Raw genomic sequence first — 72089 nt, 5'->3', positions numbered from 1 at the left:
GGGAGCGCTATTGTACATACAAACTGTTATAAATTCTGCGAGAGCTGAAGCCCAAGTATGCATAAAACCTTATAAAACCATATAAAATGATTAAAAAAAGACAACAAACCATGGACCAAGCGTTACGCAAATAGACGTATAAAAATAACATCGTTACTATGTAAAGGGGTAAACGAAGCAAGGCAATCAGTTAAAATTTTATTATAATTTTATGGTGGCGCCATGGGCCACGGGAACAGCGGCGATACGTGGAAGTGTTGAGTAGCCAGGAGAGAGGCCGGCCGCTGGATGCGCGTTAGCAGGAAACACGACTAAGTGAGCTGCAGTGGTGGACGCCGCTAAGTCGAAGGCAAGTGAGGGGCCCCGGCGTGTGTTTACAAGTTGGCTTGCTGTGTGGAAACAGGCCTGTAGCATATCTAGATGCTAACAAGGAAAACTCCCCGTCGCACCCTCCCCATATTTAGTCGTAAGATGGTCCGGTGGATGGTCCGTCAAAAACTGAACACAGATGAAGCACGAAAACAGAAAGAAGATGTATTGAATTGCGAAAAAAGAAAGTATCGTTGTTACGTGGTCACGGTCTCGGAGTGCGACGGGGGAGCTCCGTGTTCCGATCTCCGTTATGCCTCTTTTTTTTTTTTTATAACATTGTGAACTGTCCGTCCGGTCATTGATGTTTGCAGCAGCGAGGTATAAGATGGTTCAAATGGCTCTTAGCACTATGGGACTTAACATCTGAGGTCATCAACCCGAGGCAGGATTCGAACCTGCAACCGTAGCGGTCGCGAGGGTCCAGACTGAAGCGCCTAGAACCGCTCGGCCACAACGGCCGGCTGTTTGCGTACGCCGTGGTGGCGTCCGATAGCGATAGGATTTACATCAGGCGAATTTGGTCGGCGAGACAACAACGTGAGCTCACTATAATGCTAGCACGGTTCTGGCTCCGAGTCATGGTTAATGGTACTGCTGAAAGATGACGTCGCCGTCGGGGAAGACATAAAGCATGAAAGGATGCAGGTGGTTCGCAGCTGTCAACGTGTCTTCGATTACTACCACAGGTCCCATGCGAGCGCAGGAAACTGTCTCCCATAGCGTAATACTGCCCCCACCAGCCTGCGTCCGTGGCGCGCTGTACGTTTCGAGCCGCCGTTCACCTCGATGACGGCGTTTGTGGGGATAACCATCGACCTAGTGTAGCAAAAATGTGATTCACCCGAGGAGCCGATACGTTTCCATTGATCGACGGACGAATCCCGATGGTCCGGTGCCCATTACAATTGTAACTGACCATGTCGTTAGTTCAATATATGAACACATAGGGGTGGTCTGTTGCAGAGCTCCATGTTCAACAATGTACGATGAACGGTATGTTCCGAACCACTTGTGCGTGCAACAGCATTGTGTATTTTCTGCAGAGTTTCAACAGATCACCATGTATCCTACTTTACAGAGCAGACAAGCATCCGAACCCCACGTTCTGTGAAGAGTCGTGGACGCCTAGTAGCAGTGTCGCTGTCCATCTACCTCTTTCCGTTGATGGTCACGCAGTAGCACCTGGACATTCGGCCGTTATCGAGATACTCGTTCACAGGATCTGGGTAATAATAATCTGCCCTCTTTCAAAGTCGCTTATCTCAATGGATTTCCCCATTTGCAGCCCATATCTTCATTAGGGTGATCCCCTGTCAGTGTCCGCTCCGCTTGCATACTTTTGTTACCGAGTCCCGTGCCCCCAAGCCCACCTGGCGGTATCCAGCATCGCGTTGGAGAGCTCACAATGTGTTGGCTTATTAGTGTAGATAGAAATAAGCACTTTAAATTAGCATTATTCAGTTTTTGTTAATTAGTTTAAATATCAAAAATTGTTGTTATTAGTCACTGCAAAATCAAAGTTCACTTTTGCACAGTAATTAAATATTAGTGTTCAAAGAAAAGTACTGCGAAAATTGAGTCGGTCTTTAGATTATGTCTCATTCTACAGAATAAATGACATTGTTTTACACAGTGTTTCTTAAGTTTACGTTTTTATGTAAGAGAAACTGATGAGGTCTGCAGTGTTTGGTGCACTTCGATCTGTGATGATGCCTGTTATCCAGTTTCTTTGCAAACACCTTATTCACTTCGTATCTACTTTATTAAATTATAATTTCTTTGTGGTTTATATACGTTCATCAATTTTATGTTATCTATAACTCAAACAGAAGTTTTAGTACCTTGAATTTGTTTTTCAAGTTCAGAAATGGTTCAAAAATGGTTCAAATGGCTCTGAGCACAATGGGACTTAACATCTGAGGTCATCAGTCTCCTAGACTTACAACTACTTAAACCTAACTAACCTAAGGACGTCACACACATCCATGCCGAGGCAGGATTCGAACCTGCGACCGTAGCAGCAGCGCGGTTCGGGACTGAAGCGTCTAGAACCGCTCGGCCACAGCGGCCGGGCGCTCGCATCTCGTGGTCGTGCGGTAGCGTTCTCGCTTCCCACGCCCGGGTTCCCGGGTTCGATTCCCGGCGGGGTCAGGGATTTTCTCTGCCTCGTGATGGCTGGGTGTTGTGTGCTGTCCTTAGGTTAGTTAGGTTTAAGTAGTTCTAAGTTCTAGGGGACTTATGACCACAGCAGTTGAGTCCCATAATGCTCAGAGCCATTTGAACCATTTGAACAGCGGCCGGCTTTTCAAGTTCGTAATACACACATCAAAAAAAGTTTTGCATCACTCCGGTTCCCAGGACTTCTGAAGATAGTCGTTGACTGTGGGTATTGTATCACAGACACAGTCCCTTTGACTGTTCAGACATGCCACTAGACCAGCCCAATGATGGAAACAACCATGAATGAGGAGCGCCTATTAGACAGAGGGGGTCCGACAGTCGATCAGTTTCAATCATTCCACCATGGAGGAGGTACACGGCTCGTGTTGTTTGTAGTTCAAACATGCCTAGACGGTCAATACCGCGGTTCGATCGCGTCCGCATTGTTACTTTGTGCCAGGAAGGGCTCTCAACGAGGGAAGTGTCTAGGCGTCTCGGAGTGAACCAAAGCGATGTTGTTCGGATATGGAGGAGATACAGAGAGACAGGAACTGTCGATGACATGCCTCGCTCAGGCCGCCCAAGGGCTAGTACTGCAGTCGATGACCGCTACCTACGGATTATGACTCGGAGGAACCCTGACAGCAGCGATATCATGTTGAATAATGCTTTTCGTGCAGCCACAGGACGTCGTCTTACGATTTAAACTGCGCAATAGGCTGCATGATGCACAACTTCAGCCCCGACGTCCATGGAGAGGTCCATCTTTGCAACCACATCATGCAGCGCGGTATAGATGGGCCCAACAACATGCCGAATGGCCCGCTCAGGATTGGCATCACGTTCTCTTCAACGATGAGTGTCGCAGACTAGAGTGGCCAGCATGTTCTCCAGACATGAACCCTGTCGAACATGCCTGGGATAGATTGAAAAGGGCTCTTTACGGACGACGTGACTCACGAACCACTCTGAGCGATCTACGCCGAATCTCCGTAGAGAAGTGGGACAATCTGGAGCAATAGTGCCTTGATGAACTTGGGTATAGTACGCCAAGACGAATACAGGAATGCATCAACGCAAGAGGACGTGCTACTGGGTATTAGAGGTACCGGTGTGTACAGCAATCTGGACCACCACCTCTGAAGGTCTCGCTGTGTGGTGGTACAACATGCAATGTGAGGTTTTCATGAGCAATAAAAAGGGTGGAAATGTTGTTTATGTTGATCTATATTCCAATTTTCTGTACAGGTTCTGTTATTTTCGGAACCGAGGTGATGCAAAACTTTTTTTGATGTGTGTAAATTCCCTCAATAAGAATCATTCTTATCGTTAAACACTGCACAGCTAAATTTCTTTGTTACAACATACATCGGAACCTAGAAAACAACTTGGCTTCGTATGTATTAGGACCTGCATTATACTAAGATGCTTGAGTGCTTTTATCAAAGTGCTCTCTCTCATGGACCAATTTAGTGAAAATTATCTCAAAGTGAAATTATTACTACATTCTCATACAACTATGTCAAATTTTTTTGTCATTTATACATACTCTTTTTCAGTACAGACTTTAATCATCTCTGCTCGGATAATACTTCATGTCAATAATGTTACGCATACCTAATTTTTTACCTGACTGTGGGTGTATCAGACAAAAGGTATGAGGGCGAGGAACGATCTAAATCGTGAAAAGTCCATTATAAATCAATTCGACTTCGAAATTTCGTTTACATATTTACCGCACGCCCTGTATCTTTATCTTGAGATTTTTTTATCTTCTTTTCGTTTATATCTTCCACACTTTTCAACTGTTGCAGAATGTTCCTTCTTTACACGCTGTTGTCTGTGTCTGTATCTGGAGGTTTTTGCAGTGCTTCTTTGCCTACGACTTCTATTTCATATAAGATACGTTCACCTCTGATGTATTTAACGCAGCTGTAGTTTCACCTTGTCCACTCACGTCCGAACACATAACGTCCACACTGACTTCGTATGCATTATAATCTTCTTCTTCTCTTACTAATTTCATAATACTATCGAAAGTTACGTATTCTTATCCCATATTACCGTTGAAACGTCCCCTTTGAACAATTATACAAGACTGTGCTTAAACTGACACACAATATTTTTTAGCGCAACACAATCTGACTTTCAAAAATCTCTACAAAAGAATGGCCCTGACTAACGTTAACCTATACCTTTCACAAATCACTTACCTCACCAAAATCTTCGTTACTCGAACTACTGCAATACAGCGAGCGCCACTACTGCCAGCTAAATAAAAGATTCAAACTACTGAAGGCACTAACTACTGATAGGCATAGTTAGCAAATGAAAGATTTTGATAGAGAACAAACAATGTATTTACCTTAACAGTCATAATATATATAGCAGTTCATGACATCCAGTCTTAAAAATTTCAAAACTCCGCCATCTCTCTCCCCACATCCACCACTGCTGGCGGCTCACCTCCAACTGCGCAACGCTACGCGCCGTTAACATCCAGCTGCCGCTGCCCAACACTACAATGGCAGACAACAATGCAAACTAGCCACAGACTGCACACAGCACAGCCAGTGATTTTCATACAGAGCGCTACATGGCGTTACCAATAAGAAAACATAAACAGCCTACTTACATAGCCCCCATGCTCCCCACAAAAAATTTTACAAATTGTTTTGGGCAGTGGCCAAAAATGATTTGAAGAAATTTTTTATAATTACAATAACAGAGATATCAAATGCACACGCTTATTGATACAATGTTGGTCAAAAGCTAAAATTTTCTCACAGTACATAAAGACAGTCCTGATCGTTCATCACAGTAAAATAGCAGTGTTTTTCTCAATGTCTGAGCAGTAAAAGACAATGCACACGGAAGTAGTGGATTTCCATGTAGTCTTGAAGAAGTAGTGTTGTCCTTCCAACGAAAAGACAGTGCTGACTCTTGACATGCAGACAGGTAATGGGCCACAACAGAGCAAACCCACCGCAGAGTCAGTCGAAGTTTTGAAGAATATTGGTAGGTAGGTCATCACAGAGCAGACCCACTGTAGTCCTGGTAGAGATTACGGTATTGGTGGGCCATCAAAGATGCAGACCCACTATAGTCCTTGTAGAAATAATGGTATTGGTGGGCCATCAAAGATGCAAACCCACTGTAGTCCTTGTAGAAATATTAGTACTGGTGGGCCATCAAAGATTCAGACCCAGTGTAGTGCTTATAGAGATGGCCAGCAGCCATCTGCTGTGACTGTGCAGGTTCACAATCACCATTGAAGAGTCTTGCAGACAATATAGCAAGTCCATAACCACCACGTGTGCACTCACAAAGTTTTTGGAATTGTCCTTAGAACCAGCAATGCTGTTATCCAGTCCCTTGCTGAATTTTTAACACACGTGCAAACACTAACAGTCCCTACTTCTCACATATTGTCCATATACTATGACCAACAGAAACGTGTGCAGTGAAATGGAACTTACAAGTTAATAATATATTGAACTGGTGTCAATTACAATGTTATAACATAAGAATACAATGACAAAGGTACAAAATACATCATTAAAGAACATAACAATACAGATAACATTTGCAGCAATACAGGCTTTACAAAAGAATAGAAATAGACATATACATCAGTGTTACAGGAATTATGACATAAGTAAATAAAATAATGAGAATAGTTCTTGAAACATTAATTTCACACATGATCATTAAAACAAAACAGAATAAATAATGTCTAAACATCTTTACGAAGAAAATAACGTAGTATTTGAAAAATTCTACAACATAAATCTTATTAGTTAAACACATAAAGACAGGAAAAACACAAATATACAAGAGTACACAAACACATAGCAGAATAGCACAGGGGGAAAGGACAGGGTTTGCTTTGAGTGTAACATTTGGTACTGCAGTATTTTGCAAACAAAACCTTCTTTTTCTTGGAGATCTCACTTCGTTCATCATTATTCCCAAAAGTCCTATCTAAGCCTGCTTTCTGTATTCTGTTCACATCCTCTTTCAAAAATAGTTTTTCTCCACTGTACACTACTTTTTTTTGGCCAAACCATTTTCTTATAGCTTCTCAATGCATTTCTTCCAATTCATCATAGTTAGTTTCTTATATAGTCTACCCCCTCTTAAGCTAACTTAAATCTACTGAGCACAGATGCTAAACTAAGGGATGAGGCAATGCAGCAGCACAAAACAATTAACACAAACAGCAATGACAAAAAATGCAAATTGCAAAGCAAGCAGCAGTAAATCTAAATTTGAAGAGCAAATGCAACATTCTCAGTAATATGAGCCAATGTGCAGCAAAAAGAAAAATAAATCAGTAGTAAGACTGGCTTCACAGAGTAATACAAAGTGAAATTTAGTAGCACTATGCCTGGCAAGCAGTAGCAGCAAATGCAATAACTAATACCTAAACATTTCAAAGCTCAAGCAGAAAAAATAGTACAGTAAAGATGGCCATGTCTAATACCTATGTCACATCTTAACACTAGAGTGATGCATCACTAAAATGTTACCAGTCATTGAGAAAATTTATGTATGCAATTCCTGCGAAGGGAAATGTCTTTTTGTGTTCCCTCGTTTTTTTTGGAAGTAGATAATAAAATTACTGTTTACTGGATCTGTAGGCATAAAATATCTATATTAGTACATCTATTAAATTTTATTTTAACCAATGCTGCAGTGCAGCTAGAAACTAGATATTAAACAAAATGAGCAATCTCTCAACTAGAAAGACAATAGATGTAAAATGTTTCTCATCATTTCATTAGGCATTTTAGTAAATATCATAAATTAAGAGCTCCACAGTATAATCATATGTTTTCAAGTTTGAGCGTGTCGTATTTGCGATGCTTTCTACAAAGAAATGTCAATAGCGAGGATAATGGCCTCCTTTTTTCTGCACCTGTGCCTCTGAAAGGCACACACTAATGGCTTTTTTCCAGGCGACTGTCGCGCAGCTGCCCACGTAATGCGTCGTGCCCACGATGTATTACGTGAAGGTCACTTAACTTTCTTACTGAAATATTTACAACACCAGTTTGCACTACAGTGGCAGTCTCATATACAAAATTTCATGGGTCGAGAATTTGTGTTGCAAATGTGTAGAAACAAAATCTTATGAATATAACAGTGTCCAAAAAATTTTCGCCGGCATTGTGATATATTCACGCATTTACACACATTTCATAACTCTTAAAGTACGATTCTTGGTTTCCAACATCCTTTTTCACAAGTCAGAGTCCCTAACCACTACTCATTATTCCTTACCTTATTACACATATACATATTTGTCGACACTTCTTCAATATTTCATCATAATAAATACATAGCATAATCAAATTCCTCATATAGCATCAGCTTATTGATCATAAACATACCTCAACAGCGTTACACACATTGTCGTCGTAAAAATAACATCATAACGCCTCCGTCAAATCTCTAAAATGCCGTAGCTTTCTGCAATAATGTCAAAACCTAAAAAAAATTCTCTGCTCATTTAAATAGTGTCATTTACCTCAAACGTACTTTAAAAATCATGATCTCATACCAAATACATCATTCAAAGCTCACAATGGTTCCGAAAAAATATGAACAGTTCACAAAGTACAGACAAAATACAATTTCATAAGTGTGAAGTTACCCAACTGTGTAATTGCGTAAACATGTGTCACTGATGTAGTAAAAAATTTTTGTTTCTCTGTTAAATAATCAGATACCTGTGTGATTAGGTGTTAGAGAAATATGGTACCGATGTGTAAAGTTGTATAAGCAAATACCATATTAGCTAGGGCTCCTTGTGCTTGCCAAACACATGGTACACAAAGTAAGCGTGTACCCCCTGAGGATTAATGTAATTATACCCTCAGGTGTTACAGATTAGAGCAATGGAATGAAATGTATCACGGAAAACTTTCTTTGTAATTCAAAAATCTTTAAAAATAAATGTTTTAAGTATAAAATTAATCACTCAAATACGTGTACTGTAGCGCTAAACTGTGCGTCTTGTTGCAACATAATCTCTGTGGAAGTGTCGTAGTTATCGTCCTCCGAAAGCTAAGTTCTGCAGAAGTCAATGTACTTACCTCATGATAAACAAAAGTGAAATGCTTTGTGTATAGATATCGTAGTTATTACGCTTATTGCCGTGATGAAGAAAGTACTGTGCTGTAACGTATTGTTGTGCTACGGAAAAGGCTGTCTCCTTGTAGCTATACCACAAAAGTTACTACTAAAACATGTTTTACTTTCCAGAATAATTCAGAAAAACTGTGCAGATATAAAACAGATACACCGCAAAAGCAATGTTGTAAATTGTCACTCATTAGTAGCGTCGTGATAAAACCGTGTAGTTGTCACATAAACTAACCACTGTGTCGTCTGGTATCTCACAGAAAGTACTTTAAATCCAGAATGTATTTTCAAGTAAACCAAAATGTTGCATTAAAATCTCATTAGCAGTACCAGTATATGTTCTAAGTATGTAAGCCTTATAGACGTTACGTAATCGTGCAACTAACAAGCAAGAATGTACACACACAATAACACTGTGTCGTCTGTTCACTATAACGATGCATTCGTAATTTCTGTTTAAATAAGTTCACTTGGTTCTTGACTGGATATTTAACTTCAAACATTGTTGCATGTTAACAGATTCTAAGTCTGACAAAGCATACTGGTAATGTAAAGTGAAAGATTTTATAGCAAAGACAGTTAAAAAGCAGATTATCTCTAAATAAACTGTTTTACATGTGAAATGTGGTGCAATCTTTTACTCTTCCTAGAACGCAGAGTTTCAGTTTCAACGCAATTATCATGTGGTTACGTCGGTAAGGAACACTGGAATTTTTCTCAAGGTTAGTTTATGTTATTTTTCTCAAGCCCAGCCGGCGCACGTGGCTGCCTGCCGGTGCGAGTCATTGTCTGTTTCTTTGTTGGCGCGCGTCGTTATTAGGATTAGGAGACCTAACTTCTACAAATTCACCTTGTCGAGAGTGCCCTGCTCTGTTTGAATCTCGCCAGTTCTGATGCAATTCAAGTCTGTCGTTACGATTATATCGTCTGTCGTCATGTCGGTAGTTCCTGTAGTTTCTTTCTTATCGGTTACGTGGTGGAGAATTTCTCCCTGAATCGTAACTGCGCGCTGGACCGTTGCGTCTAAAGTTATTCTGTCTCCCTTGATAATAATTATTTTGGTTCCCAAATTGTCTGTTTCTCTGATTGTCTCTGTGATAGTCACTACCGCAGAGAGATGACCTTTCCCTGTAATTATTACTATTCTGCCAACGGTTGTCATACGGGTGGTGTCTGTTTTGGTCACGATTTGTGTTGTGAGAATAGTCTTGTCGTGTCCAGTTATTATTTCTTTCATCGCGGAATTGCGACGGATGTGACCTGTAATTGTTGTGTTCCTGTTTTCGTGTTCCGCGATTGTCAGTGTCAATTTCTAATTCTTGTAAGAGTCCCTGAAAAGCTTAATGTCGTCTTTGCAATGTCCTGCCAAAATAATATGTCGTAAATGTTCAGGTAATTTGATTAAGCAAATGCGGATGAGTTCTGAGGGGCTGTATGGGTTTGCAGGTACTGATTCATGTGCAACATGTCTTCAAAATATTTCACAAGACTGGAGAATTCAGATTGTTCGAAATGTTTCATCATTATGATGCTATGTTTTACTCGGTCTTGTGTAGCTTGAGACCAATATGCTGAGAGGAAGGCATGATAAAATTCTCCTTCACTGTGACAATCGTGAATGACCGATCGCATTCTTACAGCTGGTTCATTCTCTAAGTAGCCACACATAAATTCTAATCTGTGCTGCAATGACCAGTTGGGAGGAAAACAATGAGAGAATTGATGGAGCCATGCTTGTGGATGAATGTCGTTGCCAGAATTCTTAAATGTTTTGAATTTACGTGTAGTAATGAACAGCTTATAGTCAAAATCATCATGTCGGCGAGTCGCATGTCGGTCATTGTTACGTCGTTTCGACGGTTCCATCTCAAAATTCGGTGTGCCTTGCCAATTTCTTTCATAATTTCCGAAGTGTCGGTCATTGTTACGTCGTTTCGACGGTTCCATCTCAAAATTCGGTATGCCTTGCCAATTTCTTTCATAATTTCCGAAGTGTCCTGTGTTATTATTTTGTGGTTGTTCCGTATTTCTAAGTCCCTCTTCCCGTGTTGGAGCGCGAGTGTCCTCTGAAATATGTAATTTTTGTATTACTTGTGCCAACTGAACTTGTACTTCCCGGATTTCTCTTTTGTGTTGCGTATTAATTTGATTCTGATTTTGTTTGAATTTCTTAATTTGTTCATACCCTTCTGTGTCAGTGATGGCTACAGGTCTTGTGTCATTCAGATCATCATCTACCTTTGTAGATAAGTTAGTGAACTGATCCGAAAGTTCGGCTGCTTTCTCCGATAGTGTACTTATTTCCTCAGTGTGTTTTTCTGAACCAAGTTTCAGAGTATCTACTGTGTCCTTTAAGTTTTCCTGAGTTTTTGCAAGTTGCGTAACCGAATCGGTAGATGCAACTGAGTCAATTTTAGCTTGCAAGGTGTCGTGATTTTCATGAACAATGGTTTGCAGTTCTTTTATGGCTGCTTCGTGATTCTGTAATGCATTTTCATGCCGCGAAAAAATAGGTTGAAAATGCTCACAAATTTGTGTTTTTACTTCATTACAGACTTTTTGACATTTCGATTCAATGTTATGTAACCCAGTAGTTAAATCTTCACTTGTTTGTTCAAGTGTGGTGTCTAACTTTTGAAGCTTTTGCTGTGTTTGTCTCTGATTTTGTTCCATTGTGTCTAACTTTTGAAGCTTTTGCTGTGTTTGTCTCTGATTTTGTTCCACTGTGTTTAACTTTCGAAGATTTTGTTCCATTGTGTCTAACTTTTGAAGCTTTTGCTGTGTTTGTCCCATTTGTTGTATTAATTGTAATAAAAATGCACTGGTGTCTGAAACATGTTCCTCAGTGCTTTTCGGCAGTGAATTTGCACCGGCAACATTCACATTTTGACAAGCAGAAAATGTGTCTTGACTTATTTGAGAAAACGGTGAGGACCCAAAACCTGAATCTACAGTATTTGCGAGATTGTGTCCTGTCATTTCGGATTCCTGAGGCGAGCTATTGCCAACCGATCGATCGATAATGCTTCCCTGTTCACTAATTGTTTCACTGTCTACGCCATTATTTGTCGCCCGCTTCATTTCCCTATGACAATTACCAAATCACTAGTTTGAACATTAGTTAATTCATTACACGGTGGCGCTAACACACTGCTTTCGTCTTCACTGTCATTTCTCAGTTTACTTTGGAGCCTAGTATTACGTTTTTCACACGCCATTATTGACACAATATTTCATACGACAACACAGAAAAGCACAATTTGAAGAGCAAAATAAGAAAACACATTAACATAGCACTGAAAATAATATCTAGTTAATTGCAAGCGCAGCTGCGAAATACTTGGTGCAAATCTACATGCATGCCACAACAACAATGAAAGACTGCAACTACAAAGGAGATTCTCTCTGCAGTTATGCGCTAGCAATAAACAATAGCTACACTAATTACACAAACTACAAGGAAAAAATCAGAAGATTCCAGTGAGGTACCCTCGGCTAAGGGTCGACAAATGAAACGTCCCCTTTGAACAATTATACAAGACTGTGCTTAAACTGACACACCATATTTTTTAGCGCAACGCAATCTGACTTTCAAAAATCTCTACAAAAGAATGGCCCTGACTAACATTAACCTATACCTTTCACAAATCACTTACCTCACCAAAATCTTCGTTACTCGAACTACTGCAATACAGCGAGCGCCACTACTGCCAGCTAAATAAAAGATTCAAACTACTGAAGGCACTAACTACTGATAGGCATAGTTAGCAAATGAAAGATTTTGATAGAGAACAAACAATGTATTTACCTTAATAGTCATAATATATATAGCAGTTCATGACATCCAGTCTTAAAAATTTCAAAACTCCGCCATCTCTCTCCCCACATCCACCACTGCTGGCGGCTCACCTCCAACTGCGCAACGCTACGCGCTGTTAACATCCAGCTGCCGCTGTCCAACACTACAATGGCAGACAACAATGCAAACTAGCTACAGACTGCACACAACACAGCCAGTGATTTTCATACAGAGCGCTACGTGGCGTTACCAATATAAGAACCTAAACAGCCTACTTCACCGTTTCCACCTGTCCGCGCAATTTCATCGACTTCATTAATTCGAGAGTGGCATTAATTAATATTCTGTTGATGTGCATCTCAGTCGCATCATGCTCTTCTCTGCACTCTTCATTATGATCTACAGCGCACGGCGTCTCTCTCAGACTGCTCGCCCTTTTCATTACACGCAGTTTATAATTATTATTAGTATCATATATGGACCGCTCTTCTCACTAAACCTTACTTTCGACTCTCACTTCCGTTGTTCTTACGTGTCATACATTTGATTGACTGTGTCGGTTTGCTTTGTCGCTACCGGATTCTGTACTGCTATTGGAGAGTCTGCGCTACTAGTGCAAGCCTGACTCGTTCTTTCCATAACGCGTACATTTTCTTTCGATATCACATCCACTTTCGGTTGTATATGAAGTTCGTTATCTCTGCATTGATTTTCATGCGCTCTACTTTCTACGTGAAACAGCCCGCGATTAATATTTTCATCAACTTCACTACAGCACTATTGAAAACAAATTTCATATTCATTTTAATGAATGTAATATAGTTAGCCAAAAGCCTAAATTTTAATTAATTATGTAACTGATATTGACTGAAGTATTTATTATAGAATGACAATATATGGTCCCTAGCTCATGGCTGAGCAAAACTTATGAAATTATATCTGTTTATTTGAAAATATTATTCACTACAGTTACGTAACATTTACTGACATGTGTTTAAGTGGTAACAGTTAATGCACACTCGGAAGTTCAAGTTAAATTACCACGATAATGATTTGACTGGAAGTTAACTATTACTGTATTCAAACACTTTAGAATCAATGAAAACCAATACTGATTAGCAACGAGCAACACGTAACACGGTATGTACTAAGCTATATCATTCACAATAATGTTGACTGCCATTGGGTTTTGTGGAGCAATACCTGTAGTTAACCAATATCCCATACCAGATTTTAAAGCAGTTATGCTTAACGTGATTTTACAAATAGCAACAATCACGCTGTAAATAACGCCGAAATTACTGAAGCTAAGATTACGTAATACGAGTACATTTACAGAACACAGAAAATATAATCAGTTTTGTGTAAGTATAATAATTCTCTAAATTTTACTTGTATTCTGAGGTTATTCTTAATAAGCACTAAGCTATAAGAATATACTAATCATAGAATGCAGTTAACGTGCGTACTACAATAAAATATGGACTTCTACATCTACACATACATTACTACTCTGCAATTCAAACTTTAAGTGTGTGGCAGAGGGTTCTTCGAACCACCTTCAGACTATTTCTCTACCGTGCCAGTCTCTAACAGCGCGTGGAAAAAATTAACACTTAAATCTTTTCGTATGAGTTCTGATTTCTCATAATTTACTGCGATGATCATTTCTCCCTATGTAGGCTGGCGGCAGTAAAATATTTTCGCTTTCAGTGGGGAAGTTGCTGATTGAAATTTCCTGAAAAGGTGTCGCCATACCAAAAATATCGTTGTTTTAATTAGAGCCACCCCGACTCACTGATGATATACGTGACACTTTCCCCTCTGTTTCGCCATAATACAAAATGAACTGCCCCTCTAGACGTTTTCGATGTCCTCCGTCAGTCCTATATCAATCTTATCTGGTAAGGATCCCATACTCCAGCAGACGACGGGCAAGCATAGTGTAGGCAGTCGCTTTAGTAGAGCTGACGCATCCTGTAAGTGTTCTGCCAATAAGACGCAGTATTTGATTTTCTTCTTCACAACATTGTCTATTATGTGATCGTTTCAATTTATGTTGTTTGTAATTGTAATTCCTAGATATTTAGTTGAACTGACAGCCTTTAAATTTATGTGTTTTATCGTATCACCGAAAGTTAACGGATTTCTTTTTATGCTCATGTGGATGACCTCACACTTCTCCTTGTTCAGAGAAAATCGTGTCTAAGTCATTTTGCAATTGGTTCTGGTCTTCTTATGACTTAACGTGATGGTAAATGACAGCATCATCTGCAAATAATCTAAGAGGGCTGCTTAGATTGTCTCCTAAAACGTTTATATAGATTAGGAACAGCAGGAAGGCCTATAATACTTCCATGGGGAACGACGGAAATCACTTATGTTTTAGTCGATGTTCTTCCGTCGATTACTACGTACCTTTCTGACTGGGAATCATTAATCCAGTCCCACGTCTGTAACGATACTCCATAGGCACGCTATTTGAGTACAAGTCTCTCGTGAGGAACGGTGTGAAAGCCTTCTGGAAACTTGAAAATTGTGACCCAATCTGATAACCCCTGCAATAGACCGTTACCTTTCAGCTAATTCATAATGTTCGAACACAGTTTATGTTCCAAAATCCTGCTGCAAATCGACGTCAGTGATATGGGTCTATAAGTTTTCGGTTTAGTCATACTTCCTTTCTTGAGTGTTGGTGTGACCCGTGCAACTTTCAAGCCTTTAGGTACGGATCTTCAGTCGGGCGAAGTGATTTGAGATCTACATCTACATTTACATATGCATTTATACTCCGCAAGCCACCCAACGGTGTGAGGCGGAGGGCACTTTACGTGCCACTGCTCTGGTGAACCAAGAATATCTGCTTCTAAGTTCCTCGTGCCGGCAGCCGTTCTTGATTCGAATTCTGAAATATTTGCTCCGTCTTATTTGGTGAAGGGCTTTCGAGAACTGTGTTTAGTAACTCCGCTTTATTGGCGCTGTCATCGGTAACATTACCATTGGTAACAGGCACTTCATTATCATTGCTTCTACACTCCTGGAAATGGAAAAAAGAACACATTGACACCGGTGTGTCAGACCCACCATACTTGCTCCGGACACTGCGAGAGGGCTGTACAAGCAATGATCACACGCACGGCACAGCGGACACACCAGGAACCGCGGTGTTGGCCGTCGAATGGCGCTAGCTGCGCAGCATTTGTGCACCGCCGCCGTCAGTGTCAGCCAGTTTGCCGTGGCATACGGAGCTCCATCGCAGTCTTTAACACTGGTAGCATGCCGCGACAGCGTGGACGTGAACCGTATGTGCAGTTGACGGACTTTGAGCGAGGGCGTATAGTGGGCATGCGGGAGGCCGGGTGGACGTACCGCCGAATTGCTCAACACGTGGGGCGTGAGGTCTCCACAGTACATCGATGTTGTCGCCAGTGGTCGGCGGAAGGTGCACGTGCCCGTCGACCTGGGACCGGACCGCAGCGACGCACGGATGCACGCCAAGACCGTAGGATCCTACGCAGTGCCGTAGGGGACCGCACCGCCACTTCCCAGCAAATTAGGGACACTGTTGCTCCTGGGGTATCGGCGAGGACCATTCGCAACCGTCTCCATGAAGCTGGGCTACGGTCCTGCACACCGTTAGGCCGTCTTCCGCTCACGCCCCAACATCGTGCAGCCCGCCTCCAGTGGTGTCGCGACAGGCGTGAATGGAGGGACGAATGGAGACGTGTCGTCTTCAGCGATGAGAGTCGCTTCTGCCTTGGTGCCAATGATGGTCGTATGCGTGTTTGGCGCCGTGCATGTGAGCGCCACAATCAGGACTGCATACGACCGAGGCACACAGGGCCAACACCCGGCATCATGGTGTGGGGAGCGATCTCCTACACTGGCCGTACACCACTGGTGATCGTCGAGGGGACACTGAATAGTGCACGGTACATCCAAACCGTCATCGAACCCATCGTTCTACCATTCCTAGACCGGCAAGGGAACTTGCTGTTCCAACAGGACAATGCACGTCCGCATGTATCCCGTGCCACCCAACGTGCTCTAGAAGGTGTAAGTTAACTACCCTGGCCAGCAAGATCTCCGGATCTGTCCCCCATTGAGCATGTTTGGGACTGGATGAAGCGTCGTCTCACGCGGTCTGCACGTCCAGCACGAACGCTGGTCCAACTGAGGCGCCAGGTGGAAATGGCATGGCAAGCCGTTCCACAGGACTACATCCAGCATCTCTACGATCGTCTCCATGGGCGAATAGCAGCCTGCATTGCTGCGAAAGGTGGATATACACTGTAATAGTGCCGACATTGTGCATGCTCTGTTGCTTGTGTCTATGTGCCTGTGGTTCTGTCAGTGTGATCAGGTGATGTATCTGACCCCAGGAATGTGTCAATAAAGTTTCCCCTTCCTGGGACAATGAATTCACGGTGTTCTTATTTCAATTTCCAGGAGTGTATTTTCATGAGTTGTCTAAATTTAAGTTTCAATGACAAGTGCCTTTAAATTCCTTCTAGTCAAATAATGCCTTTTCATACCGTTTCACTAGGTAATAATGATGATAGGAGGGAATCCTACTGATGGTTGAACGCTTGGGGAAGTCATTATCACTGAATGCTACTTAGAGTTTGCCAGAATGCACTGTAATGTTCGCAAATATTGAATCTACGACACTGGGAAGTGTTTTACAACACTGCACTGCTAAATGGCACAGTATTACGTTACAACGAGGTGCAGATGGTGTGGCGTAATGCATTCAACGGCAACAATACCTGGCAACAGGCACATCGTTCAGTAACGCACAGCTAGTAATAATGTTGGCCATGCAGTACACGTCTTCCGGTAATTCACTTCGTCAGCTCCTGTTGATTAAACCCTGTCCTGTGACCCAGATGTTTGCTCGTTCGTTAAAAAAATACAATACTATGCCGCACTTTGAGGACCTTAATTGCGGACGCTAGCACAGCCGCTTTGCGTCAATTCTCGGCCACTGTGAACTTGAAAAACTATCTGTTTCGCCCCAATGATGTTAGTGCCATACTCTCAACAGTGTCTTTGAATTCTACGAAATACAAGGTCCCTGACTTTTCCGACGTTTCGACTACAGTATTCTACAGTACTGACAAGGGAAGGCCGCCAATTGTGAAATTCAGATTCGATTCATACTGCGCATAATAAAAGCTCACGGCCAGAGGTGTAATGTGGCAAAGCACCAAGATGCACTTCTCAGCCGTTGTCGAGAAAATCGACAGTTAAAAGAAACCGCTGCCGTGAAATACTCTCTACGATTAATAGTTTTCTACAGCGTCGAGCGCTGCTGTAAGCGCTCGGGTTCGTAATCCGAAGGTCGCCGGATCGAATCTCGCGCCATGCAACCTTTTTTTTTTAGTATTTGTTTTTTGTAATTCAAATGTGTGTACACACACAAACACACACACACACACACACACACACACACACACGCACACACACACACACATATATATATATATATATATATATATATATATATATATATATATATATATATATATACATATATATATATTTGAATTACAAAAAACTAATAAAAAAAACTGCATGGCGCGAGTTTCGATCCGGCGACCTTCGGATTACGAACCTGAGCGCTTACCGCTGCGCCACGACGCTGTAGAAAATAATTAATCGTAGAGAGTATTTCACGGCAGCGGTTTCTTTTAACTTTCGATTTTCTCGACAACGGCTGAGAAGTGCATCTTGGTGCTTTGCCACATTACACCTCTGGCCATGAGCTTTTATTATGCACAGTATGAATCGAATCTGAATTTCACAATTGGCGGCCTCCCCTTGTAAGTTCGATTAGTATGTCACAAATGTGCATTACAGTGCATCAATAAATGATCATTGCCAATAAAATAATTACATACATTTGTTTATATTCATAAGGTAATATCAAGACTGCTAAAGTATATGAAGTGATTATTATGAAGTACAGTTACAACATTACTTGGCCTGTTCTTCTCGTCCAGTCTTCTCTTCTGGCCACTGTGTCATAGCTTAAAGGTGTGTCGACTCTGCTTTTCAGCATCGATTGAAGGCGTATTTTGCAGCGTTGGCGTAGTGAATAAGTACCCTTCTACTCTGAATGTGTCTTCTTACGTCATACTGCGTGGTCACCATTATGACGACGCCTCTCTCCCTATGACTTAGTTTTGCTGCATTAGCTCCAGGCAGTTTATTGCTCCGCACTAGGTCGTGGCGTAACAGTGCTACCAGAGTCTGCCAGGAAGTTTCAGTGCTACCAGAAGTACTCTCGTCACACAGTATAAGGTGGCTTCCGGAATACTGAGTTTTATATAGAGTCCCAAAGTCAATCTATAAATGCGAAATCGTCATATCTACTTAGAAGTAGATATCCTCGATGTAGCGAAGCAGCTTAAATCATTTAATAAAGGCAAGTCTTCCGGTCCAGAAAGTATACCCATTATGTTCGTTTCAAAGTATGCTAATAAAATAGCCCCATACTTACCAGCCTTATACAGCCACTCACTCGGGGAAAGACCCGTACCTAAAGACTTGGAAGTTGCGCTGGTCACTTCAACACTCAGATAGGAAATAAGAGTAACCCGATGAGATGTGGACCCATATCGCTGACTTCGATTTGCAGTAGGATTTTGGAACACACACTGTGTTCCAACGTTATGAACTATCTCGGAGAAACCGACGTGTTGACGTATTCAGAAAATGTCCTTTGTGTGGAACACAACTAGCTCTTTATTCGCACGGTTTTATGAGTGCTATCGACAGGGGACCTCAAATCGATTCCATATTTCCAGAAGGCGTTTGACACTGTTCCTCACAAACTCACTCTCGTCCGAAAAGGCCTCGGAAGCCCCAAAGGCGCCGACTGACTGCCGTATCATCCTCCGCCGATAGGCGTTACTGGACGCGTATATTGAAGGTGTTGTGATAAGTACTCCGTTCTTCTGGCCGTTGCCGGTTTTAGCTACTTCTCAGTCATATAACTCCTCAATTGACCTCACAAGGGCTGTATGTATACCGCTTGCCAATAGCACTCGGCAGCCCGAACAGTCCCCCATCCAGGTGTTAACCAAGCCCGATAGCGCGTAACTTCGGTGATCTGACGGGAACCGGCAAAGACGTCTAATAAAACTGTGTGCTTATGGAGTATCGCTTCAGTTGTGCGACTGGATTCGTGATTTCCTGTCAGAAAGGTCACATTAACTTTAAATGCGAACATTTTTAGGTTAGGCTTTACCGTGACTGTTACTGACATTAAATGAAACAATAAGTTCACTGTTACCAGTCACCGTGGTGACTGGTAACAGTGAACTTATTGTTTCATTTAAGGTCACATTACGTAGTATTCGACGGAAAACCATCGAGTAAAACAGAAGTGATATCTGGCGTTCCCTAAAGATGTGTTGCAGGCCCTCTGCTGTTCCTAATCTATATAAACCATTTAGGAGACAATCCGAGCAGCCATATTAGATTGTTCGTAAATGATGTTATTTAATGTCTAGTAAAGTCATCAAAAGATAAAAACCGAATGCAAAATGAGTTAGATACGATATCTGTATGGTGCGGAAGGTGGCAGTTTTCTCTGAACAAGGAAAAGTGTGAGGTTATCCAAATGAGTCCGAAAAGAAATCCTACAAATTTCAGGTACACGACAAATCACAGAAACGTAAAGGCTGTCAATTGAACTAAATACCTAGGAATTACATTTACGAACAATTTAAACTGGAACAGTCACATAGATAATGTTGTGGTGAAGGCAAACAGTAGACTGGCGGAACACTTAGAAGAGGCAACAGGTATACTAAAGAGCTGCCTGCATTGCGCTTGTCCTTTCTTCGCGATTCTAGGCGCGCAGTCCGGAACCGTGCGACTGCTACGGTCGCAGGTTCGAATCCTGCCTCGGGCATGGATGTGTGTGATGTCCTTAGGTTAGTTAGGTTTAAGTAGTTCTAAGTTCTAGGGGACTTATGACCACAGCAGTTGAGTCCCATAGTGCTCAGAGCCATTTGAACCATTTTTTGTCCTTTCTCTGCTAGAGTATACTTGTACGGCATTCGATCCTTGCTAGATAGGATTGACAGTGGATATCGAAAACGTCTACAGAAATGCAGCTTGTTTTGCGCTATCGCGAAATAAGGAGAGTGTCACGGATATCATAAGTGATATGTAGTGGCAGTCATTAAAACAAAGGCGTTTTTCGTTGCTACGAGGTCTCACGAAATTTCACTCGCCATCTTTCTTCCCTGAATGCGACGAAATTTTATTGCCGTCAACGTACTTAGGGAGAAATGGTCATCGTGATGAAATAAGAGAAACCAGAGCTCGTGCAGAAAGATTTAAGTGTTCATTTTCCCAAGCGCTGATAGAGTGGAACTCTAGAGAAATAATCTGGATGTGGTTCGAAGAACCCTTTGCCAGGCACTAAAGGGTGAATTGCAGAATAATTATACAGATGTAGATGTGATTGAGTAATTCTCCTCACTTATTGGAATTAGCTTAATAGGGGCTGAATTACTTGGGTCATTTTTCAACTGGCGCGTTTGCCTTGTTCTGGAACCTGTGTAGCTACATCATAGCAGAATATTCCGTTTTAGAAATTATCTATGTAGCCTGTTTACGTCTGATGACGATCTTTGTCATTAGGCTACCTACTACCGGAGTGGTGCCGGCACGGTACCTCAGCGTGTTCGGTCAGAGAGCTGCGTGCTCTCTGTAATTAAAAAAACCGACTCAAGGAATCAACGATCAACTTGAACGGAAGTGATGTGACGTCCGCCCAGACCAAACGCAACGAACTACACTCCTGGAAATGGAAAAAAGAACACATTGACACCGGTGTGTCAGACCCACCATACTTGCTCCGGACACTGCGAGAGGGCTGTACAAGCAATGATCACACGCACGGCACAGCGGACACACCAGGAACCGCGGTGTTGGCCGTCGAATGGCGCTAGCTGCGCAGCATTTGTGCACCGCCGCCGTCAGTGTCAGCCAGTTTGCCGTGGCATACGGAGCTCCATCGCAGTCTTTAACACTGGTAGCATGCCGCGACAGCGTGGACGTGAACCGTATGTGCAGTTGACGGACTTTGAGCGAGGGCGTATAGTGGGCATGCGGGAGGCCGGGTGGACGTACCGCCGAATTGCTCAACACGTGGGGCGTGAGGTCTCCACAGTACATCGATGTTGTCGCCAGTGGTCGGCGGAAGGTGCACGTGCCCGTCGACCTGGGACCGGACCGCAGCGACGCACGGATGCACGCCAAGACCGTAGGATCCTACGCAGTGCCGTAGGGGACCGCACCGCCACTTCCCAGCAAATTAGGGACACTGTTGCTCCTGGGGTATCGGCGAGGACCATTCGCAACCGTCTCCATGAAGCTGGGCTACGGTCCTGCACACCGTTAGGCCGTCTTCCGCTCACGCCCCAACATCGTGCAGCCCGCCTCCAGTGGTGTCGCGACAGGCGTGAATGGAGGGACGAATGGAGACGTGTCGTCTTCAGCGATGAGAGTCGCTTCTGCCTTGGTGCCAATGATGGTCGTATGCGTGTTTGGCGCCGTGCATGTGAGCGCCACAATCAGGACTGCATACGACCGAGGCACACAGGGCCAACACCCGGCATCATGGTGTGGGGAGCGATCTCCTACACTGGCCGTACACCACTGGTGATCGTCGAGGGGACACTGAATAGTGCACGGTACATCCAAACCGTCATCGAACCCATCGTTCTACCATTCCTAGACCGGCAAGGGAACTTGCTGTTCCAACAGGACAATGCACGTCCGCATGTATCCCGTGCCACCCAACGTGCTCTAGAAGGTGTACGTCAACTACCCTGGCCAGCAAGATCTCCGGATCTGTCCCCCATTGAGCATGTTTGGGACTGGATGAAGCGTCGTCTCACGCGGTCTGCACGTCCAGCACGAACGCTGGTCCAACTGAGGTGCCAGGTGGAAATGGCATGACAAGCCGTTCCACAGGACTACATCCAGCATCTCTACGATCGTCTCCATGGGCGAATAGCAGCCTGCATTGCTGCGAAAGGTGGATATACACTGTACTAGTGCCGACATTGTGCATGCTCTGTTGCCTGTGTCTATGTGCCTGTGGTTCTGTCAGTGTGATCATGTGATGTATCTGACCCCAGGAATGTGTCAATAAAGTTTCCCCTTCCTGGGACAATGAATTCACGGTGTTCTTATTTCAATTTCCAGGAGTGTATATCGAAAAAAAAGGGCTTGAAATCGAAAGACTTGCACCCGCCGAACGGTCTACGCGACGGGAGGCCTTAGTCACACGACATTTACATTTATTTTACTACCGGATGTGGGTTACCACTGGTGACTCAGTCAGCCTCAATACCCTGAGAGTAGGTATTTAATGTTGTGCTGTAGACGCAGTAGAAAACTAGTCGTTGGACGAAGGACTGTCACAGTTGAGCAAAACTGCCGGTAAATAATATATCTGAAAAGGCGCGTAGTCAGACTAGGCATGCACAAACGATGTTCTGATGTTAAGGAAACAAATGCGGTTAAGTTGATTCCGGGAAGCATAGTATTATTTATGCAGAGCCTCTTGTATTTCATTTTATGAACTATGTATGACTAGTTAATCGTCTGAAAATAATAGCACTAAAACTTGTCAGGTCTTACAAAAGGTTTCTTTAAATCTAATTGCCACCTTGTGATGTTTTGCTATGTTGTTGTTGTTGTTGTTGTGGTCTTCAGTCCTGAGACTGGTTTGATGCAGCTCTCCATGTTACTCTGTCCTGTGCAAGCTTCTTCATCTCCCAGTACTTACTACAGCCTACATCCTTCTGAATCTGCTTAGTGTATTCATCTCTTGGTCTCCTGGTCGTGCGGTAGCGTTCTCGCTTCCCACGCCCGGGTTCCCGGGTTCGATTCCCGGCGGGGTCAGGGATTTTCTCTGCCTCGTGATGGCTGGGTGTTGTGTGATGTCCTTAGGTTAGTTAGGTTTAAGTAGTTCTAAGTTCTAGGGGACTGATGACCATAGATGTTAAGTCCCATAGTGCTCAGAGCCATTTTTGTATCTTGGTCTCCCTCTACGATTTTTACCCTCCACGCTGCCCTCCAATGCTAAATTTGTGATCCCTTGATGCCTCAGAACATGCCCTACCAACAGGTCCCTTCTTCTAGTCAAGTTGTGCCACAAACTCCTCTTCTCCCCAGTTCTATTCAATACCTCCTCATTAGTTATCTGATCTACCCATCTAATCTTCAGCATTCTTCTGTAGCACCACATTTCGAAAGTTTCTATTCTCTTCTTGTCCAAACTATTTATCGTCCATGTTTCACTTCCATACATGGCTACACTCCATACAAATACTTTCAAAAACAACTTCCTGACACTTAAATCAATGTTAACAAATTTCTCTTCTTCAGAAACGCTTACCTTGCCATTGCCAATCTACGTTTTATATCCTCTCTACCTTGACCATCATTTGTTATTTTGCTCCTCAAATGGCAGAACTCCTTTACCAACTTGGATTTTCGATGTAAGCATTTCCATAGTTGCTAAGAGCGTCTAATGAAAAATTTTAGCATAGTAATCATAATAATAACAACTATTATTACTGCTGTTATTCGTCAGAACAGACTGTAGATTTAAGTAACTGTGTTACAGGATTGTAATAAGAAAGAAAGTAATTTAGAACTTAAGATGCAGATACAATTACTCCGACTTCTTGCCATGATATTTCTGCTGACAACCATTCAGCCATCTTCAGGTGAGTATTTTGCACTGGAGGTTGCTACCTCACATCGCTACGTGTATACAAAAATTCGGCGCGAAGATGCATGCGCAAAGACAACTGTTACGTGAGCGAGCTCTGTCGAGTTACGCTCCCTCTCCGATTATGCGCCATCTATGGGGCGCAGGCACATGCGTGATAAGGTACTACGTGCGCGCTATCTATCGGAATGCATATTCCCGGAGTTAAACCTCAGATGTCAAAATTATTAAAATTAAATGTGTCATTGGCCATGAAATGTTTTATTTCTGACGCAATTAAAGATGTTATTGGGTCACACGCCTTATCCATTAAAGCCGCTGTCATGGTTAATGAGATCCTGCGCTGAACGTATTATCACTGACTCCTTAATAATAGACTCCCAGAAGGATCTCGTCGAGGCCAAGATTTCCCTGTCAGAGTAATCCATGGAATTTCCTGTGAAGATACGTTGTTCGGGTATGACTGACATACTAGATTGCGAAAGGCGAGTGTAGCGATCGTGTTCATCACATCTTTCACGCAATGTGCGCGTTGTCTGGCCAATTTAGGCTTTGCCACATTGGCTAGGTTGTCTGTAGATTCCAACCTTCCGCAATCCCAGATCGTCTTTTGTTGAAGAGCACGCGTCTTTGTAGGTGGGCGTCAGATTACTTTGAGTTGATGTTTTTTTAAGATTCTTCCTAATTTCGACGAAATATTGCCGACGTAGGGAGGAAAGCCCTGGTCTTGTAGCTCTCCTTCTCCTGTTGGTAGCGTGGGTGGTCACGTTCCTTCGTACTTACCGCTGTGCTGATCTGATGTGGAGAATATCTATTATCTTTGAACACTGATTGTGAATGCTCCAGCTCTTTTGTAAGGCTGTCTCCATCAGACGCACCATGTGCCCAGCGAACCAAAGTTCGAAGGATGCCCACACTTTGTGACAGGCGGCGGTACCTAGGCACGTGCAAGCACTGGCCTGTATGTGTGGCCTTAGGATAAACAGAATGCTCCAGTGATCCCGTTCACTTTCCATCTGACCAAGACGTCCAGAAATGGCACACAGCCGCCCTTCTCCATTTGCATCGTCAGTTTGATATTCTCGTTGATAGAATTCAGATGCTGCATAAAGCGTGACAGTTCTTCACCGCAGGGCCACACAAAAAAGGCCACACTCGCCTTTCGTAACCCGGTAAGTCAGCCATAGCTGAACTTTGTATCTCCACAAGACATTCCATGGATTACTCCGCCACGGAAATCTTGGCCTTGACGAGATCCTTCTGGGATTCAATTGTTAGGGAGTCGGTGAAAAGTCGTTTAGCGCAAGATCTCATTAGTCGTGATGGCACTTTCAGTTGCATAAGGCGCGAGACCCGGTGATATCTTTCAAAATGGTTCAAATGGCTCTGAGCACTATGGGACTCAACTGCTGGTGATATCTTTAATTTCTTCAGAAAGAAAACATTTTATGACCGTCTAGTGACATTTAATTTTATTCATTTTGATATCTGAATTTTAACTCCGTGAATGCGCATTCCTACAGAGAGCGCGCATGTAGTATCTCATTACGTATGCGCCCACGCGCCATAGATGGAACACTATTCGTAGAGGGCGCGTAACTCGACAGCGGTCGCTCACGTAGCGGTTGTCTTTGCGCATGCGTCATTGCGCCGATTTTTTGTATAAACGTAGCGATGTGAACTAGCTACCTCCAGTGCAAAACACTCACCCTAAGATGGCTGAATGGTTATCAGCCGAAATGTCGTGGCAAGAAGTCGACGTTATCCGGCTGCAATCCCGAAACTTCATGGAATACTCTTTACGCCGGGAAAATTTCAGGAATGACAGACTCAGTTACGCTAATACCCGATTACTTATTTGTTTACGAACTGTCGTTACCTTTTAGCTAGTTACGTGTTTTCCCCTGTAATGTTAGAAGGCAATAGGAACTGGATATCGAATTTGGAATTTATTAACAGAGAAATAACTTAGGCTAACAGACAAGGTAGCAGCTGCTCAAAATTAAATCTTTTCGCATATCGCCGTCCCTAAAAATCTGCGAATCGCGGGTAATTTAATTTTTGCGAGTAATCTTTTGACGGTGGAGCACGTTAAGGTGGTGCCCAGCGCTTTGTTTGCCGCTTATTGGCGCAGATTCACGGGCAGAAATTTGAAGACAGGTGGGCGGCAGTGGGCTGGCAGAGCGCTCGATTTCGCGGAATTGTTAGCGGGATGTGCGGTCGGCTGCTCATGAATACTGCATGTGGGCCTCCGTCCCCGCTCACTAGCCAGCGCCTCTCTTCGCGCTTCCCGGGACGCAGCCGACAGCTGCAAAGTGCCAACCGGCGATACTTTATTTGCGGTACAGGTTTAAGTTCCTCGATTACTACAACATTTTTTTAAAATTAACATACACAGGGAGGTGGACAAAAATATGGAGACACCCAAAACACAAAACATTACCACGCTTAATACGGTGTAGGAAAACAGTTGGCATTCAAAACACCTTCCAGTCGCCTGGAAATGGATAAAAAAAGGTCCTGTATGGTTTTAAACTGAATATTATACCAAGTTTGTTTGAGTGGCCATCATCCGTAGTAAGCGTAGAAATATTAGTTTTGTAAATAAAAACCGTCTTTTCTCACTGCAGTGTATTTTATTTCGCCCAAACGCGTTTCGCCTTTTACTTTAGGGCATCTTCACTGAAGATTGGTTCAAATGGCTCTGAGCACTATGGGACTTAACATCTGAGGTCATCAGTCCGCTAGAACTTAGAACTACTTAATCCTAACTAACCCAAAGACATCACACACATCCATGCCCGAGGCAGGATTCGAACCTGCGACCGTAGCAGTCTCGCGGTTCCGGACTGAAGTGCCTAGAACCGCTCGGTGACACGGGCCGGCCACTGAAGATTCCTTAAAGTAAAAGGCGTCTGGAAGAAATAAAATGCATTGCAGTAAGAAAAGGCGGTTTTTATTTATAAAACGAACCTCAGACCATTATTCCTGCAAAACAGTGGCAAGCTGATGGATGATGATAGAGGATGATAGCAGTGACACACTCTTCTGTCTAAAGAAGGCCACAAGGGCTCAACAATATTGAGATCTGGTTGACTGCAGTGGCCAGGGGTCTGGGTCTGGGTTGGTTGGGGTTGGGTTTGGGTTGGTTGGGGGAGTAGACCAGACAGGAACCATCCCGGCATTTGCCTGGAGCGATTTAGGGAAATCACGGAAAACCTAAATCAAGATGGCCGGACGCGGGATTGAACCGTCGTCCTCCCGAATGCGAATCCAGTGTGCTAACCACTGCGCGCGGTGGCCAGGGGAGATGTGACAGTTCCCCATCGCACTCACAAAACCAGTCCTGGACGATGCGGGTCGTGTGAACAGGGGCCTGTCGTCCGGGTACACAGCATCACAATCGGGGGAACAAAATTGTACCATGGGATGCCAAAATGGTCACTTAATCCTTGCGATCTCGCAGGGAAACCATGGAGCCTATGGAGTACCACGAGATAGATGTACAAATCATCACCGAAACCGCGCCATGTTTCACTCTTTGGACGTAAACTCGGCCACAAGTTGGCAACAGTGTGAAATGAGACTCGTTCAACGAAATGACATTCTACCATTGCTCCATAGCCCAGGATTTATGACTTCGGCACCACGTTTTCCTGTTACGGTCATTTGCATCACTGATGTGTGGTTTTGGAGCTCCAGCTCATCCTGCAATGCCCTGCTTATGGAGTGTCCTCCGTGTTGCTTTGATGCTGTCCGGGTTCGCGAGTGAGACATTCAGTTCTGCAGTGACTTTTGCAGCTATCGTTCTCTTATTTTTCGTCACTCAGCACACACTTCCGTCCGCGTTGTGACTTAACGGATGACGTTTTCTCGCTTTCCTTGTACGAGGTATAAATGTTTACACTTGGTTACGGAAGCCTCCACCATACGAACACCAACAATTTGTCCACGTTGTAATTCAATCACCTCCGAGATAATACACTCACAAGTACAAAGAACGTCGAACAGTAGGCCAATGTTCTTTTCACAGATGAGCCCCGATTTGGTCTAGAGAGTGATTCTCGACGGATTCGCATCTGGAGGGAACGTGGAGCTCCATTTCTGGACCCAAACATTGTGGAAAGAAAGCGATATCGACGAGAATCCCTAATGGCCTGGGCAGGGACTATGTTAACTACACGAATACCTCTTCATGAAATTGTACGGGTGAACCGGCAAAGTTAAACTGCTGTCATAAATTGTGGCGAGATCTTGGGACCTCATGTGTGGTTGTTGGGAGGTGCTGTGAGCCCAGACTTCGTACTGATGGACGATGATGCTGGACATCGGAGAGCACAGATGGTTAATGTTTTCTTGGAAACGGCAGATATTGCGTCCATCTATCACAAAGCGAAAAAAGTGGTCCAACTAAAACATTCATATTTCTTTACGTACTACACGAATACGTGATAAAAATGGGGGTTCCTATTTAAAAAAACGCCGTTGATATCCGTTTGACCTATGGCAGCGCCATCTAGCGGGCCAACCATAGCGCCATCTGGTTTCCCCCTTCAAGCTAGACATGTTTCGTTCTTTGTAGTTTTTCCGTTTGATGCTTATTTCGTGAGATATTTGGCCCGGTCACGATCAATGGACCACCCTGTGGAGTAATGTTTGACTCGTTTCTCATATCCCATTTCCTTTTGCTGTTTATCAATCAGCTGCTCAACGTCCTCTAGTCTTTTCCTTGCCACACTCAGGTCTTCCAACCGAGTCATTATATGTCTTACTGGTAATTCTAATCGTACCCTTGATAATTTCACCATCTCTAGTTCCTCACAACAGTCTATTCCATTGTAATACTGGGACAATGTCGCTCATATTCTACTTGACTGGGTGTGCACCTGCAATCCACAACGGTTTGTACGGAACGGTAACAACCCAACGCCTTGCATGCGTAAACACTTTTTGTGCATGCATAATGGCACTTCCTGACTTCTGTAAATACTGCAGTATTTACTTCTTTAAATACTGAGTCTAACTGTATCATCTGCTCATTGGTGTTGACAAACGTGGCTGTTCTCTTTAGATCCGCATCCGCGTAATGAATGTTCCAAATTGTTCGTACTGTTCTTTAATATTTTCACATTAGTCATAAGATATTCTACCGTGTGAGTCAGCCCAGACAATTCTCCTCTAATCTGGCTATATTATTATCAACTTCATTTCTTGAAAGATTACATTCTGTCCCAAGGATACTCGATTGGCTTAGCATTTCTCTGCACTATTGGACAGCCTTGTTTCCTACTTGCGGCTCTTTGTAGAATTTGTCGCTAGCGTACTCAGGTTCACATACGTCTCAATTTTCTATGTTACTGCCTCCCCTCAACTTGACATTTAATAGTAAGGTTCCAACAGGTTTGCATGTACTTTCACCTGTTATTTCTATGTGTCTTAATTGTCACATTGGGTTGTTCTACTGCAGTCACTCCGTACGATCCCTGAAATAGTGCATATAGCTTCATAGAATGACCGTCCCCTAAGAGCTCATCATGTAAAGAAACCTTATCTCCTCTCCTAAGTGTTATTGGATTCTGTGTCTTGTCATAGTGAACCTTACTGAGTTTTTCACTTCTTTTATCGTTCCCCGTGCTACTCCGTGTGCTTCTTGCATTCTAGTTCGCAAGTGAAATATACAGGGTTTCTCTGCTAAGAATCATCAGGCGCATTTTCTCTGGTTTCCAGCAGATATTTAAAATTTCGTTTCTGCACTGTGTAGCTGGAGTCAGCCTAAACAAATAGTGCCCATCATTGTCGACGGAAAGCGTCAGTTTGTAGCCCCTTGCAAACAAAATATTTTTAAAGAGAAATTTTACGTGACCATTCGATAGAGCGGTCTCAGATCAGCATCGTGCAATATTCGTTTTATCGATACGTATTAAGAGGGCCAGTAAGACACGATGGATGAACGGCAATCCAGCAGCGACTCAGTAACGGTGCATGCTTGGCTGTAGCAGTGGCCGGGGCCAGGGCAGTGGCGTCGCTGTTAATACATATCGATAAAACAAATATCGCACTAGACCAATCTGGAACTTCTCTGTCGAATGGTCACGTAAAATACGCTTTAAAAATAACTTTGTAACGAGAAACAAACCGACGCTTTCCGTCGACACTGGGCATCGCATGAAAGGCGAGATGAGTATTTATTTGGGGTGACTCAAGCTATACAATGCGAAAACGAAACTGCTAACATTTGCTGAATCGCCAGAAAAAATCCGCCAACGACTTTTAGGAGAGACGCCTTGTATAGTCATCTTAATTATATACAACTGCTTTTTCCTCTTTCTGTAGGACACCTGAAATGTTTACTTTTCTCTCAAACATTAACTCAAACAGTTAGTAGTCTTTGATACTATGTGGCATTGTGTTAAATGGAAAATGCTGTAGTATGTTATCAATAGATCCCAATTACTAAGGTCCTCTCTCATGAAATGTCACAAATATCCCCCCCCCCCCCCCCCCCCCTCCAGCGTCCTGTGTTTTCTCTCGAATGGTCTGCATCATCCGGATTCTTAATAACTTACGTACCGTCTTGAACATTCCGCTTAAAAATTGGACTCGTGGTCAGTTAAGAGCGCTGATGGAATGCCGTACCGTAACACAATTTCTTCTACAGATTTCTGGACCATTGCTTCGGCGTCCTGCCTCTCGATTGACACCGCTACCGCGAACTTGCTCAGGTCATCCTGGACTGTCAAGATGTATAAACTGCCAGTTGTTGTTGTTGTGTCAAGAGGACTTACAATATCCATTTTACATTTTTCGAATACTATCATCGCTGTATCTGTAATTACTAGAAGCATCATTGTCCTGTTGTGCGTGAACTCTTCTTTTGGCATTTGTTACACTTCGTAATGTATTCTTCTAAGTCTCTTTTCATGCCTTTTCACTCCTTAAAATTCTTCATTTCGGCATCCCATGATGTCCGCCTAACAGACCTTTGAGCGTTTCCTTCACAACTTCAGCCGTTTCCTCTGCTCTAAGTTCCTCGCTTTATTCCTCTTGTTCTTAATTTTCCCTAGCCACTCTGATGTGTCTTGCACTTTCACTTATATGCTCTACACCATCAGACTACATTCGACTTATTGGATCTGCATTTGCATTCAGCTTTCCGTGTTTGTACGCGATCTGATAAGAATACTCCTGTACTTACAGCCTCCAGTTTAGTAACCTTGACAATGCATCTTTTACAGTGAAAATCAATATCAGTGGCTTGTGATCTGTTACTTTTGTAAAATGTCTTCCATAGACATATGGTGTGAACTGCTTTGTGGCCCATGCGATTGCTAAGCACTCTAACTCAGCTGCAGAATAGTTCCTTTGAGCTGTATTCAGTGACCGTGAATCACTTGTGATTGGTAAATATGCTTTTGATGTGACATCACAGGTGGCGGACGGCAGTTCAGATCGCTCACCAACTTTTTAAATAGTTTGAAGTTTCAAATACGTTTACTAACAACTATTTGTAATAATACCGGGTGATCAAAAAGTCAGTATAAATTTGAAAACTGAATAAATCACGAATAATGTAGATAGAGAGGTACAAATTGACACACATGCTTGGAATGACATGGGGTTTTATTAAAACCAAAAAATACAAAAGTTTAAAAAAGTATAGTGCTAGACGCGTGAAAGATCTCTTGCGTGCGTCGTTTGGTGATGATCGCGTGCTCAGCCGCCACTTTCGTCATGCTTGGCCTCCCAGGTCCCCAGACCTCAGTCCGTGCGATTATTGGCTTTGGGGTTACCTGAAGTCGCATGTGTATCGTGATCGACCAACATCTCTAGGGATACTGAAAGACAACATCCGACGCCAATGCCTCACCATAACTCCGGACATGCTTTACAGTGCTGTTCACAACATTATTCCTCGACTACGGCTATTGTTGAGGAATGATGGTGGACATATTGAGCATTTCCTGTAAAGAACATCATCTTTGCTTTGTCTTACTTTCTTACGCTAATTATTGCTATTCTGATCAGATGAAGCGCCATCTGTCGGACATTTTTTGAATTTTTGTATTTTTTGGTTCTAATAAAACCCCATGTCATTCCAAGCATGTGTGTCAATTTGTACCTCTCTATCTACATTATTCCGTGATTTATTTAGTTTTCAAATTTATACTGACTTTTTGATCACCCGGTATTTGCTCAAAAAGTAATTTATTAGTGGGCTTACATTCATCTCCATTTTGTGCTGTTATTGCTTCGGACGGTGTGTTATCCGTGAGTGCTTCACGTCTTGCATGGAAGTGTTTCAGTTGTGACTTTACGCGTCGTGTCGAGCAGTTAGCTGTTGGAGCAGATCAGGAAGCTGAGTACTGATAAAGTTGTTTGTACGTTGTAGACAGTTATTAAATTTCGTAATTTTCAACCGGTGTTTCTTGCTGTTTCTACATCTACATCTGTACTCTGGAAACCACCGTGAAGGGTATGGCAGAGGTTACGTCCCGTTGTAACAGTTGTTAGCGTTTCTTCCAGTTCCGTTCACGTATGGAACGCGGGAAGAATTATTCTTTGAATGCCTCTGTGCGTGCTATAATTATTCTAATATTATCTTCACGATCTGTATGTGAGCGATATGAAGGGTTGAAGTATATTCCTAGAGTCATCATTTTAAGCCGGTTCTTGAAACTTTGTTAGTAGGCTTTCGCGGGACAGTTAATGTCCGTCTTCAATAGGCTGCCAGTTCAGTTTCTTCAGTATCTCTGGGACACACTCCCACGGATCAAACAAACCTGCGACCATTCGTGCTGTCCTCTATATACCTTCGGTATCCCCCATTAGTCCTGTTTGTTATGGGTGCCACACACTTAAGCAATGTTCTAGAACCGGTCGTACGAGTGATGTGTAAGCAATCTTCTTTATAGACTGATTGAACTTCCCCAGAATTCTACCAGTAACCGAAGTCTACCACCTGTTTTATCTACGACTGAGTCCATCCGATCATTCCATTTTATATCCCTAAAAAGTGTTACACCCAGGTATTTGTATGAGTTGGCCGATTCCAGCACTGGCTCATTGATATTATAGTCATGTGTACTACGTCTTTTCGTTTTGTGATGTGCACAATTTTACATTCTTGAACATTTACAGCAAGTTGCCGATCTTTGCACCACTTTGAAACCTGTCAAGATCTGATTGAATGTTTATACAGCTTCTTTCAGACAGTACTTCATTACAGATAACTGAATCATCACCAAATAGTCTGAGGGTACAATTAATGTTATCTACAAGGTCATTAATATACATGAACAGCAAGGGTACCAACACACATCCCTGGGGCACACTCGAAGTTACTTCTACATCTGACAATGACTCTCCATCCAAGAAACGTGCTGCGTCCTCCCTACACAAAGTCCTCAGTCCACTCACAAATTTAACTTTATGCCCCTTATGATCATACTTTTGACAGTAAGCGTATGTGTCGTACTGAGTCCAGTGCTTTTCGTAAATGAAGACATTGTTCCTTGTGAAATAACTGTAAAGAATACTTTCGGAAAACGTCACTCACTATGTTGTTGTTGTTGTTGTTGTTGTTGTTGTTGTGGTCTTCAGTCCAGAGACTGGTTTGATGCACCTCTCCATGCTATTTTATCCTGTGCAAGCTTCTTCATCTCCCAGTACCTACTGCAACCTACATCCTTCCGAATCTGTTTAGTGTATTCATCTCTTAGTCTCCCTCTACGATTTTTACCCTCCACACTGCCCTCCAATACTAAATTGGTGATCCCTTGATGCCTTAGAATATGTCCTGCCAACTGATCCCTTCTTCTAGTCAAGTTGCGCCACAAATTTCTCTTCTCCCCAATTCTGTTCAATACCTCCTGATTAGTTATGTGATCTACCCATCTAATCATCAGCATTCTTCTATAGCACTACATTTCGAAAGCTTCTATTCTCTTCTTGTCTAAACTATTTATCGTCCACGTTTCACTTTCATACATGGCTACACTTTCAGAAACGACTTCCTGACACTTAAATCTATACTCGAGGTTAACAAATTTCTCTTCTTCAGAAACGCTTTCCTTGCCATTGCCAGTCTACATTTTATATCCTCTCTACTTCGACCATCATCAGTTATTTTTCTCCCCAAATAGCAAAACTCATTTACTACTTTAAGCGTCTCATTTCCTAATCTAATTCCTTCAGCATCACCCGATTTAATTCGCCTACATTCCATTACCCTCGTTTTGCTTTTGTTGATGTTCATCTTATATCCTACTTTCAAGACACTTTCCATTCCGTTCAGCTGCTCTTCCAGGCATGTAGTGTTCAGTTTGCTGAGTGCACCAGTGGTGGCGTGAAATTTTTGTTTCAGACAAGTAATCATGTGAAATATTTGTGGTAGTGGTATTAGCGGTGGATAAATGTTATTAATACTAATACTTGTATTCTTTCTGGAGAGTGAAATTTGAAATCACCTTAGTTAGTTCATAAAATCGTTTTACTGTAGTAGTAATTTTAGGCAATATAGACGTGTAGGTTTTTTGGTAATTGTAAAATTTTTACTATGCGTGAGAAGCCTGGTCTTTGTCGTCTGTTTATCGGATTACGGCGTGTGATCTGTTCAAAGTATTTTCATTGGGGAGGGGGAGGGGGGGGGGGGGAATGCAGTGCGAAAGTCAGTGGACAGTCTAGTGAGATCCTCTCCTGGAACTGGAGAATATATAGCAAAAATACGTTGATAGAGGAGCGGGAGCGGAAGGTCTATGCCCTTCAGGTGCAGTTAGAAAACGTGAAGAAGGATATAAGTGGGATGAGGAGGGATAATGGTGCTGGGAAATGAGAACTGGCAGCTGGTAGGAGGGCTGTTATATTTTGTGTATCACCAATGGCTTTGACCAATTGTCAGAGTTTAGTGGAGAGGAGTCTCTTGTAGCTGTAGGTGTACGAAAAATGCAGAAGATCTTAACAGATAAAGATTCTAAGTCATTCGTAAATTCAAATAGAAGGAAGAAGGTTCTACTTTTAGTTCTCATGGTAGAGATGTAGACCAACAGTTGCAGGAAGTGTTAGGAGTGATTACCAGGTCAGCAGCATTGTGAAGCCTGGTGAAGGATTGCCCCAGGTGACTTATAACATAGGGAAATGAAGTAGGAATTTTACAAAACAGGATCAGAGAGTGATTGTGGGTGGACCTTGGAATATTCTTGATAGGGACAGGAAGTATGACATATGTGGTGATCTAGAAAAAACAGCTGCTCAGAGTGGTGGCAGAAATGTGAACCTCGTGTAGATGTTCCAGCGTCATGATTGATCTCATCTTAATACAGATGTTAGGCGTATTAACATAGGGCCTGAGAAGGCAATGATGATGGAGTGCATGGTTCACATTTAAGAGGTACCACCTGAGATTATCAATAAGTCGGGTTTCACTTGGCATGGCCTGCACCTCAATAGGTATGTGGAGGGGACTTTGGCGAAGCATGGAGGTGACATTGCAGCGAGGGGTGGTGGGATCACTCTTGCGAAACTGCGTGTCGTAATTGGTTTTCCAGATGCAGTTCAAAACGTCAGGTATCTACGTAATCAACGAATTAGTATATTTCATAAAAATATGAGATCTATCAGTGATAAAATTAGGGAACTGGTTATAGATGTTCATTCTGACATTAGCTGGCTGTCTTTTGAGGAGCTGTTTGCGGAGAGGGGGAGTGGCCATTTATGGGACAACTGTATTCCGTTCGACTGTGTTGACGTATCAAAACTGCACTGAACAGGTCATTGAATTTTGTGCAGAAGCAGTTGAATTTAGTGAAACTAAACTTTTAATTATAGTTATCTGTAGGTCCCCTAAATCTGATTTCAGAACATTTCTGTTCAAGCTAGAGAGACTCCTAGGTTCACTTTATAGAAAATACCAAAAATGAGTTGTATGTGGTGACTTTAATATTAATTTTATGAGTTACTGTGCAATAAAAACAATGTCTGAAGATCTAAATTCGTATCATCTGATGTAGACTGTATTCTTTCTGACAGCAGTGCAGGGGAACAGTTCCACAAGTTTGGGCAACGTTTTGTCTATTCTTCGGTACTAGAACGACATTTCGTTAGTAAAATCATAAATTTTAACAGTAAAATGAATTTGTACACGCACACATGTTAAATACAATTACAAACTTATTAGAAAAATTAATCCAGTGACAACAAAAACTTTTTTAAACATCATTAAAAGAATAGAAATGACTAGATGTTTATAGAGCTGGTACAAGAGACGATAAATATAGTGCTTTCCTCAACACATTTCTCTTGGTCTTTGAAAGTTGCTTTCCATTAGAATGTTTTAAAGAGGGTACTCAAACTATGGGGCTATGGATATCATGTAGTACAAAGTAGGAATTATTTCAAAACGTTATAAATAATCAGAATCGAGATACAGGTAGCCCGTTACAAACAGTACTGTAAGTTTCTGAAAAATGTTATTAGTAAAGCAAAAAGCATGCGGTATGCAAATAGAATAGCTAATTCTCAGGATAAAATTAAAACCATATAGTCAGTCGTGAAAGAAATATGTGGCCAACAGCACAAGTTAGTTGATATAAAGCCAATATGTAGCAAAAATGTTGTTGTTACTGGTAAGTCAAATAGACACGGTGATTTAACTGTTCCTATTCATAGGTTTTATGCTACCCGAACGCCTTCAAATGCCACATGCAAGACTACCATATTCCCTCGCTCGCTAGGCGCACACTATTGGCCCACAAAAAAGAAGAGGATGGTTTTGTAGGAAATGTAACGTAGTTAAATTTTGTAGCAGGATACGTTTCCGATAGAGGCCGTAGTTTTCGAATTATTCAAGAAAAACGTACAAAAGTGACCTTCAAACGCTTTTTTCGTAAATAACTCGAAAACCTTGGCCTCCAGCGAGAACGTATCACAGGACAAAATTTAACTAAATTAAATTTCTTACAAAAAGGTTCCATTCATTTTTTCTGTAGGGCTAATAGTTTGCATGTAGCAAGCGAGAAAATATGAACACCTCACATGTGGTTATTGAAGGCGTTGTGGGTTGCATCAGTCCCCTGCATAGGGGCAAGCTGAATCACTCTCTATGTACAGTATATAGCAATCAGTTTCCGAATATAGCGGGTGAATTAAATAAAAACTTAGTTTCTATAGGAAATTATGTAATTCTATTAGAAAATGGCTTCCCAAGGCAGCTGTCTGAAATACACCCCAGTGGTGATGGCAAGGGGAGACTGAGTTAACAATTAAATCACTGAAGACTAAGGACTCTCAGTGGTATGATGGGTCATCTAGCAGAATTCTTAAACACTGTGCTGCACATATTATCCCAGCTATTAGCCATATCTGCAATTTTCCTTCTAGGAGTGGTGCGTTTCCTGAGCTATTAAACGACTTAATAGAGAAACTGGAGTACACAATGTTGACCTATTTGTATGCCATCTGAGCTGGCTGAAGTTATTGAAACAGCTTTGTATATAGGAGTTCAAATGGTTCAAATGGCTCTGAGCACTATGGGACTTAACATCTATGGTCATCAGTCCCCTAGAACTTAGAACTACTTAAACCTAACTAACCTAAGGACATCACACAACACCCAGTCGTCACGAGGCAGAGAAAATCCCTGACCCCGCCGGGAATCGTACCCGGGAACCCGGGCGTGGGAAGCGAGAACGCTACCGCACGACCACGAGCTGCGGACTGTATATAGGAGTAATTGCTCATATCAGTCCACATAATTTGCTGTCAAACGTACAATTTGGTTTTAGGAGTGAGGAAAATGCTATATTCTCTTTTATCGGTGAGGCAATGGAGAGATGAAACTAAAAGTTGCGAACACTATGCGTCGCGCGGAAGGACCATGAAGACAAGGTATGAGAAATTAGGGCCCATACGGAGGCATATAGATAGTCGTTTTTCCCTCGCTCTGCTTGCGAGTGGAACAGGAACGGAAATGACTAGTATTGGTACAGGGTACCCTCCGCCACGCACCGTACCGTGGCTTGTGGAGTATCTATGTAGGTGTAAATGTAGATGTAGATACCAAACTCCTGGGCTACACCCGTCACACTTCGTCCGCCTTCCTCCTTCCAGTTTCCTGAAGATTCATCCCCATGTGATATCATCCAGATGTTGACTCGGGCCCATGCTGTAATGAAGAACGTCACCACACTGCAGTCCCTATCTTTCCCGGTTCCTTCAGTTGTTTCGTTTTGCTGGGCCAGCCGCATTTTGCGCTATAGGCACATTGGCCTCGCGCCATGAGATGTTCAGCTTTCTGTTGATGAATGGGAGAAAATGTTCAAATGTGTGTGAATTCCTAAGGGACCCAAATGCTGAGGTCATCGGTCCCTAGACTTACACACTACTTAAACTAACGTCTGCTACGAACAACACACACACCCATGCCCGAGGGAGGACTCGAACCTCCGGTGGGAGGTGTCGCTCAGTCCGTGACATGGCTCCTCAAACCACGCGGCAACTTCACGCGGCCTATGACTGGGAGACGTCCGTTAACCTGGTCCCGCATTTTCATGCTTTTTCACCGAGTAGTTAATATGTTATGTTGCTTCATGTATCCCGTCCTTAAGTTTTACTGAGTGTATTATTTGGGAGAGTAGCCTTATATGGTAGGTGTAATGTGGACAATAAACGGTGTAGACCATAAGCCTGCAGAACTGTATCGCGCAGTTAGACTAAACGAACAGGCAGGTAGATAGGATACATCCTGAGGCGCCATAAAACAGTAAATTTGGTAATGGAGGAAAATGAAATGTTAAAAGTTGTAGGAGAAAAGCAAAGTTTGAATGCAGTAAGCAGATTGAAATGGATGTGGGGTGTAGGAAGTAGGCTACTCACATAATGAAAGAAGTGCAGTAACTACGAGGGTAGTTCAATAAGTAATGCAACACATTTTTTTTCTCGGCCAATTTTGGTTGAAAAAACCGGAAATTTCTTGTGGAATATTTTCAAACATTCCCACTTCGTGTCGTATAGTTTCATTGACTTCCGACAGGTGGCAGCGCTGTACGGAGCTGTTAAAATGGCGTCTGTAACGGATGTGCGTTGCAAACAACGGGCAGTGATCGAGTTTCTTTTGGCGGAAAACCAGGGCATCTCAGATATTCATAGGCGCTTGCAGAATGTCTACGGTGATCTGGCAGTGGACAAAAGCACGGTGAGTCGTTGGGCAAAGAGTGTGTCATCATCGCCGCAAGGTCAAGCAAGACTGTCTGATCTCCCGCGTGCGGGCCGGCCGTGCACAGCTGTGACTCCTGCAATGGCGGAGCGTGCGAACACACTCGTTCGAGATGATCGATGGATCACCATCAAACAACTCAGTGCTCAACTTGACATCTCTGTTGGTAGTGCTGTCACAATTGTTCACCAGTTGGGATATTCAAAGGTTTGTTCCCGCTGGGTCCCTCGTTGTCTAACCGAACACCATAAAGAGCAAAGGAGAACCATCTGTGCGGAATTGCTTGCTCGTCATGTGGCTGAGGGTGACAATTTCTTGTCAAAGATTGTTACAGGCGATGAAACATGGGTTCATCACTTCGAACCTGAAACAAAACGGCAATCAATGGAGTGGCGCCGCACCCACTCCCCTACCAAGAAAAAGTTTAAAGCCCTACCCTCAGCCGGTAAAGTCATGGTTACAGTCTTCTGGGACGCTGAAGGGGTTATTCTGTTCGATGTCCTTCCCCATGGTCAAACTATCAACTCTGAAGTGTATTGTGCTACTCTTCAGAAATTGAAGAAACGACTTCAGCGTGTTCGTAGGCACAAAAATCAGAACGAACTTCTCCTTCTTCATGACAACGCAAGCCCTCACACAAGTCTTCGCACCCGAGAGGAGCTCACAAAACTTCAGTGGACTGTTCTTCCTCATGCACCCTACAGCCCCGATCTCGCACCGTCGGATTTCCATATGTTTGGCCCAATGAAGGACGCAATCCGTGGGACGCACTACGCGGATGATGAAGAAGTTATTGATGCAGTACGACGTTGGCTCCGACATCGACCAGTGGAATGGTACCGTGCAGGCATACAGGCCCTCATTTCAAGGTGGCGTAAGGCCGTAGCATTGAATGGAGATTACGTTGAAAAATAGTGTTGTGTAGCTAAAAGATTGGGGAATAACCTGGTGTATTTCAATGCTGAATAAAACAACCCCTGTTTCAGAAAAAAAATGTGTTGCATTACTTATTGAACTGCCCTCGTATACTGTTGTGGAGAGCTTCCAACTTACGACTAAAACAACAACACCTTCGCAAGAATATTAGTTTGCGGACTGCTCCAAAAATTTCAAAGTAGCGTTAAATCATAAGAAGTGGTAAAATGAAAGCCAGCTAGCAAAGCAGTAGTAGACAAATAAATTCAAAAGAAATAACAAATTTAGTAGACGGTGTCGCACTCTGATTTGCGTGCCGATTCTGTCTCGTACAACCAGTCTCCAGACTGCATAAAATAATCGGCTCTGAAATGGAAGCTCTGCTCTGCATGATGCACCATTTACTGTTTAATGAAGAGGATCCATTGAGATCAATTGGGAGCTGTATACTTCAGTTTCTTGCGTGACTAGTGTTCCATGATGCATGTTCTCACCCCAGGAATGGTACTTGATATTTCAAACAGGCCACTTAAATTTGCGCGTGGGCTTTAGCACTTTTCTGCAATTCTCATATAATATGAATCGTTTCATATATTTTGCACAATGAATTAATCGAGTGGTCTTGTATCCCCAGAGAGTACTTCCGTGTCCGCTCACTCACGACTACGCCCGCATTTTTTTTTGGCTAACAGAGCGCACCAAGACATTAAAACAAGCTTTGTTCGTAATTTTATTCGAAATAAACCTCTAGAGTCTGTCAGACGCGGGATAACCTACACAACACGCCTCCTTGATGTCGCTTTATTCTCGTCCTCGAAGCGTAACGCACGTGTAATCAGAGCAGAAAGAGATTTTCGTTTCAATAATGACTCGCATTACGGTAGTTCGATAGGCCAGTCGTATGGAGGGCGCGAAAGCATATAGACTGAATATTGATAGAATGGAGTGTTTACAGATTGCGTGTCAGATAAAATTGTTTTCAGGCTGGCAAATATTTGTATTACTTTTGGAAGCGGGCATTCTTTTTTACAGACGCCCGCGAAATTGAATGAAACCGGGCTACGAGCGACTTTTGTGTTGCATGTGCTTTATGTAAAATTGCTCGAACGACATATGTTATTAGTGTTCACACTGCATGACGAAATTATTGTTACGAAATGAAAGAGCGTTGCTGATATTTTCGTACAATGCGATTCCGCCAGTTGGGCACACAGGTTCCCGTTTGCCGACGCGGGCTTTCAACTATAAACACGCCCGGCACCGCTCCACCTCACTCTCAATGGGCTCATCATTTTTTTATGCCGTGTTACGCGCCTGACAGCTTGTTGGCCTCGAGATCCGTGTTTAAGTCGGCGCCCGCTGTTTGCACACTTCTGCCACCGATAATTATTTTTATCCACTCGTTTGCACCTATTTCTAATTTGAATGCGGTGTTTTATTTGGACTAGGAATCGGCTCGGACGTTACTGTAGAAACGCTGTGACAGATCTACGATCAAATTTCCGAATTCGATGTTTTTAATTTCATTTTAAGTAAGAGACGAAAAGTGTCCAGAATTACCTTCTGCTTCGGGAGACACTATGCGAGGTAGCGAATGGAAATATAGTGATTGCGTTTAACATGGAACTGCACCGAGTTCTGTGCAGATGTATGCTTTCAACCATGTGGTAAAACATCGGACTTAAATAAATTTTTCCTTGTATTTTTCTGACTTATATGTACATCACAAATCCGCAAGCCACCGTACGGTGCGTGGCGGAGGGTACCCTGTACCACCACGTCATTTCCTTTTCCGTTCCTCTCGCAAATAGGCCGGCCGGTGTGGCCGAGCGGTTCTAGGCGCTTCAGTCTGGAGCCACGCAACCGCTACGGTCGCAGGTTCGAATCCTGCCTCGGGCATGGATGTGTGTGATGTCCTTAGGTTAGTTAGGTTTAAGTAGTTCTAAGTTCTAGGGGAGTGATGACCTCAGATGTTAAGTCCCGTAGTGCTCAGAGCCATTTGAACTATTTTTCTCGCAAATAGATCGAGGGAAAAACGACTTTCTATACGCCTCCATATGAGCCCTCATTTTTCGTATCTTATCTTCGTGCTCATTACGCGTAATGTATGTTGGTGGCAGTAAAATCGTTGGGCAGTAAGCTTCAAATGCCGGTTCGCTAAATTTTCTCAATAGCGTTTCTCGGAAAGAACGACGCCTTTCCTCCAGGCATTCCCATTTGAGTTCCCGAAGTATCTCTGTAACACGTATTGACCGAACCTATCGTAACAAACTTAGTAACCGCCTCTGAATTGCTTCGAGGTCTTTCTTCAACCCTACGCGGTACGGATCCCAAACACTCGAACAGTACTCAGGAATAGGTCGCACCAGCGTCCTACTTGCGGCCTCCTTTACAGGTGAACCATTCTTTCCAAAAATACACGCAATTAACGGAAGTCGACTATTCGCCTCCCCTATCACAGTTCTCACGTAATCGTTCCATTTCATATCGCTTTGCAACGTACGTCGAGATATTTGAAAGACTTGACTGTGCCAAGCAGGACACTAGTAACACTGTATCCCAACATTACGAGTTTGTCCTTAATACTCAGCCGCATCAACTTACATTTTTCCACGTTTACAGCTAGCTGTCATTCTTCACACCAACTAGAAATTTGAAATTACAGTGAAATCCAGACCATTAGCTGCTTACTTACAGGCGTTGATAAATATCAACGGGGAGAGTTGAAAATATGTGCCACGACAGGGACTCGAACCTGGGACCTCTTGCTTACATGGCAGACGCTCTATCCGGCTGAGCCATCTGTTTTTCGTTTTTAGTGCGTTCAGAACATCATGTCGGCAAAAAAGCATCAGTATCTCATCGCTTGGACGTTCCAGCTGAAATTCGGATCATGAAAGACACTCAGTAGGAAATTGGAAAAGAACTGCTTGTATCTGGGGTTGCGAACAAGTGCACAGTGTCGATCGTTAAGGTACGTCCAATAACCTAGTTCTGATTTCTCATCGGGGCCAAAAATGTAGCGAACCGTATGACCGCGTATCCAATTCACAGCGTTAGTTTTGTGGCGGGGTAATGAATCACATCCGGAAATAAAAGCGTCAGGAAAGTGATCTGAGCAGGTGTCTGTCGGGTGAGGAAAGCCAAGACACGCTAAGCGAGCCTCCAGATGTCAGACGACGGACCATATGAGAATCGGTGAGTTCTGTGTCCTCCACGCCACAGTGAACACAGAGGGGTGTGGCAGCGAGGCGGATGCCGTGCAAACGAAACTGGTTGACCTGTTTGCCATTGACGGTGATACACCAGGTGGACTGAACACTGTTGTCTAGCATGCACCGCTTTCCACACACGACGCCATACGATCTGGGGAAACTTGTTCAAAAAATGGCTCTGAGCACTATGGGACTCAACTTCTGAGGTCATCAGTCCCCTAGAACTTAGAACTACTTAAACCTAACTAACCTAAGGACATCACACACATCCATGCCCGATGCAGGATTCGAACCTGCGACCGTAGCGGTCTCGCAGTTCCAGACTGTAGCGCCTAGAACCGCTCGGCCACTCCGGCTGGTGGGAAACTTGTGTTCGATGGGGTTGGCGGTTCGACACATTTGTAATGTGTCATGTACAGTCTTTGTCTGTAGTATAAGTGGAAGGGGTAAAGAGCGCAGAATGTAACTTAATTCAAGAAAGAAGTGCCGCTAGTGATAAAAGGGGGTTGTAATGTCTGACAACATGACTGGGGCCGAGAGATCTAAGCCGGTGGTCCACAAGGCCAGCCCTGATCGTTTGGAGATGTCGACTATTGGTTGCCGCTGAACGACGGAGATCATTCACAAAATCAATGCCCAAACAGCGGACGCTGGTGACCACACGTAGAGGAGAGACATATCGCTCAGGTAGACGCTCACCAATGAGCAGAACCTTCGTTTTGGAAATGTTAAGAGAACTGCCCGATGCCTCCCCATATGTTGTCACACAAGTCAGAGCCGCGCGATCATCGTCTTCATTACGGAGGTAGAGGACTAGATCGTCAGCATAGGCTGTAAAACAGAAGCTATGACCATGCAATGTCAGGCAAAACCCCAGGAGTTGGTGCTGTAATGCCAAAATATACAGTCTCGTGGAAAGTGGGCAACCCTGTCGGACAGAGCTCTCGATCGCTAGAGGCGCGGTGAGGCGACCATTACAGAGCATTCTTGAAGTCGCGCCGCTCAAGAGCCGTATTACCACTGTTACTATACTAGGTGGAAAACCCATGTGTTGGTGGACCGATTTCAGAAAGGTATGGTCTACACGGTCGAATGCCTGACTGAAGTCATGCTAATGCGCCAGGTAAATGTTGCGAGCGCGCGTGCGCGATCATATCCCTGTAAGGGCAAAGGATGCTGTTGTCACCACCCAGAGAAGTCTGATCAAGGGACGTGACGTCTCCTGCTGCTTTCTTGAGTCGTGAGGCCAACAAACGGGAAATTTTTTTCATTTCACTGTTGAGTAGAGTGATGGGCCGGTAACCACAGATCCGTGATCGCCCATGTGGGTTAGGGACCTGGATGATGACCCCATCAAGGAAGGTGGCTGGGATCGTCGTTGTGGGTGACACCAGTTCACGACAGATAGACGTCCAAGTAGGTACCAAAAGACAGCTAAAACACTCGTAAAATTCGAGGGGAGGCCGTCAGGTGCAGGGGACTTGTTGGCAACTCCCACCTTGATAGCATCTAGGAATTCATCGGAGATCACTTGTTCCTGAAGTTCTTGAGCCACATTCTCTGGTATGGTGTTGAGAGTCAGTGCTGCTACCTCCTCCATTAAGGTCGGGGGATATGGAAAGGTAGCGTACAGCCGGCGGAAACGAGAATAGAAGGCGTGACTTTGGCGCATTGTGCAGTGTATCGTCGTCCTTCCGCATCGGTGACGTCGTGGATGAGAGCTCGATGCCGACGTCGGCGTTCTGTGAGGAGGTGGTACATTGACGGCATTTCATAAGACATATGGTCACGGGTGCAGGACAAGGGTCCCTTCCAAGCTTCGCCACATGAGTGAAGTGATCTGCGCTGTAGCACGATGCACTATCGTCTGTCGGATAGGAGAGAATGACATCGAAGTGCAGTCACGAAGCACCGCATAATAAAAGTCCATGGTGCTCGCTTGCCAAGCTTTGATGTCTTTGCCATATCCCATCAGTGCCCTGAGTAGAGCTGGTTTCGCGCAGGATAGCCACCAGGATAAGGTTATGGGTGAGATCCTCCGTGGTATACGGTTACTATAAAGAAAGGTATAACAAAAATAGAGAGTACTTCGTAATGGGTGTACCGGTCACGAAAACTGACAACGGCTGGAATTGCGGTGTGGATGACATGGCGCGTATGACTTAAAAGTTCGTGGCACCCTACATCGGTAATGCCTGGATGACAGCTTCCACTCTCACAATCATACGTTCAATCAGGTGCTCTAAGGTTTCTTGGGGAATGGCAGCCCATTCTTCACGGAGTGCTGCACTGAGGAGAGGTATCGATGTCGTCGGTGAGGCCTGACACGAAGTCGGCGTTCCAAAACATGCCAACGGTGTTCTATAGGATTCAGGTCAGGACTCTGTCCAGGACAGTCCATTGCAGAGATGTTACTGTCATGTAACCACTCGGCCACAGGCCGTGCTTTATGAACAGGTGCTCGATCGTGTTGAAAGTTGCAATCGCCATCCCCGAATTGCTCTTCAACAGTGGGAAGCAAGAAGGTGCTTAAAACATCAATGTAAGGATGTGCTGTGATAGTGCCACGCAAAACAACAAGGGGTGCAAGCCTCCTCCATGAAAGACACGATCACACCATAACACCACTGCCTCCGAATTTTATCGTTGGCGCTACACACACTGGCAGATGACGTGCATTCGCCCTACCCACATCCTTCCATCGGATCGCCACATTGCGTACCATGTTTCTTCACTCAACCCAACGTTTTTCCACTGTTCAATCGTCCATGTTTACGCTCCTTACACCAAGCGAGGTGTCCCTTGGTATTTACCGGTGTGATGTGTGGCTTATGAGTAGCCGCTCGACCATGAAATCCAAGTTTTCTCACCTCCCGCCTAACTGTCATAGCACTTGCAGTGGATCCTGATGCAGTTTGGAATTCCTGTGTGATGGTCTGGATAGATGTCTGCCTATTACACATTAAGACCCTCTTCAATTGTCGGTGGTCTTTGTCAGTCAACAGACGAGGTCGACCTGTACGCTTTTGTGCTGCACGGGTCCCTTTACGTTTCCACTTCACTATCACATCGGAAACAGTGGACATAGGGGTGTTTAGGAGTGTGGAAATCTCGCGTACAGACGTATGACACTAGTGACACCCAATCACCTGACCACGTTCGAAGTCCGTGAGTTCCGTGAAGCCCCCCATTCTGCTCTCTCACGATGTCTAATGACTACTGAGATCGCTTATATGGAGTACATGGCAGTAGGTGGCAGCACAATGCACCTAACATGAAAAACGTATGTTTTTGCGGTTGTAAGGATACTTTTGATCACATAGTGTATCTTCTGGCCCAGAAGATACACTATGTGATCAAAAGTATCCGGGCACCGCAGAAGTTCTGTGCGATTTACTATTTTTTTTATCAGGCGGTGTATATACACTGTGTCCCAAAATAATGTATACACTCTTTGAAACGGAATATCTCTCTAACTAACGCAAATTTCGGTGTCGTATACATTAAGGTGTAACTTAAATGCGGTACATGCTCCAAATGACCGCATCCACCGCAGTGCATCGTCGACTACGACTTACGACAAAGCAACGTACCTGTTGTATTGTTTCTAATCGAATAGCATCGCAGGTTTGCTGAATTTGCTCTCGTAGATTAACGCGTGCTTGAGTTTTGCGACGTAGACTGTGTTCTTTACAATATCCCAAAGACAGAAGCCTGAAGGTGTTAAATCTGGTGAAGCAAATGGATGCTCCACAGAATTCCCGCTTCGTCCTATCCATCTAGAAGGGAATGTGCAATTGAGAAATTTTCTAACGTCAAGTTGAAAGTGAGGTGGCACCCCAGCAAGTTGAAAGTAATAATCTTCATGGTCAAAAATGTCGTTAAGTCCTAGAATTATCATGTGCCACATTTTAGGTGAAAGTCACCTGTGACAATTTCCTCAAAGCTGTACGGAAGTCTCGACATGACAGACCACACCATATTGTTGCTCCTGGTGGATTAACATTTTTTTTTTGCTACGTGTGGGTTTCCGGTAGTCCAGTGCACGTAATTATGGCTGTCAAATTTTCCATTAAGTTTAAGGGTCGTTTCATTCGAACAAAGAATTAGATATTCGAGACGTTCATCTCCTTCACATATGTTAATGAACCGCTCACAAAAGTCGGTTCACTAAATCATCCTCATTCAGAGCATGGAGAAGTGTCAGAATGTCTCTGAGTCCCCGAAATTCTGTGGACACTGCTTTTGCTGATCCCAGTGTCACTAGAGCACTGTCTCACAGAATTTTTCTGCCTGAATAACTGTTTCAACAATTTCGTTGTCTGTTGAACGTTTCTTACTGCCCCTACGTTCCTGCACTGTTCCATTGGCTTCAAACTTGTTTCGGATACTTGGAATTGTTAACCGTGACTGTGGTGATGATCCAAATTCAACTCTCTATCGTCGCCCAACCTCGCTCACATTCTACGCTCTCCAGTAACGCTCTGGGACCCACTTCCGTTCTTCAGACAATAAAGCTGTGTCTGTTTCCAATCTTTCAACAAGTGAAACCGTTCCTGAGGTTTACACTGCCTTCTAAATTCTTACCTACAAAAAATTATTTCTATCTGCTTTCATTAAAAAGAGATTCTGATTCAAAATGTATATACATTATCTCACGATATCACTAATGAAATTCGTAATAAATAGTCCATCTGAATATCAACGTCAATACCTACAACACTAACAGAAAAATGAGTTTCATGTCCCATTATTAAAATAATCAATTATTCTGAAATCAGTTCAGTTTGCATCAACAGAAACTTTTAATCAATAACTAGTGACATAAAATGCCTGACTCATGGTAAAGCAAGTTTTAAATTAATATAAAATCACTTCTTCTGGCCGGCTTTTTCTATTCATCAGAGGTATTTTCTGTAACAACTCTTAGCCTGAAAAAGCGTAGTTACATGAGTACGAATGAAAACTAATATGTTCACTAATTTTAAATTAAGGGCAGCGTGCAGTTTAAGAACTTCTAAATGACCCACTGACACTAATGATGTATATTTGTCCTGAAAACTGATACGTTCTACATAATTTCGATAAAAAGATCGTTCAAGTAACCTATGGAACATTAAGTAGATAGCTAATTAACTATGAACTTATTGCTATTAAATCATGTTCCACGACGGTTGTATCAGTCTTTACTAGTCTCCAGTGTCTGTTGTTTTCCGACAACCATCCTTCCACATCTCTGCCTGTTTGATCGACAAGTATTTTTCCATATTATTGTTATTATAAAACGTAGGTCTGTGGTTGCGGAATTGTAAGTTATTCTAGGATATCTTTAATGTTACCAACATACGGGATAGTGCAGTAGTTTTTATCATTTTCGACTGGGTCCAGGTGACCAGCTTATAGTAGTGTACTAGTATTACGTCATTCATTTTTCTGCAGAATGTTGTCAGTTAAGTCAGAGATATAGCCATTGCTGAAATCGGTGAGACAAATTCCGTCTGAAAGGCAGATTCGGACAATAGAACAGATCTGAGACGATGCAGCATGAAATGGAAGGCACCGAACTTGTGACTTTGTGGGTGGAGGGGGGCCTGCAGGTGTAGCTGATTTTCCTGTAAATGCTACCTGAGTGTTTCTTTGTGTACTACCTATGTCAACGTATTAGAAATTTGTTGATGAGCCTCCTACCTCCGTTATAAATTGATTTCTTATTTTATTTTAATCTTTATTACTTTATCTGCAGTTGTGACGCCTTGTCACCTGATGATAGCTTAATATGGAAAACCGATTAAACAAGCAATAGTTACAGAACATTAAAAATGTTGTTCTTTTTGATTACTAACTAGCCATACCCCCCGGCTTCACACGGGTAACGATGAGTATCTACGACCAGGCGACCTGTCTGGCGTCGTGATACTAAATTACGAGTATATTCAAAAATCTTCCTCGTAATCAGTATACCCATCAGTGAAAACCGTACCAAAATCACTGCAGTTGTTTCCAAGTTTAGCCTTCACATACAGACAGAAAAACGCGGCAGGGCACTTGAATTTATATGTGTAAATTTTCGTGTTAGTGATATGATTTATTTCTGGAGTTTATTATTTCAATCCGGCCATTTAGTCCTACAAGGTATTGACCTCGACAACCAAAGGAACTGTTTTCAAAGACTGCAAATAGCTATACACAGGCAGTGACTCGCATTAAAACAAAAATTAATAAATCAGATGTCATTTTGTCATCTTGACATACGTTTTTTAACAAATGAAATATTTATTTTACTGGATTCAATTACGACGTTCCATAGGAGTTCCATTTTTATCTTTCGGCATGGTATAGTGTAAAATCTATAACATTAGGAATTTGCCTTACACTGAGTTTCTGTAGCATGCAACCCGATATATGACTGGATCCGGACGCATTACGTCGTGAATTAGACGAACAGACTTTTCAGTGTCAGAGAAATGCAGTAAAATATAAACGTAGTGTGCTCTCGTGAGTGAATGAGGAGCGACTCATGTTGCTGTTTGTTACCTCCAAATGAAGAGTGTTATTCGATTAATTAAAGTTACAAGAGTGACTTAGCAAGGAGTCTAGATGGGGCCGTATTTTATTTCACGCGAATGCGCTGTACTGGCAGAAGTAAGCCTATCCACATGGGACTGGCTAGCCCCCTTTTTCGTGTCTTCATTTGCGTAATTCTGTGCAATTCTTTTCGCGGCTTCCTGGAAGTTTAGATTTCCTGCAGCGCTTCGTATCATATTTTTACCCAAAAATTCGAACATCTTACAAATAATGAACAGAACATAAGATCTGGATAGTGAAGAGAGGAAACGAGAGATCAATTTTTTCCACGTAAACAACATCCTCAACATTTAGCAGGTTCCAGTATTTTTGCAGCAACGGAGGAATAACCTGAAATCTTTCACAAGCTTGGTGATTTATGTATAACTTCCTAGCTATTCTATTTATTTGATTTCGTTGCGAAACGACGCGTTGCTTTCCATTTTGATTCTATTTAATCGCTTCCAATATGGTTGAATTAGTACTGTCGTTTATGTCATTAAAGCAGCTGGTATTTCGAATCTATTTTTCAGACCATTTCCATTAAAAACTCGATCAACCGATACACTTGCATGACGTGTTCCCAAGACCTTCGTTTTCTCTTAATTTCGTTATTGAATACCTTTGGGTTACTGTAGTATATGTTTTGATTCAGATATATTATAATGCTGAGAGTACATCGTTTACACGTTGCAAAATATTGGTCTGTGTTTCGCATAAGGTCAAAAAAATGGTTCAAATGGCTCTGAGCACTATGGGACTTAACATCTGAGGTCATCAGTCCCATAGAACTTAGAACTACTTAAACCTAACCTAAGGACATCACACACATACATGCCCGAGGCAGGATTCGAACCTGCGACCGTTGCGGTCGCGCCGTTCCAGACTGAAGCGTCTAGAGCCACTCGGCCACACCGGCCGGCCACATAAGGTTCAAATGGTTCAAATGGCTCTGAGCACTACGCGACTTAACTTCTGAGGTCATCAGTCGCCTAGAACTTAGAACTAATGAAACCTAACTAACATAAGGACATCACACACATCCATGCCCGAGGCAGGATTCTAACCTGCGACCGTAGCGGCTGCATAAGGTCAAAGAACAATGCTATCACATACGAGGAAATTTTATGATTGAACTAATGAATTTAATTAAAAATTAATTAATTTAAGCTTTTATTTTCTTTCTTTGTTGGAATATAAAAATTTTACAATTAGATTAATATTCTAAATGGTCAATGAAAGAGAGAGACACGTTCACGATAAGGCACAAAAATGGAAAACTTTGACCAAATTGAGTACTTAATAATCAAATACAAGGGTATTTGTAATGTAAATATGCATTCCTGATATATATCGACAATACTGAATAGTAATTGTAGATTGTTTAACCATGCAGGTATCGGACAGGAAATAAGGTAACACCGGCGTCTGTTTTTTTAGGAACTGTTCTTGCTTACACGTAACTGTACATGTTTTTTTTTTTATACGTGTTCTTCACTCTCAAGTCAGTGGTATCTACTACAACGAGACAGAAAATACCAAATTATCTTTTTCCATGAAGAGAGGGACGGGTGTTACTACCTGCCGTAATGTACAGCCTGCATAGTTCCTGTTGGGCTCTAACACCATCGCCGGCCGCGGTGGTCTCGCGGTTCTAGGCGCTCAGTCCGGAGCCGCGCGACTGCTACGGTCGCAGGTTCGAATCCTGCCTCGGGCATGGATGTGTGTGATGTGCTTAGGTTAGTTAGGTTTAAGTAGGGGACTGATGACCACAGATGTTAAGTCCCATAGTGCTCAGAGCCATTTGAACCATCTAACACCATCAAATCTTTAGCTAGTGGAATGATTGAGTCTTAGATCGAGTCAGACGTGTCGTAAAAATATTTGCGAGTAACAGAATCTAGAGACATTAAGTGAAATAAACATACAGATTCAGGTGTGGGCAAGCTAAGAGTTATTGGTAGGATACTGGGAAACAGAAATTCGTCGGCGAAAGAGTTTGCTGTAAAACACTTTTGCGGTCTATACTTCAATGCTACCCAAGTTTATGCGACTCATATCAGGCTGAAGTAACTGGAGACGTCAAGCATATACAAAGAAAGGCGATGCAAATATTCACAGGCTTATTTGACAGTCTAACAAGAAAGTTGAAAAAAATGAAATTCCAGACACTACAAAGAAAGACGTCGTATATTTCGCGAGACCTGTTTAGAAAACTTCAGGAAACGTCTTTCACAGCAGAAGCTTCGAAGGATTTATCACTTAGAGATCGTGCAGGTAAAATTAGACAAATACCAGATCCCTCACACACCATATTACAAGCAGTTATTCTTTCCATGAACCATCTGTGAACAGAACGGAAATAAACCCTAATATACAATACAACAAAAATATATGTGTCACACACTTCACAGCCAATCAAAAATCCAAGATGACTGAAATAGTCCATGGGCAATTTAAAACCACAACCAATCGTAGCACAGCATTAAAATGAAACTGCCAGTGAAAAATCCAGTATGTTGGATATAACCCAATTGTCTTAGTGATAAATTTAAAACCCCTCATCTCCCATAAACCAGAGTGTAGTATTTAAATGGTATTTAAAAGTGGTCTCAAATTATAAGGGGAAGTCAAAGAATAATAAGACAGGTGAAAAAAAAAAGAAAGTGAACTGTTTATAATTTCAAAAGCAAACTGCTTTTAAATCTATTCCCCTGCTAGCGAAAATGGTCAGCGCCTTCATGAAAAAATGTTTCAGTTGCCTATGGAGCCATTATTATACTCAGGCCAACACCTCTTCGTCTGAAGCAAGTCCATGGCCATAAATGTCGTTCTTCAGGACTCCAGAAATATGAAAATTACTCGGGAAGAGATCAAGACTATATGGAACATGTGTAAGGGCTTCCCAGCGAAACTTTTGCAGCCTACTTGAAACAACTTTGGCAAGATGTGGCCCTGCCACTTGTATTTCTTCGTCTAAATTGTCCTCAAGCATAAAAAAATGGCTCTGAGCACTATGGGACTTAACTGCTGTGGTCATCAGCCCCCCAGTACTTATAACTACTTAAACCTAACTAAGCTAAGGACATCACACACATCCAAAACATAGGCAGGATTCGAACCTGCGACCGCAGCTTTCGCGCGGTTTCAGACTGTAGTGCCTAGAACCGCTCGACCACTCTGGCCGGCCCTCAAGCATTATTTTAGGAGAGAGGAATAAAATGCATCACGAGAAAAATGTAATTGATGACAATTATTGCTTTTATTACAAATGACTCAAGCCTACTAGAGGTTATGTACACAAACAACTTCCGATGAAGTTACCAATTGGAAGTATTGTGCCAAAGGCCTCCCTAAAAGTTTTATAAAGTGTATTTCCTATAATCAGCTGTTAAATAACACCATCACCTAATAAAAAATGCGATGTGAAAACACACAAAATATAACCAAAAGACAAACAAACTGAGCAAACACCATAAGACACGGTCCAGCCATATTAATGTGACCACTGCCTATGTTCGACGTCAACATGCAATAACCACTCACATATGGCGAGTGACAGCTAGTGCAGTGCTAGTAGTGGAGGGTACATGAAGTGTGTCAGGGGGATGTAATGTGGAAACAGAGAGGTTTATCTGACGTCCAAACGGGGACGATCATTGCCTTTTGGAGGCAATTTCAAAACGGAATTGCTTGTAAACTGTTTTCGTGGAGCTGTGGTTATAGTATGCCGTGCATGGCAAAATGGCGCTATCTAAAATCAGCACCGAAGCAACTGTGGTGCACCACAGGCCATAGATGACAGGCGTGATGGCTGTGGAGATGTGTGCGGGCGAACAGACGTGCAACTGTTCAACAACGGACCACCCACGTGAACCGAGAGGCTACAAACAGTGTCTCCTCACTGACAATTCAGCAAATGTTTCTGTGCATGATCCTCTGCAGCAGATGTCTGGTTCGTGGACCCATGCTGACTGCCGTTCATCGGCGGCGAAGGCTGTAAGTTGCACGCCAGTACCGAAACTGGACGTCAACTGAGTGGCAACAGATGGTCTTTTCGCATGAATCACGTTGTATGCTCCATCGGACAGATGGCCGTTGGCACGTACGGCGCGAAACCTCTGGAAGCAGACAAGGAGCGAGCGTTACGGTGTGGGGAATGTTTCTGTGGCGTCCCCAGCATGATTTCGTCATTGCGGAAGGCTCAGTGGATCAACACAAGTATGGATCTATGCTGGGCGACCATGCCCACCTTTACATACAATTTGTTTTTCCTCGGCACGACGGCATCTATCAAAAAGACAATGCTATGTGTCACACAGCTTGTAGTGTACATGCGTGGTAAGAAGAGCATGAGGATGAGTTTACCATATTCTCCTGGCCACCAGTCGGGCTGTTCACGCCATAGATCCTCCACCGAGGGACCTTGTGCAGCTGGCCACGGCTCCACATCCTACCAGAACCTCACTGAGTCTCTTGCTGCACGTGTCACAGTAGTCTGGTGGTTATTCAGCCTTTTGATAAGAGGTCGCAATGTGACTGGACAGTGTAGGAAGGAAGGGAGGAAGAAGGTGATTCGTCATGAAATATCACTTAACTGCAGAATGGTTCAAATGGCTCTGAGCACTATGAGACTTAACTTGTGAGGTCATCAGTCGCCTAGAACTTAGAACTAATTAAACCTAACTAACCTAAGTACATCACACACATCCATGCCCGAGGCAGGATTCGAACCTGCGACCGTAGCGGTTACGCGGTTCCAGACTGAAGCGCTAGAACCGTACGGCCATTAACTGCAGAAGGACATCCTTTTTTATACAATTCACGAGATGACCATAGTCGTAACAGAGAGATGTGACATCTCCAAAGAAAATGTCACAGTAGATACTTCGAAAATAAATAAAACTATTTATACTCTATTATAATATATGTAACATTTCATACACTTTGCAAGCAACTTAAATATTTCCACATCAGGATTGTACGTATTACTTATTAAAATGCATTCATCTTGCATATTGACACTACTGTAAAAACTGTTAGATTACGAAGCTCTCGTTTTCGTTGAAGATTCGATAGGCGTACCACACTTGCAAGCTCTATGGATTTTTAAACTAACTGTATCCACTTTTGAAGTGTCGGTATGACTTATTAAAATACACTCAGTTTGCAAAGCTTACCGTGATATGCAATATCTCCACGAAAATTCTAACAAAATAAATGTTTGTTATGTATAAGGTTTCACACACTTGGCAAACACGATGGGCCTGCAAATTAAATATATTCACACCTAAATTGTCTTTATGTGACCCATTAAAATACGTGCAATATTAAATTCATCGAGAGCACTATTACAGATCTAACTTACAGCCAAGAATTGGGATAGTAAATGACATCATCACCTTACAACTTGGAATGCTTAGGGAATGCCTACCACGAGTTAAGTACAAAACATTCTGTTTTAACAGAGTGGAAAACTGTATGTCCTCTGTAACAGTGTACAATGATGTTTCCTCATTAAAATAGGCATCACACGGCCGGTGTGGCCGAGCGGTTCTAGGCGCTTCAGTCTGGAGCCGCGCTACCGCTACGGTCGCAGTTTCGAATCCTGCCTCGGGCATGGATGTGTGTGATGTCCTTAGGTTAGTTAGGTTTAAGTAGTTCTAAGTTCTAGTTGGCTGATGACCTCAGAAGTAGAGTCCCATAGTGCTCAGAGCCATTTGAAGCATTGTTTAGGCATCACAGGTACCACTCAGAATTTTCTGCGGTATGGAGGAGTGATTTGGTGTTTTAGTGTATATAAGGGTTTGCTTTCTCAGTTAGCATTGTCTGTTGGTGGAATTTTCTCCTGAGTGGACATTTGGAGGAAGAGGACGAAATGATGTTATAGACACTTCGTAGATTTTCTAGCTTGGAGGGGTTATTCAAATCACTGTTCGATGTGAAAGGAAACCGGTAGGATAAGCAATAAAAACACAAATATTCTTGTACATTTACAAATAGAATATGGGAGAATGTGAAAAATATATAAAAATATGTAAAATATAGGAAAATATTATTGATAATAATGATACTTGACACTGAGACCACCATTGTAGTCGCTTTCCTCTTAAGTCACTATCCACTGTTTGAGAAGTAAAACACATTAATAAGCACTATAAAGACACGCAGAAGTTATAGCTGAGCTGGTAAAGTGCTGGAATATAAAAGAGAAAATAGGTTAACTCCATTATAATACCACAACTAATGGAAACAGAGTCAGATTAATTCATATAAAATATGTTACAATCCTTTACCTGGCTGCGCTGTAATAATTGCACACACTTTGTCTATATTCATTTCCATGACTTAGATTAGAGTTAATACCATTGTTGGACGTTTGCCTAATTTGAAGTCAGTCACAATAATTTTGGCCATTTTTTGGTATTTACTAAATGCATATTAATTTACATGATACTTCGGACATGAGAGACTACTGCAGTGCATTATTTAAATAAAGAAACTCACAATTCTTACATATTGGAACTAGCTGATGTTACAATGTGTTAATGGGTTGGCTGCATGGACCATCTATATCTACATACGTACTCCGCAAGACATCGTGTGGTGCGTCGCGGAGGGTACTCTGTACCACTGTAAGTCAATTCCTTTCCTGTTCCACTCACAAACAGAGCGAGGGAAAACAGCTGCCTGTACACCTCCGTATGAGCCCTAATTTCTCGTATCTTATCTTCATCGTTCTTACGCTACGTGTATGTTGGCGGCAGTAGAATCATTCTGTAGTCAGCTACGAATGCTGGTTCTCTAAATTTTCTCAATAGTGTTACTGGAAAAGAACACTGCCTTCCTTCCAGGGATTCCAATTTGAGTTCCTGAAGCATTTCTATAATACCTACGTGTTGTTCGAATCTGCAGTAACAAATCTAGCAGCACGCCTCTCAATTGGTTCGATATATTCCTTTAATCGGATCTGATGTGGATCCCAAACACTCGAGCAGTACTCGAGAATAGGTGGGTGGCACTAGCATCCCATATGCCCTCTTCTTTACGGATCAACTATACTTTCCTAAAATTCTCCCAGTATACTGAAGACTACCATTCATCGTCCCTACCACAGTCTTCACATGCTAGTTCGATTTCTTATCGTTTTCAGCGTTACATGCAGATATTTAAACCATGCGACTGTCAAGCAGGGCACTGCTAATGCTGCATATGAACATTACGGTTTTGTTTTTCCTACTCATCCGCATTAACTTACATTTTTCCACATTTTGAGCTAACTTCCATTCATCACATCAACTAGAAATTCTAACTCAGACAATTTTGACCTTCCCATACACCACAGCATCATTAGCAAAGAGCCGCAGATTGTTACTCACCCTATGCGCCAGATCATTTATATATGTAGAAAATGATAGCTGTTGTATCACACTTCCCTGGGACATTCCTGACGATGCCCTTGTCTCTGATGAACTCTCACCATCGAGGACAACATACTGGGTTCTATTACTTAAGAAGTGTTCGAGCCACTCACAATATATGGGAACTTCTATATGCTCGTATCTTCGTTAACAGTCTGCAGTGGGGCACCATGTCAGATGCTTTTCGGAAGTCTAGAAATGTGTTATTTGCCTGTTGGCCTTCATCCATAGTTCGCAGTATGTAATGTGAGAAAGGGCAAGCTGCGTTTTCCACGAACAATGCTTTCTAAAACTTCGCTGATTCTCAGAAGTAAGCTTTTCGGTCTGTAGGAAGTTTATTATATTCTAACTCAGAATATGTTCTGGAATTCTGCAGCAAACCGATGTTAAGCATATTGGTCTGTAATTTTGCAGGTCCGTTCTTTTACCCTTCTTTTATACAGGAGTCACTTTCGCTTTTTTCCAGTCGCTTGGGACTTCGTGCTGGGCGAGAGATTCACGATAAATGTAAGCTAAGTAACGTGTCAATGCCGTAGAGTACTCTTTGAAAAACCCATTTGGGATTCCATCCGGACCTTGTGAATTATTTGTTTCCAACTCTTTCAGATGCTTCTATACGCTTAAGGGAATCTGTGCAATGGTCAAACGACTGTACGTTTGTACGATTCTCCTGCGTGAATTATTTCTTAAACGCTAAGTTTAAAACTTTGTCTTTGGTTTTGGTACCTTCTACTATCACGCCAGACTGATCAACGAGCGACTGGATGGAAGCCTCAGAACCGCTTAGCGGTTTTACACAGGAGCAGAATTTTCTCGGGTTCTCGGCCAGATCTTTTGCTAATGTATGACGGTGGTAGTTGTATGCTTTGGACATAGATCTTTTCATTGAGACATGTATCTTTACAAAACTTTGCCAGTCGTCATTTTCGCGTTCTCTTTTAAAGCGAGGATGAAATTTCGTTGGTAAACAAGGGTGAGTGTTTTCCTTCCTTAATCCGTGTACTATGCACATACTTGCCCAGAGCATGATTAACTCACATACTAGCTTCGCAAGACAGTTTTCCGAAAACATGTTCAGAAGTACTTCGCTAGACTGTCTGCACCCCCTCCAAAGAATCCGTAGACGTCCCTGTCAATAGTCAGTAGATTAAGGTCGCCTTAGACTAGTATTGCATGATCTGGGTATTTACTAACTACTTACTGTAGTCACAGCAGAATCGGCTGGGCGATAAAAACATCCAACATTTAATTTGGTTTCATCTACTCAGGTTTCAGCCATCTCTCGGTCTCTAGGAAAGTTCTCACACTCAAATTATGCTTGAGACCAAGCGCTGACTGAAACCTGAATAGATGTAACCACGGCATGAGAGTAGCATGTTGCATATCTAGGTTTCTGTCTGTCTGCCTTTATAATTTACTTCTTCAGTTTATCGTGCTAATGGGTATGGTGTGTGCATGCTGTATACGGACGCAGGAAGAGCTGGCCGCAGATCGTGAATAGCTGAATACACTTTTAGCGATAGTCAGCCGCCTTCAGGCTGCTGCCTCAGGGTGTAGCCGTGGCGGAGAATCTGGGACACCTCAGACTTCGGTTGTTTCGCCCACGGGCTCTGTTGCCGACCCACCAGATCCACCCTCACAGCAGGGTGAGTAGCCTGGCCAGGGTGGTTGGTAAAAACATCCCACAATTAATGTGGCTTCATCTGTTCAGATTCCAGCCAACTCTTGGTCTCAATAATAATTTGAGCGTGAGAACTTTCCTGGAGGGCAGTAAATTCGGGAACTTTGCTACGGATACCGCGACAATTTACTGATAAAATTTTAACGGTCGAAGTATCTTTTCTCTGAACACGGTGTGATTTTGCTCTCTGCATATCGACTGAAAAGTGTTCATCAGAGTACCTCAAACTACTGCTCAGCTTAAAAAACCCCATGTGCGCTCCACAAGTACTCTGCTACTTGAGTAGTTGCTTCCATTGTGTAGTACGCAGCTAACGTATCAAGAGGAGTCCTAAAAATCCCGCCCGATAGCGCAGGTCTACAAATCGCCAGCCAAGACTGTCACAGAGTCGACGAAGCCTTTGGTTGAGACCCTCTACTCCGCTCCAAACCAAAGGACCCCGATCAACTCTGGGAACAACGCCGCAAATTGCGAGCTCTGCTTGCACCCCACACGTGAGGCCAGCAATCTTCAGCACCTCTGCCAGGCGCCTGTTGAACTGAGGATGGCCTCAGAACCCTGGCGATAGCATCGTTGGTGCCGATGTGAGCCACAACTTGCAGGCGACTGCAGCCTGCATGCTCGATAGCCGCAGTCAAGGGCGCCTCTACATCTCCCTGGCTGACATAACGAGTGCACATTGGCTTTCTTTCCAGCCCTGAACACTATCTTCCTAAGGGACTCCATAACACGCCGAACGTTGGGGCTCCTGATAACTGACGCACCCCTCCTGCATGTACCTGGTCAGACCCTACTGAAGGAATAGCCACATGGTTACTCACAGGATGAATAAGCGAGGCCAGGCAGCCAGCCTCCACACTGACCCTCCATGAACGCATTACCACCCGCTACTCACCCTGCTGTGAGGGTGGATCTGGTGGGTCGGCAACAGAGCCCGTGGGTGAAACAACCGAAGTCTGAGGTGTCCCAGATTCTCCGCCACGGCTACACCCTGAGGCAGCAGCCTGAAGGCGGCTGACTATCGCTAAAAGTGTATTCAGCTATTCACGATCTGCGGCCAGCTCTTCCTGCGTCCGTATACAGCATGCACACACCATACCCATTAGCACGATAAACTGAAGAAGTAAATTATAAAGGCAGACAGACAGAAACCTAGATATGCAACATGCTACTCTCATGCCGTGTCATAAATGGACGCTGATGCCTTAATGAGCTGTGTAACTTGCTGTTTAGGAGAAATGGAAACTGCGATACACACTGCCTGACTTTACACTTACAGTTAAAACCGCCAGATTAAACCTCTTCGGTTGAGAAACACGCACGAAATTTAAGAAATATACTAGTATGAAAACAGAGGAAAAGCTAAAGACGTAACTTGACGCTCTGGAGATGTGTAACGGGCGACAGCTGGGGCAGAGGCCGTAAAGTCCCATATTATTAATGCTCGCCGGAAACACAAATGGTTCAAATGGCTCTGAGCACTATTGGACTTAACATCTGAGGTCATCAGTCCTCTACAACTTAGAACTACTTAAATCTAACTAACCTAAGGACATCACACACACCCACGCCCGAGACAGGATTCGAACCTGCGACCATAGCAGTTGCGCGGTTCCGGGCTGAAGCGCCTAGAACCGCTCGGCCACATGTAACAAGCATCAAGATGAAGAATACCTAATGAGAACTAATGTGTCCAGCTGACTTAAACTATTGTCTAGTAAAGAATTCGAGTATAAAGCAGGTATATATGTAGCACTACTGCCGTACTACAATTTGTCTGCTGAGGTAAAAAGAATACAAAGAAGTTGTTTAGTTAGAGGTATATCATGCTGACAATCAGGACTGTCAAAAGTTATGAACTATTTTCTGTCAGTTTACAGTTTTATCCATGTACCTATAAAACATGAGGAAATTGTTAACGCAGTACAAATATCATACAGAAGTAGTACTACGTATTTCCTGATATTACCTAGCAGTATTTGCAATACGTTCCATGCTGTAAGTTTGGTGTAGACGTGTAAGCATATAATTCGTTTGATAAGGTTCTATTAATTTCATCAATATGTACCTGCTTAAGTCTATTCGAAACACTGAACCATTTTCTTCAGACCTGTGGAATAACTAGATCCATTCTGAGATACAATGTACATCGCTACAGCTTACTACTGTTGCATGGCTCCTGTAGACAGAACTGTCAACATCTAGGAAATGTATTCCATAAGCCACTGAACATCGTAATTGTATTATCGATTTCTCTTGCAAGCCACACTCACGCACTGATCAATTAAAAAAATATTGTTTGCATGGCTCTGTACATACGATAATCTTTTATATGAATCCTGTGATGGATATAGCTTTTAATGGCGACAATAGAGGTGTGGTAGATTTATAGTTGACAGAATGAGATTTTCACTCTGCAGCGGAGTGTGCGCTGATATGAAACTTCCTGGCAGATTAAAACTGTGTGCCGGACCGAGATTCGAACTCGGGACCTCTGCCTTTCGCGGGCAAGTGCTCTACCATTGGTAGAAAGGCAAAGATCCCGACATCGAGTCTCGGTCCGGCACACAGTTTTAATCTGCCAGGAAGTTTCAGATTTATAGTTCTTCAGAGCAATAATCAAAGAAGCCTTGTGATGTGTCTTGCTCTGGTGGAGGTGCAATTAGGACACTGCCCAGGCAAACAATGTAGAACGACTTGCATTAAGTTACTTGCAAACGAAAATTTTGTTGGTACTTTCAGTCTCAATAAGGAATGTAAATAATGATTAAGTGGCTGAAGGCCCAAAATGAGTAACAAATCGGTTCAATCCCATGTTCAATTGTAACTTACTGAGGTTAACAATTCAATCAGTACTTACTTGGCATAAGGCCAATGTTTGAAGGAATAAAGTTAGTGTCCTAAGGTTGATAGAGACTAGAAGTTAAATATCGCATGGCAGCTGTCTGATGACGGTTCCTACTGAGATCTCCGATTAAGGGGCTACAGATGCAACTGGCGCCTGGCTCAGAGCACTTGGAGGAGTGGCTGGTTCGATAACTGAGAGCGAATTGCCGAACTGTGGTTGAGCACCGGTCAAAATACTGTTGCGGCAAGCAGATACGATGGGAGCTGGTGTCGGGCACGTGAGGGGTGGCCGCACAACGTCAGGAGTTTCGTTTCGCCACGTGTTGAAGACACTCATTCACCGAACACTCGAAAAGTCTTGCAGTTTCTGAAATGCTCGTGCAGAGCCTCCAGGCCATCTCAATCTGCCATCGGTCAGACTCAGATAGATGGTGAACCTTCTCTATTCTACACAGGGACAGCACGATCACTGTGCTGCACCGAGCGAGGTGGCGCAGTGGTTAGACACTGGACTCGCATTCGGGAGGACGGCGGTTCAATCCCGCGTCCGGCCATCCTGATTTAGGTTTTCCGTGATTTCCCTAAATCGCTCCAGGCAAATGCCGGGATGGTTCCTTTCAAAGGGCACGGCCGACTTCCTTCCCCGTCCTTCCCTAATCCGATGAGACCGATGACCTCGCTGTCTGGTCTCCTTCCCCAAACCAACCAACCAACCAACTGTGCTGCATGCGCAGTGCGTGTGCCTGACTAGCAGTCATTCCTCACCAGGCGACGCTGGTATCGCCTGGACGGGTTTATATCGATAGTAGGCCGGTGGTCAAAGTTCTGGCTGGTCAGTGTACGTATGTTCTTTAGGAATTTAAACAGCAATCGAAATACAATAAGTTTCCGAGGCGATAATATTGACTGTATGGGGACTCAGCCGAGAAATCAGATTCGTAACACCTACATAACACTTTACACTGTGTGAGAGAGCGCAAAATAACACCCATAGTGCTCCGTTCACGTGAAACGAATGGCTGTCGGTGAACATGTGTAATTCCTTGTTGTAGTAATTTTGCGAGACGTGTGTATGAGGAAGTAATTTTTTAACGCGCAACATACTCTCCTGCTCTTTTATTTTTCGCGACAGTAAATATCATTTCCTGATGCATAACGCTTCTCTCATATCATCTACCACAGAAAATCGTTGTTCTCGTTGACTGTCCCCGTAATAATGTCGCAACCGTATGCAAAAAGTTCAGCTCTTTTATTAATGAGGCCTAGAAAGGCTATCAGGCCGACGAGCAAATACTCGTAAAAAAGATCGGTCTAATAGGTGTTTTGTAGCCCAATTCTTTCGTGGATGGTGAAGTACATTCTGTTAAGATTCGTACAAATGAAATGGAACCTAACAAATGCCTTGGCTCCCCTCAGGCGCTTACTTATAGGTATTTTACAGTAGTTAATGTTTCCAGCACTAGTGTAACTGTGCAGCAGGGGATTTCTGAGCCTATTTATGAGTAACAGTTACATTTCTCTACGTTCATGTGAACTGCATCAGCAGTCACCGATTCTCCAAAGGTTTTCCTGCGATTCTCAACTGCCTTCTTATCAAATGGTTCAAATGGCTCTGAGCACTATGGGACTCAACTGCTGTGGTTATCAGTCCTCTAGAACTTAGAACTACTTAAACCTAACTAACCTAAGGACATCACACACATCCATGCCCGAGGCAGGATTCGAACCTGCGACCGTAGCAGTCGCACGGTTCCGGACTGCGCGCCTAGAACCGCGAGACCACCGCGGCCGGCTGCCTTCTTATCGCCACCTGCATTATGTGCGATCATCCTGTGTCTAAACAAATACCCAGCTGCACAGCACATGGTGGAGGGCACGTGGTAGCACTGTTAACGATATCCCTTCCATTCCACGCTCACGCGGTGATCTAGTAATTGTCTGTATACCTCTGTACATGTCCTAATCCCCTTTATGTTTTGCAAAATATGCAAGATTTTTTCTGTTACGTGTTCGAATGGGGTATACGATTAAAGCATCCACGCAGGTCAACCACAACCAATCATGTAACGCGATTTTTGTCAGTAGTATGGTTTTCCTGGAACCACATCTTTCGTGAATGATTTACATTTATCTCAGGCTGACATCTGCTTCCGTTTATTTAGGTCTGCTACTCCTAGGTGTTTTACGTTAACTGATGTTTCCAGTGATAGTGTGGAAGGTCTTTTTCTCTTATGTATGCATAATATGCTACATTCATTGCCAACTTCATGCAGGAATCACAGGAACCGACAAATTTCATGATTGTGGAATGAGTTTAACACTTTAGGAAAATAACGAAGGAATAGTTCAATGCTGGATGATTGCCCACTTATGATGTGGTGATTCTAATGACGACTTCATTACTGGAAATATTCTCGGTGTTTAGACAGACGAGTAATACAACAAATGTTAGAGCTGTTAATACTACATGCATACCAATAAGCTGTAGCTTACCGAGGCTGGGCCCATATTCTCTGGCATTGGCTGTGTCTTGTGATTGGTGTAGATCTGTCGGCTACTTTACTTTCAAGAACACCGTGAATTCATTGTCCCAGGAGGGGGAAACTTTATTGACACATTCCTGGGGTCAGATACATCACATGATCACACTGACAGAACCACAGGCACATAGACACAGGCAACAGAGCATGCACAATGTCGGCACTAGTACAGTGTATATCCACCTTTCGCAGCAATGCAGGCTGCTATTCTCCCATGGAGACGATCGTAGAGATGCTGGATGTAGTCCTGTGGAACGGCTTGCCATGCCATTTCCACCTGGCGCCTCAGTTGGACCAGCGTTCGTGCTGGACGTGCAGACCGCGTGAGACGACGCTTCATCCAGTCCCAAACATGCTCAATGGGGGACAGATCCGGAGATCTTGCTGGCCAGGGTAGATGACTTACACCTTCTAGAGCACGTTGGGTGGCATGGGATACATGCGGACGTGCATTGTCCTGTTGGAACAGCAAGTTCCCTTGCCGGTCTAGGAATGGTAGAACGATGGGTTCGATGACGGTTTGGATGTACCGTGCACTATTCAGTGTCCCCTCGACGATCACCAGTGGTGTACGGCCAGTGTAGGAGATCGCTCCCACACCATGATGCCGGGTGTTGGCCGTGTGTGCCTCGGTCGTATGCAGTCCTGATTGTGGCGCTCACCTGCACGGCGCCAAACACGCATACGACCATCATTGGCACCAAGGCAGAAGCGACTCTCATCGCTGAAGACGACACGTCTCCATTCGTCCCTCCATTCACACCTGTCGCGACACCACTGGAGGCGGGCTGCACGATGTTGGGGCGTGAGCGGAAGACGGCCTAACGGTGTGCGGGACCGTAGCCCAGCTTCATGGAGACGGTTGCGAATGGTCTTCGCCGATACCCCAGGAGCAACAGTGTCCCTAATTTGCTGGGAAGTGGCGGTGCGGTCCCCTACGGCACTGCGTAGGATCCTACGGTCTTGGCGTGCATCCGTGCGTCGCTGCGGTCCGGTCCCAGGTCGACGGGCACGTGCACCTTCCGCCGACCACTGGCGACAACATCGATGTACTGTGGAGACCTCACGCCCCACGTGTTGAGCAATTCGGCGGTACGTCCACCCGGCCTCCCGCATGCCCACTATACGCCCTCGCTCAAAGTCCGTCAACTGCACATACGGTTCACGTCCACGCTGTCGCGGCATGCTACCAGTGTTAAAGACTGCGATGGAGCTCCGTATGCCACGGCAAACTGGCTGACACTGACGGCGGCGGTGCACAAATGCTGCGCAGCTAGCGCCATTCGACGGCCAACACCGCGGTTCGTGGTGTGTCCGCTGTGCCGTGCGTGTGATCATTGCTTGTACAGCCCTCTCGCAGTGTCCGGAGCAAGTATGGTGGGTCTGACACACCGGTGTCAATGTGTTCTTTTTTCCATTTCCAGGAGTATATATATATATATATATATATATATATATATATATATATATATAGAGAGAGAGAGAGAGAGAGAGAGAGAGAAAGAGTATCTGCAGGGCAGAAGAATCCTTAGTATGTTTCAAGATGTGATTCAAGGCGCATGCTCTTCAATCCCCAGTCAGTCCTATTACTGACAAGAGTTGGTTGCAAACACAGAATCACAGACATGGCGATCTGTTTCCGTATACAATCAGAGGCATTATATCGGGTCCTTTCAACTGTGGAGAAGTGCATGCGATTATTAATCTTCTTCTTCATGAAAATGGCTTCAAATGTAAGAATGTGTATGTATGTTCCAAATCAGCAATAAAAGTATAAATTTCCAGTGCAACTATCTGAAAACTGTAATGATATTGGATATTTCGTGCTCTTAAGTGATGAGCCTGTAATGAAGTGCTACTGCATTCGATTTATATTTTTGACGATATTACTTGTAGTAAGCAAGATAATATGAAGGCATAATTTTCTATGGATCCTCATTATGGAACAGACAGTTTTTATCTATGCCGAACATAGAGCAAAATTCCGAAACAGTTAAAGACAATGCTTGCATAAGTATTTTCTTAAAAAAGACAAACGTAATTTGTGGTGCCGCGCGGGCTTAGCCGAGCGGTCTGGGGCGCTGCAGTCATGGACTGTGCGGCTGGTCCCGGCGGAGGTTCGAGTCCTCCCTCGGGCATGCCCTTAGGATAATTTAGGTTAAGTAGTGTGTAAGCTTAGGGACTGATGACCTTAGCAGTTAAGTCCCATAGGATTTCACACACATTTGAACATTTTTTGAACATAATTTGTGGCATGTATTCAGCGATCATGTTAACTCAAATATTATAACCAAACTCTCCGATCCCAAATGCCTTTGATTTGTCGCTTTTCGACGCTAAAATTCCCGTGTAATCGAATCAAATGTTTTCTTAATAGTGTTCAGTTTTTATTGTTACGTAATGACACATACAATCTAAGATCATTCCCTTCATTTGATTTAATGTTGTGCTTGAATGCCTTGTCTAACCAATTTTTACCATATGAGGTGCATAGAACTGTCTATCTACCCGTTAAACTCAAAGACTGCTACTACTGCGGTCATTCACGCCGCTTCTTTATGTTGGATATATGCCATAACATATAATTCTGTCTTCGCCGCAAACTGTTTACACAGATGTATCAGCTATAATTCACTCAATCAATTCGAATATAAAAATTTATTCTACGCTATCTTAGCACATTATTAAGCACAGTTTAGACTATTTTTTGATTGTAATTTTATTCAAACTGAACTTGCTTATTTTAAAGAAATCGCCTGTTATTTCGAAAGCGTAAGTTGGACGTGGAGTCTGTTAGTAATTTCCGGCACACACACAAATATTCCAGTGTATTGCTCACCTTAGTTATCCTTTAGATAACTTCGTTCCATCCAGAGAACGACAATATTCTTGTTAGAAGACTAATTGTGGTCTGGTATTAACTTACCGTATGGCAATCCCTCTGCAATAAATGTTATTCTGATATAAACAATCGCCAGCTCTTAAGAAGCGAAAGTTTATTTAATGTCTTTGAACTTTTCTTTGAAATTCTGAAGTAAAATATGTTATTTTTTGAGTTTAGTTGAAAACATGATGGATGCAGATTGTGCAGCTTAAGACTTAGCTCTGGGATCATCATATTTGAAAACATCAAGACTGAATAATTATTGGAAATAATTATTAAGGAACTCTACTTTAAAAAGTCAAGCAAATTAACCATTTATAAGCGAAAAGGCAAGCATAACAATTTCCAAAAGCGAAAATAACTTCATGAGCTAGTGAATATTTACTAACTCTTAACAACTGTGAAACAATGCGGCAAGAATCATATATGATATTCGAAATCGTGTATTCAACACAAAATATTAAATATCTTATTAATAATATTAATATTAAAAATAATATTCAGTTAGCCTAAATTGAGTTTAATAACGCGCTAGTAATGTGTAGAATATTTTAATATTGTAATTATGTTCTGCCAAGAATCGATGGAAAATTCAATCATTAAATATATAGTTATCAGGAAAGCAGGATACGTAAATGACTGTAGGTTAATGAATACAAGGACCTACTGAGAACATAAAACACTGTGTTCTTTAACTTTGAGCAACGAAAAAACTCTTGACTGTAATTTCCTCGTTCAATACTAGGAAAGTTGGTTATGACAAAGTTCTTGCTTTGAAATGTGTGGTGGCGTCGAAATCTGTGGTGGCAGTTTAACATATACCAGCTCTTCACACCTCTGACAATGTAGATTAACAAAGGCTGACCTTGATGCCTGTAGAAGCCATTGTCTGTACTGCAGCTATGGCTCAAATACTCCAACACATATGACAAGAAATTCTTTTAGTCCGCTACCCATAATTTCAAGGACGACTTCTAATGTATCCTCTCAATATCCACGCCACTATGTATTGGATTCGAGAAACTTTTCTGCATTTTATAAATTCACATCACTCGACACGGACACCACGTCCATGTCTGCTCTCGAAACTACCCTGTTTGCGACTCCTTTTGTTCTGTCCGCCACTCGACACTACCAGATCATCCAAAATACTGAGAAGTACAAAGCTCGTAGTGGATCCCCTCCCTGCGTTACTAAGTATTTTTCCCGGGTTCGATTCCCGGCGGGGTCAGGGATTTTCTCTGCCTCGTGATGGCTGGGTGTTGTGTGCTGTCCTTAGGTTAGTTATGTTTAAGTAGTTCTAAGTTCTAGGGGACTGATGACCATAGATGTTAAGTCCCATAGTGCTCAGAGCCATTTGAACCATTTTTACTAAGTATTTGAATTTGGACTTTCTTAACTACACAAGTGGAAAAAAAAATTGTGCATCTGGAAAGACGACGTCGATTTTGATCCGATGACGGCATATACCGCCTGGGGGTTAGCAGATGTACTGATAATAGTTCGGCGTCGTTCACCAAGACGTTGCATAATGGCATAACTACCAGTGCGCCATTTGTGCTTACCATTTAAAAGCCAATGCTCACGGCAAGAAGTCCGTGTGTGATGTCAACGTGCGAAGCAAGGAGGCAACCGAGCCACGGAGACGCACTCGTGCTTTCTACAGCCAGTTGAGCGAGTTTGAAAGGGGTCAAATTGTGACCTTCCGAGTGGCGGGGAGATTCTTTCGAAGAGTTACCGCACAAGTTGGACGTGCGGCGTCAGTTGTGCAACGATACAGGCATCACTGGTCACGTGAACATTCTCACACCCGTCGACTAGGTTCTGGACTTCCACATAGCACAAAAGCCCGACAGGACCGTCGTATCGTAAGGGCAGCAGTGTCAGATCGTACAGCATGTAAGCCCCGACATGTCAACAAGAACTGTTACGAACTAGTGGGACTACCGGCACGCACTGTAGCCCGTCTTCCAGCCACTCCACAGCATGGACGTGCACTGCTATACTGGTACCGTCAGATGATCACTTGGAAGATGGAATGGCGCGATGTGGTCTTCAGTGATGAAAGCAGATTTTTCCTGCACACAATTTATGGTCGTATATGCGTATGACGGAGACCTGGTGAGCACTGTCAGGCCTTCCGTTCTGCAGTGCGATAAGCTACAACTCTCGATCACCTTTGGTGTCTCTGGAGGGGATGCTAATCAGCGTACAGAATGTTGTTAGACCCATTGCCTTTCTTGCAACAGGAAGGTGATGCGTCGTTCCAACAGGATAATGCTCGCCCACACACTGCCCGTGGAACTCGACGTGCTCTGTAAGACGCGCAGCAACTTCCCTGTCTAGCATGACGCCTGGACTTGTCTTCAATTATGTATGCGATGGGACGAGAAGTGACTCGTGCGACTTGTCAGCCAACAGCTCGTGAACAGGTCGAGCAGGTGTGGAATACGTCTCCCAGGACAGTATTTGCCATCTGTACGATCGACTGGTTGCTGGAGTCAGCGCCTGCATCGTCGTCCGTGTAGGCTACACCACACACTAATATGGGTTTTTCAGCATGGCTCGATACCGTGTCCCTCAGTATCGCCTTTGCTACTGATCTGTAAATGAAATGATTTAGCCGGCCGGAGTGGCCGAGCGGTTCTAAGCGCTCCAGTCTGGAACCGTGCGACCGCTGCAGTCGCAGGTTCGAATCCTGCCTCGGGCATGGATGTGTGTGATGTCCCTAGGTTAGTTAGGTTTAAGTAGTTCTAAGTTCCAGGGGACTGATGACCACAGATGTTAAGTCCCATAGTGCTCAGAGTCATTTGAACCATTTGAAATGATTTCATTTGCTCCATATGCGCTGTTGCAACAATAAATCTTGAGTGAACTGGAAACCTCTGAAGGGGTGTACTATTTTTTTCTATCAGTGTGTGTTCCCTAGGAATATTACACCCATTTCCAGTATCATTTGCATACCCTTTCATAATATTACAATAATTATATAATACACATTAATGCTCATTCATTTAGTGGTCTCAAAGATGCAAAACATTTCTAGCAGTTAAGTATTAGTACTTCGATACGAGATGTTTGTCAAGAAAACGCCGTTTTCTTATGAGTGGCCGAGGGAGATATTTTAGATACACCGCCGCTCCGAATCGACACGGAAAGGTATCAGGGGGTGGCATAAAGAGCGTCGATGAAACTAGCCCTTCCCTTCGGGCATTGAATCCCACACATTTCTTTGTCGAAAGCGACAGTCTGCAGTGCAATGCGCAACAGGGCGACGTGCGACACGGCTGCCGCCCCCTGGGCGTTTCAGCCCTACTCTAAGGACCTCGTGAGCTGCAACCCCACTGAACGTTATCTGACCCGTTTCGAGTGTAGTGCGACAGCAACTTTTGCTCTGGTATTCAGGGTGGAACCGCTAGGGACCGTTCAAAACCATTCGGCGATTCGCCGATATCTGAACGTGATACGAAGCACAAAAGACGGTTTATGGTTTTTAAGCGCTCCTGCTTCGCGCCCTTCACGAAGCCTAAAAGTTTGCAATGTCTGATGAAAATACTAAAATGAAAGATTGGGATGTTGCATGTGGAGACACTGCATAGGATGAGAGATGGCCAAAAATTTATTTTGCAGGTTTGGAAACAGCCCATGTAATTATTGATTTGGATTTTTCACCACGAATTGGAACGTGGGGCCGGCCGGAGTGGCCGAGCGGTTCTAGGCGCTACAGTCTGGAGCCGTGCGACCGCTACGGTCGCAGGTTCGAATCCTGCCTCGGGCATGGATGTGTGTGATGTCCTTAGGTTGGTTAGGTTTACGTAGTTCTAAGTTCTAGGGGACTGATGACCTCAGAAGTTAAGTCCCATAGTGCTCAGAGCCATTTGAACCATTTTTGGAACATGGGAATAGACGGCAAGGGATCGTATTCTGCAGGAGAACTGAAAATCTTGGCCAAATAACAGAGCCAGTACTACTCCGAGAGCGCTGAGTGAGGAAATCAAAGCGCGCTCCAGGTTTGCGAGAGATAACGCCGCAACCTTATCTTTCCCAAGGCCGCGGCGAACGCTGGGAGTGTTTTATTACTGGCGCTCCTAAGACACACGCATTACTGCTTCGAATTATGATTTGTGCGTATCAAAAAAGTATTTTTCATCACAATTTTTTAGGCAAAGTTGTGTTGTGGAAAACTGAAGTCCAAATAATAGGTTTCCTCTTCAAAAGATTTAACATGCACGTCTGCAAAGAGATCGTGTTTCTCTAGGACAGAGAGATCCTCTTACTTCGGTAATATGTGCTGTAAACGAGAGCAAGATATGAAAAACTAAACTTGCTGACTAATGCTTACGAATCACATTTTTTCAGCTGAGTCAGCAGGGAGGCAAGGATATAAAAACAGGAAGTTTTCATTTGATGCTGAAGCTTCAGACAGACAGCACACTGTCATCATAACTGTCACTGTCTTTGGAAAAAATGTATGTACAACATGCACTGTTACTGATAAGAATCTGTGCATATATTTTGGTTATCCGTTACTTGCTGTAATACATGAAAGCAGGGATTCCGTGT

The sequence above is a fragment of the Schistocerca nitens genome, chromosome 3, assembly GCF_023898315.1.
Source record: "Schistocerca nitens isolate TAMUIC-IGC-003100 chromosome 3, iqSchNite1.1, whole genome shotgun sequence".
Classification (NCBI taxonomy): domain Eukaryota; kingdom Metazoa; phylum Arthropoda; class Insecta; order Orthoptera; family Acrididae; genus Schistocerca; species Schistocerca nitens.
The sequence above is the reverse complement of the archived record's forward strand: the minus strand, read 5'-3'. Positions refer to the sequence as shown.